General features: G+C 38.5%; 1 protein-coding gene across 1 annotated transcript; it reads left to right on the forward strand.

The window, feature by feature from the left end:
• Window positions 1–35,327: 35,327 nt before the first annotated feature.
• Window positions 35,328–37,121, forward strand: LOC111921298 (uncharacterized). Its single transcript, XM_023916876.2, has 2 exons — window positions 35,328–35,710; window positions 35,822–37,121. Exons 1-2 carry the CDS (start codon window positions 35,328–35,330, stop codon window positions 37,119–37,121), a joined length of 1,683 nt encoding a protein of 560 aa, XP_023772644.2.
• Window positions 37,122–72,089: the final 34,968 nt, after the last annotated feature.

Consider the following 72,089-nt stretch of genomic DNA (forward strand, 5'->3'; position numbering starts at 1 on the left):
GTCTTGCTTGAAGTTCCCTTCTTCATTACATCCGTAACATACTCTTTTGTTGAATGTACACTCATTGGCGTAATGCCCAGACTTTCCACACTTGAGACATGTCACCTCATCGCCACATTTTCCAAAGTGTTTCTTCTTGCACTTATCGCACCATCTTGCTTCACCTCCTCCTCCTCCTCCTCCTCCAAACTTTGGTAATTTTCTCTTCTTGTTGGACCTTGAAGATCCGTCAAACATCCTTTTCTCGCCAACCTCAGCTCTCTCCAGACCCTTTTCCCTTATCTGGGTCTAAACATTCCTGGCTGCCCAGACGGAGGCTTTCAAAGTGGTCGCTTACTTGACCATCCGACCAAAGTATGTTGGCAATCGATTAACGAACTTGTTGACATTGGAGAGTTCAGTCGGAACTAGGCGAGGAACAAGCTTCATCTTCTTTGTAAAACTTGCAACATACTTGGTGACACTCATTCTTCCCTTCTTTAGGTTCTGAAATTCGTTGTTGATCTCCAGCAGATCCTGCTCAGAGCAGTACTGCACTTTTAGTTGCACCAAAAATTCTTCCCAAGACATCTTGCTAGCTTCCCCCTTGAGCATAGTATCAGCTATTAGCTTCCACCAACTTAATACCCCGGTCTTTAACAGTGTAACCGCGAGATTGGTCTTCTATCTGTTGCTGCAATCACAACTTTCAAAACATCATCTCCATCTCGGAGATCCAATCCATAACTTCCACCGGTTTTGGGTTTCCAGAAAGTCTCGGTGTCTTAAATGTCATGAAATCCTTGTACTTGCATCCACGTCCATCATTCCCACCATCGGGGTGGTTTCTGTTACCCACTCGTGGTTCAGCTTAACTGACAGTCTGACTATAGTTCCCTTCATCATATTGCTCGATGTTCAGCTCGGGTTATTCAATAGGCATAGTAAGCTCATCCCTATTTTGTTTAAGTAAACGCCTTGTTTCTTCCATCTGACGATCCAACATCATTTGGATCATCACTTGCACTCCTTCCATTGCGATTGGCTAAGGTGCAGCTGCTACTTTTGGTGCATGCTCAATCACAGGCCATTGATATTTCCATTAGCATTTCCAAATCCTCTTTGGGTTCTTGCCATGTCAATCTATACACCAAATCAGACGTTCGGTGTGCAGCGATGAGAATTTAGATAGGAAAGATTTATTTACGATAGACATATAAATCTCCTTATCTTTTTGAAAAGTTACATGCCAGTTCTAATACCGTAATTAAACGTTTAGAAATATGAACACATAAAGTTTCCAGATCTGATCGAAAATAGACCTTAGATCCGATCAAACGATAACCTCATAAAGCATCACAAATCATTTAGCATATAAAAGCATTTTAGGCATATTCCCTAATTAAGCTAGTACTTTTGTCTATTCAGGTGTACTACCTAAAATATATTAGACACATTCAACTCACAATCATCGCTTAGCATTCTAAGTTTAAGTCTAGAAATTTCCTAAAATTCCTAGTTCACTTAAACTAATGCTATGATACAACCTATGACATCCCCAAATTCACGGTCATTTTAAAAATTTATTTATGTGTATTTAAAAATCAGAGTATCCTTTTTTAAAGAATAATATTACGAAATTTATTCCCAGAAAAGCATGATAAATATATTATCAAGCATTTCCGAAGAAATGTATTTTGTTTGTATTAAAACCTTGGGATGTCGTCGTCAATATAGAAACATAAACATAAACAGACCTTACATTCATTTACAATATTGATTTACATATATTTTAATCTCTCAGTGTAATGTAGCTTCATATCGACACCTGTGATACAAATAAATTGAGTGGGTCAGGTTGGGAAACCTAGTAAGTTCATTGGGTTTTCAACCCACAATAATAAAGTTATTATGTTCATCATCACACAATTAACCTAATTACCCATCCCCATTATCTTCTTTATTTCTTAAGGATCTACCCTAAGAATCATCTACATTCACTCAATCATTCCTCAGGATTCTCCTAAGGAATACGCACAAAGTCCATTGTCGCCGATAGCACAACTGTCATTGTTATTATTAGGCACAACTGCCAATATTATCATTTAGGCACAGCTGCCAATATTATCATTTAGGCACAGCTGCCAGGATTATTACATTCTCTATTAGGCATAGCTACCAATACTATCCTTTAGGCACAACTGTCAGGATTATGATGTTATCTATTAGGCGCAGTTGTCGACACTATCCTTTTGGCGCAGCTACTAAGATGTTTAGAGTACATCGTAGTTCAAAAACATCTACAGGTTGTGGCACAGCTGCCAATGTTCATCTATAGGACACTAAGTCCATAGCTGCCAATGTTCATCTATAGGGCACTAAGTCCATAGCTGCCAATGTTCATCTATAGCAACCTTCATCCCTCCTCATTCATCTACCCATTTTTTACCAAACACATTCATATTATAAAATACATATATAGTTTAAATCATTTAAAACATGTAGAAATCGTTCATCCAACATAGATATCAAGAACACGGATAATATGTGTAACACCGTGAAAATTTAAAACAATTTTCATTTTTAAAATGTATAGTCTTCATAACATATCTTATAAAAATCTCTTTTGTTTAGTTACAAAGCACAACTCCATTATTAATCCAGGATCCTCTTAACTCTTTCTTTGGTGTGTACAATCAAACCGGTGCCGTCCCGCGATCCAGATAAGAAAAACCTGAAACACATAACACATAACACGGTAAGCACGAAGCTCAGTGTGTAAGGTCCTGAGAACGGATCTTACCAGTGATCAATAGCAAACACAATCACACAAAACAAGAATAGAGACCAAAAGAATATAAACCAAGCTTGCGCACTTTTTATAGCTATAAACGTCTGGTACAACTCGATAGAAATTCGTGAACAATAAGGCATCAACAACCACAAAACATCTGACTAACCCTCTATTTATAGGGACCACGACCGAGAAGAGTTTACGGCCGTAAACTCATTACAACCGTAAACTAGCTATAACATCTACTAACATACTCCAATTAAACCAAACTACTATTACATTGCAAAGCCTAGACCAAACCACTAATTTGAGCCCTTCAATCTCCCCCTTGGTTTGGTGCTAGCTTGAAGTTAACCTTTATTGACCACCATAACGTCTGCTTGCCCCATTGCCCCTTTCCACATACGCTTGTTTAGAATCTGAGCAACCATAGTCGTATATACCTTCGCAACATCTTCAAAAGTATCCTCCGCCACCAAAATATGAAAGTTGCTTAGGTTATGAATATCTCATTTTCGAAATTGTAACAAATCTATCCGATCATAGAGTCGAATGCATCCATTCTTGAGCTTAATGACCGCAGCGGAAGTAATTTCATCGAAAACCCAACACTCCATTGAACTTAGAGATCCATCTTGATAATTTTGAACCACAGGGAACTGTTTGACCTGCTTGGTTGCAGGCCACATCACAACTTGCAAAGGCTTGTCAGTTTTAGGATCAATGATGTGAGGATGCTCTACTATGACGGACTCAGCAGTTTTCATGGCATGAAACCCTTTCTTAACTTGATCTTCAAGGAAGTGCTTGAACTGAGTCGCCTGTGGATTGTTTGTGAGATTAGAGAAAGGAGCTCGAGACAATTCTGACAGATCGACCCTAGTCCATGAACTGAAATCACGACGATCTCTGTAAAGATCAGAGTTGCCACTTTTCCTTAGCACTATCCACATCTTGAGAGGATCATGAAATCCCCACGAAAAAATTCCCGACCTATCACCGAAAGTATCTCTAAATCGAACGACTTCAAGATCAGTCATTGTAATCGCAGGTTCATCCCAAGAAGCATTCTAATTAGGGTTTCTTTTAAACAGCAATTGCCCTTTCTTAGCTGCTTCCTCTTATGCATCGCGAATGGTTGCTGAAACATGGGGGGCTTGAGGAGGCTCATCTTCAACACAATTAACTGCTCCTGATGTTTGACCAGTTGGCAAAGACAATGGAAATGCTTGAACATGTAGATTGATCTTGTATTCATCAGCAGACGTCTAGTATTTATCACTGAGGTCTTCCTCAAGCTTCTTCTTTAGCTAAAAATAGCTTGAAGTCAAGAGATTGAAGTGATCTTGGAGATCAGAAATCCGTTTTGACTTTAGATCTTTGTCCTTAGTAAGATCAACTACTTGCATACCAAGCTTTGAATTATCAGATTGAAGCTCAGACACTTGAACATTAAGCTTTGAATTTTCGGCTTGAAGACCTGACACATGAATGTCAAGCTCAATGTTTTTCTGACTCAGCACCGATATCTCCTTCTGTAGCCCTGAGATAGTTAGCTTGTTTCCTCCAGAACCACCATCCCCTATAGAAATACCATTACCGTGAGGAGAGGGCATCAGAAATTGCTCCTTAGCCAAATGCATGACTAATCTCACTGAAGTCTCATCGCGATCAGATCGAGGAGGAGTAAACCCTGGTGGAATAGAGGGACCACCAACATCAAAAGTAGTGTCTGGACCCATAGTAAAAAGTTTGGTTGTGATAAGACTGGGAGTAGTAGTAGGTGGTACTGGGAGGCCGCTAACGAGACTTGCAATTATCTCACTCTGCCTCGGATCCCTTCTTTGTCTTTTCAACGGAGGTTGATCAGATTGTGTTGTTGCAGAATGACTCACAAATAGCTCTGAAGTAGGAGGAACAGAAACAGGAGGGGAAAATCCCATAACCGTCTCCATTGGAATGGAAACACTTTCCATTTGGTTTGAAGTAGGGGTTCCAGTTTCAAAAACTTCATTAGACTCCCTTGTCTCCGTTGTTGGAAGAACAACTTCATCGACATTGTTAAAGATTGTGTCAATATTCTCATTCGACACCAAGTTAGCACTACTGGCTAGAGAAGCTGTAATATCATCATGATCAAAACCAGTGAGATCAAGATCACTAAAGGAATCATTTTTATCACCTTCAACATTTGCTTCAAACTCCACATTCATTCCTGAATCATCACCTTGAGCACGATTAGACATTTCGCCATGTTCCTCCGCCACATGAGCGTCAGGAGTAGGAGTATCTTCCTTTTCAGTACTTTCATCCTCAGATACATCAATAACAACGTTTTTTGGAGATGACTTCTCAGAAGATGCAGGTTTAGAAGAAGCCTGCTCAAATGAACCATAAGATTCTGTAGGTTCATTCAGTTCAATGAACTTTCCAAACTTTTCAAGCGGGTATTTTCCTTGAAAAATAAACTTTCCTTTTCGATTCTGTTTGATGAGTCCTACAGTGTGCGGACCCAATGATTTCATATCCAGAATATCACCTTCTTTTCTCACATCCGGAAACTGAGCATCGATGAACAGCTGAATGAATCTAGGATACAATAAGAAAGTATCCCAAGTTGAAGCTCGAATGTTCACAACAAACTCATCCAACATGAATCTCGAAAAGTTGAACTTCACTTCTGCGGCAAGAGAAACAATTGCACCAGTATTCCTTTGAGAAATTTCATCTGCTCCCGATCTTCTCCCTGAAATGCAGCTAATGAACACGTATGCCAACAACCTCCAATACGGATGTAAGAGCTTCTTTAAAGTTGGAGGTGAGGTGCCTTCATAACTCATTCTCCCTAGAATTCTTTGAGTGTCTTCAATCCCAATCTCCGTAGGGAAATTAGGTTGATCGTCAATCAGCAACATCTCTCTGATAAAGCTTTCATTGATCACAATTTCGCGTCCTTGAACTATAGCTTTAACAGTAAAATGACCGGCATCACTCATATCCATATGGGCAGTCGCCCAAAATTCTCTAATTAAATTCTGGTAAACAACAAGATTTACTGTAATAGCAGATGCCAAACAACACTCCCGAAGTCTGTGAATCATCGATCGAAGATCCGAATGAACAGCTGGAGGATTCGAAAAGACAATAGCAATATTGTGCATATCCGCAAATTTGAGGTTCGCCATTATCCTGCACTTAACCATACAAAGTAAGACAGAACCACAAGCCAAACGAACAACAAAAATTTTAATTTAATTTTGATCCCAAAAATAATAATATTAATTATTTTATTTAAAAATTTGGGTAAAAAATTAAAAAAAACTTTCATTTAAATCAAATCTAAATTTGCAGTCAACACTAATTTGCGGTCAACACCAATTTGCGGCCCAAGAACCGAGTTTGCGGCCCAAGAACTGAGTTTGCGGTCGACGAATAGATTTTACGACCAACACATGAAGATTGCAGTTAATTAAGGGTTTACGGTTCCAAATCGGGACAATAAACTATCAATCAATCGGAGATTGCGGTCGCAAGCATTTTTGCGGTCGAAAAACAGTTTACGGCCGAAGCTTACGGCCGTAAACTCCGTCGTGTCCTTTTTCTCGATTTCTGCTTCGATAACTTGGTTAATCACACAATAAAATACATATTTCTGATCTAGAACTCATTACCTTCGAGACTATCGGATTAGATTTTCAAGATTTGACGATTTTTTTTAAGAGAGAGAGAGAGAGAGAGAGAGAGAGAGAGAGTGGGGGGAGGGGAGTTTGCGGCCAGAATCAAAGATATGAGGGTGATTCCGGCGGTAAACCCGTTTTTATACTCATTTATCATTTACCTGATAACCACACGGTATAGAGCAGAGTCCAACACAGTTAAAAATTAAAAAATAATTCTTTTTGAGGATTTTTACTATAGGTAAAATTAAAATTTAAAAATAAAAATAAAATTAAAATAAAATAAACTTAACTATGCATAATAAAATAAAAAATAAAAACTTATAAATTTTAACAGCTAAAAATTGAAATAAAAATAAAATTAAAAATAAAAAAATAAAATAAAATAATTTAGCTTCAACTGAAACATAATCTCAAAATTTAACTACTTTGACTGAATTTGTGACGTTAGGATCAAAGTTGTTGGACAATCTTATTCCACTTGTCGGTACCCTTATTTTCATATCTTCGTCTGATCGATCGCCAGTATTGTGGTCCACTTAAACACGAAACATTTGTGACAAGATTTGGACAATTTACCAATGACATGATGCATGCATATATCTAATTATAACTTTGTTATCATGATTGGCCATAATTCTTAAATAAATTTTTCTTATGACCATTTAACTGACTACAACCAGGGATATTGTTGTCCACCTAAATTGAGCAGCGAGATCTACAGACAATCTGTATGTATTCAATTTTAATTGTACTAGAACGTGTTTCCCGCTTCCTGATATGCCCCGACCATCAAGGACTTCCAGCGTACTCCTTACATCGGGTGAGCAGACAATCATTAGGAGAGAGGATAGATTCAGATTGTTATTACTTATAGTTTTAGAGGGATTGAGAAATAGAAGGTTGCATATGCTGTGTTCCAGGTCGGATTTGTAGTCACGCAAAGGAAACAGCATATGGCTAACAGATAAGAAGAATTTCACAGATATAATATGTAGAGAAATATAGTTGCATATGTTACAGTCTAGGTCGGATCTCCCGATCACACAAAGGAGGCAACATATGACTAACAGACAGAAAGAAAGAAAACAATTTTCTACAGACCTAATTTATCGGAATTTACCAGTCGCCCCATCCAACCGGAATTAAGGACAGAATCCGCACATCGAGGAAAAGTGAATCCACAGTTTTAGATACAAGTTATTTAATGTGACCGGTAGATTCCCATGTATATCTCCCTGCTCAATCTATCTGAGCATCGTGAAGTCAGGTTAAACGGATCTAACTAGGTCAAAGTTTGTCAAGTCCTTAAATTCATTAGGTTCAACTTTCCCTAGTCAAGTCCATTTAAAATCTTTCGTGCCTACCAGCGCATCGAACACAGAGCGTAGACAATTCAACTTAGGTACGTTACGCCGATTCAGACTGCCCGTTATCAATTGCTAATTTCATTTCCCGTCACAACACCTACAAACAAAACTATCAGCAATATTTTTAATTTTCTGGGTTTCTTATTGTTTTTGGATTTTTGGAATTTTTTATTGTTTTTGGATTTTTGATTATTTCTCCCCCTTAATTTGTGCATGGGTGAGAATAAAAATAAAAAAATTGAAATGCGCAAATTTAATCTATCCTAAGAAATTAAAAAAAATATAAAAAATAAAATTAAAATTAAAAATAAAAATAAAATTGAAAATAGAATTTGAAAAATTAAGAAAAAATAAGATAAAAACTTAATCCTCAAAACGAATAATTTTCAGAAAACCTACAAGCACATCGAAGCGAGTTTTGTTAAATGGCTTTGTGAACAAGTCTGCCACATTATTATCAGTGTGGACCTGTTCCAGCCGGATTAGCGAACGTTCATAACAATATAACAATCTCTGATGAAATAAATTTTAATGTCGATGTGCTTGGTTTTAGAATGTTGGACTAGGTTTTTGGCAATTTGAATAGCAGCTTTATTATCACAATAAATGAGGGTTTCTTAATAATTCAAACCATAATCCAACAGCTGATGTTGGATCCAGATAACTTGTGAGCAACAAGCCGATGCAGCAACGTATTCTGCCTCCGCTGTGGAAGTTGAGACAGTGTGTTGCTTCTTGCATTGCCACGAAACTAGTCTATCACCTAGGTATTGACATCCTCCTAAGGTTGATTTCTTGTCAAGCTCACAGCCTCCATAATTACTGTCAGCAAAAGCATAAATATCAAATTCAGAATTCTTCGGATACCAAAGACCCAATTTTGGGCTCCCTTTGATATACCGAAAGATTCTTTTGATAGCAATAAGATGTGAAAGTTTAGGATTAGCCTGATAACGTGCGCATTGACAAACTGCAAACATGATGTCAGGTCGGCTTGCAGTAAGATACATCAACGATCTGATCATCGATCGATAGTGAGTCTGATCTACGGATTCGCCTTCAGGATCTGGAGTCAGAAGAGGTCGTTCAGCCATTGGTGTTGAAGCAGATTTAGCATCGTGAAACTCGAACTTCTCAAGAATATCCTCCACATACTTGGCTTGATGTAAGAGGATTCTGGTTGAATTTTGTTTAACCTGAAGCCCCAAAAACAGGGTCATTTCTCCCAACGAACTCATTTCGAACCATTTCTTCATTACACATTCGAATTCTTTGCAGAGCTGCGGACTGGTTGACCAAAGATGATGTCATCAACATAGATTTGCACAAGAATTTGATAATTTCCGACATGCTTGATAAACAAAGTCTGATCAATGGTGCCACGTGAATAACCATGCTCGAGCAAATGCTTTGTTAGAGTTGCGTACCACGCTCGAGGAGCTTGATGTAACCCATACAACGCCTTGTCCAACTTGTAGACATGATTAGGAAATTTTGAGTCAACGAACCTAGGAGGTTGATCATGTCACACCCCAAAACCGATAACGGCGGAATACGTTCTGGGGTGGAGGACGTCATGTACAGTATCATAACAATTGCATAATAGTAAAAACAAGCGACAACAACCATTTCACATATATAGTAAATTTAGTTACAAATGTGTTCTGTAACGTTTAATAAACACCAAAAGTATAACAAAATAAAAATATGGGTCTGGTATGTGCTCCATCTTCACCAAAAGCTGCACCTGTACCTGTCTATCTTTGACCTGAGGATACAAGTTATTTTGAAAATGAGTATCAGCATAAAGCTGGTGAGTTCATAAGAATTTAGTGTCTTTTGTTGTATAAAAGTGTTTACAGACATATAGAATAAAGACTGAAAGTTATGTTTATAACCAGTAGAAATCCCTAGAAAATCCTATATTTTCCAGAAAAGTACTTTGTAAGTTAAATCCTTTGAGTGGTGTGCAAGTATTTTCATTGAAAACATTCAGTTATAAAAGTACAAAAATAAATCTTGTGTGAGAAACATAAGTGAAAAGAAGTTATGCCTGTTAACAGTAGTAGTGGTGCAAACTTCCATTAGTAATAGACATTTACTTACTTCGGGATGTTAGCTTAGACTTAAGTCTTAGTGTATTATGTTGGATAAAGGTGTAACCCCTCAGGTGACCAGACTGAAGGGATAGTAGAGAACCCGGTGACCTTCCCGGTCATGCGTAGTGTAGTGATGTAGTGCCACCCCTAAGCCTAGTCGGCTCGGACTGTAGCTAGCAGTCGGGATGTAATAGTGTCTGCCCCGTATAGATCTATACATGTAGTGTTGCCTTCCAACCGGAAAGCCCTGGTCACATGGAGTAAGCGCAGTAGAATGTCTTATAGAGGGATAGTGTGTTATACGTTGGATTCGTGTATTCTTTGGTATTATAGTGTAGTAGTCTTTTGTATAGTTCATAGAGTGTTCTCTTATACGTGTGTTAACTTGTATTAATAGCCGTTATAGTGAGTATAGTAGTAGTAGAGATAACGAGTAGTAGTCTTAGCTATACCAATTATAGCTAACTAGAGTGTATGATTTCCTGCCTTTGAACAACAAAGGTATTGAGTGAGATGAAGACTTTCATATCTAACACAAATATATATGATATATAACTAAGAAATAACCGACAGTCGGACGGATAACCGATACCCTAAGACCACATCAAACAAGAACAGGAAATAAGGCGAGCTATCGGTCCTAAGTCCTTCAAGCCTTACTTATATAAATATATTCATGTAGATATATTTTAAAAACAAAAGTAAATTTAAACACAGTTGTAAAAGCAGTTTAATAACAATTTAATCTTAAAAATGCATTTGATAATCAACTAAAACGGTTTTATTGGAAAACAGCTAAAGGTATAGGAAAAATCCCTTTTTAATGATAATTTGTGAATCACATATGATTTAATAATAAAAACTTGTAGAATTTATACTTGTATCCCCCCCCCCCTAAAACATGTAAAAACATTTAAAAGGTTCATTAAGGGGTATGAACTCACCTGCAATGAGTAGATCGGGTGGAAGTCTCGGATGAGCGTTTGATGTGAAGTAAAGACTTGAACACACTTTATAAACCTAGTAACATATGAAGACACATGTTTTCATATAATTAGTGGATGAAAGACTAATTTAACACATATAGGCATCCTAATGTAAAGGAAAACACTTTGGTTAAGTGCTAGAGGTGACCCGGGTAACATCTAAGGGTGTGTATGACTTGATTATGGGGTTTACTCTTCAAGAGTAAGCTCCTTATGGAGTTTTCAGCCCATATGACCAACTCCCCGTGAGTTTACGGCCGTAAACTCATGGTGGGGTGTTCTAGGGTGCTTAATGGTCTTGAAATTCTTGAGGGGTGGTGCTAGACCTAGTTTTAAAGCATAGGAATGGATTTGAACAACATAAGGACCATTTAAGGAGTTTACGGCAGTAAAATAAGAGTTTACGGCCGTAAACTCTTATGTACCAAATCTTAATGGGTTTTAATGGTCCTAGATCAATTTCAAGGGTTTTTAATGCAAAGAACAAGTCATGGAAGGGTGTTAGGGCACAAATTGGCCTCCTTATGGGAGTTTACGGCCTAAGAACCACTCCTTGAGGGGTTTACGGCCGTGAACTCCTTAGGGGGTGATTTCTTGTATGAATAAGGTCCTTAACACATTGTTGGGTAGTTCTAGACTTTATTCCATGGCTTAAGGGGTGCTTAAGGGGCATTTTAGCACCTTTAGAGGGGCTTACGGCCTATGACATGGAGTTTACGGCCTAAGGATGTTCTTGGGCCATAAAATCTCTTTCAAGCCCTAAAAATTGTTGATTCAAGGTTCAAACACTTCTAGGTTAAGTCCAAAGCTAGTTTCTAGGCTTAAGGGGAAGAAACTTGGCACTTTTGGCAACATTTTAGGTGTTTACAGCCTAAGAAGCTTCTTAGGCCGTAAACTCCTCCTTTACAGCCTTCTAACTTCATTTTCGAGCTGAAACACAAATCAAAGGTGCCTAGAACAAGTTAGGGTAAGAGAACTTACGTTTTGGAGGCGAAATCTTGCGGTTTTGAGGCGAAATCGAACTTGAGGAGAGAGAGTAGAGAGAGAAGGTGGGTCTAGTGTGGTGAAAGGTTTCTATGGAGTGTTCACTCTCCTTTATATAAGGTTTGGGTGTTGTACCCGGTATACGACTACTCGATACTTATGTTTAACGAGGTTTAAACTTTTTACCCGGTTAAATAGGTGTAATAAAAATAACTTTTTTTCCAATTAAATGGAAATGATATTTTACGTGTTTTTATTTATTTTATCACGACGATAATAGCATGAAATATAAATAAATAAAACATTTATTTATTTGTTGACCCCAAATTAGCGGAACTTTTATAAAATAGAATATTCCATTAACGGAAACGGGGCATAATAACGGAATAAACTTTTGGTTGTCCCATCATCCCCCCGTTAAGGAAATTTCATCCCGAAATTTAGAATTCAAACAGTTAAATTATTATTGTATTACTACTAAGCAAAGAGATGGGGATATTTGAGTTTCATTTGATCCTCACGCTCCCAAGTGAATTCCGGTCCTCGTTTGGCGTTCCATCGAACCTTCACAATTGGGATGCGGCTTTGTTTCGTTCGTTTTACTTCTTGGTCCATAATCTCCGTAGGTTCTTCCATGAAGTTCAGGCTCTCGTTGACTTCGATCTCGTCGAGTGGGATAACAAGAGTCTCGTCGGACAGGCATTTCTTCAAGTTTGAGACATGGAAGGTAGGATGTATGTTACTTAGCTCGTGGGGTAGGTTGAGTTTGTAAGCTACAGGGCCGATTCTAGCGAGAATCTCAAAAGGCCCTATGTACCTTGGGTTCAGCTTTCCACGTTTTCCAAAGCGTATCGTGCCCTTCCAGGGTGAGACTTTCAAAAGGACACGGTCTCCCACCTGGAATTCCAAAGGTTTTCTTCGTTTGTCTGCGTAGCTTTTCTGTCGATCCCTAGCGGCTTTTAATCGCTCGCGAATTTGTACAATCTTATCGGTCGTTTATCTGATAATCTCCGGACCTGTGAGAGCGTTGTTAGGAACTCGTCCTTTAGCTAACTGAGTGTCACCCACCTCAGCCCAGCACGAAGGGGATCAAATGGAGCTGCCTTGATGCTCGTATGATAACTGTTGTTGTAGGAAAACTCCACAAGAGGTAAGTGTGTATCCCATGACTTACCAAAATCAATCACACAGGCTCGCAGCATATCCTCAAAGGTTTGGATCGTCCTCTCACTTTGTTCGTCAGTCTGCAGATGGTAGGTTGTACTCATGTCCAGCCTCGTCCCTAATGCTTTTTGTAGTGATTGCCAAAATCTGGAAGTAAACCTACTATCTCTATCAGAGATAATAGATACAGGGACACCATGTAGTCATACTATCTCCTTAATGTATGTTCTTGTGAGTTTCTCCATCTTGTCTGTTTCTTTGATGGGTAGGAAGTGCGCGGACTTGGTCAATCTGTCGACGATGACCCAAATGGTATCCAACCCACACGTTGTCTTGGGTAGCTTGGTTATGAAATCCATGGTGATCCGCTCCTACTTCCACTCCGGTATCTCTGGTTGTTGGAGAAGACCTGATGGCTTCTGGTATTCGACCTTGACCTTTGCGCAAGTAAGGCACTTACTTACAAAGGTAGCAATTTCTGCTTTCATGTTAGGCCACCAGTATAGCTTTTGAGATCCAGATACATCTTATTTGAACCTGGGTGAACGGAGTATCGAGTGTTGTGTGCTTCTTTCGTGACCAAGTCTCTGAGACCTCCGTGGCGCGGAGTCCAGATTCGGTCCATGAGATAATAGGCTCCGTTGCCTTTGACTTCCAAGTTCTTGTCCATTCCACGCAGGGATTCTCCCACCACATTCTTAGGTTTTAAGGCTTCGAGCTGAGCCTCCTTAATCTGTGCGGATAGGTGCGAATGGATAGTCATTTTTAATGACTTAACTCTTCGACCAGAATACTCTTTTCTACTTAGGGCGTCTGCTACCACATTGGCTTTCCCTGGGTGATAACGAATCTCACAGTCGTAATCATTGAGTAGTTCGACCCATCGTCGTTGTCTCATGTTGAGCTCTTTCTGGTTCAGTATGTGTTGGAGGCTTTTATGATCGGTGTATATTATGCTCTTGGTTCCATACAAGTAATGTCTCCAGATCTTTAGAGCAAATACAACCGCCCCTAACTCGAGGTCGTGGGTGGTGTAGTTTACCTCATGTGTCTTTAGCTGTCTTGAGGCATAGGCAATGACCTTACCTCGTTGCATCAAGACACAACCGAGCCCTTGATTCGATGCATCGCGGTATACCACAAAATCTTCTGTTCCTTCGGGAAGGGATAATACCGGTGCAGTGCATAGAGCTCGCTTCAAGGTTCGGAATGCCTTCTCCTGCTTCTCTCCCCAGTCGAATGTTACACCTTTATGTGTCAATGTGGTAAGAGGTTTCGCAGTCCGGGAGAAGTTCTGAATGAATCTGCGGTAGTAGCCAGCGAGGCCTAGAAATTGACGAATTTCTATAGGCGTCTTCGGTGCTGACCAGTTCTCAATGGCTTTAATCTTGGATGGATCCACATGGATTCCTTCTTCACTAACCACGTGTCCTAAGAATTCAACTTTTCGGATCCAAAATTCGCACTTAGAGAACTTTGCGTATAACTTCTCTGATCGCAAGGTTTCCAAGACTCCTCGTAGATGATGCATGTGTTCTTCCTCGCTCCGAGAGTAGATGAGTATATCATCAATAAAGACGACGACGAACTGATCTAAGTATGGACGACACACCCTATGCATCAAGTCCATGAACACTGCGGGTGCATTAGTCAGTCCAAAGGGCATCACTACGAACTCGTAGTGCCCGTAACGAGTTCGGAAGGCTGTCTTCGGAACATCCTCCTCAAGCACTCGTAATTGGTGATACCCGGACCTAAGATCAATCTTGGAGAAGTAACTCGCCCCTTGTAGTTGGTTGAATAAGTCGTCGATACGGGGAAGAGGGTAGCGATTTTTGACCGTGAGTTTGTTGAGTTCCCTATAATTGATGCACATACGGAACGATCCGTCCTTCTTCTTCACAAACAAGACTGGAGCTCCCCAGGGTGCGAAGCTCGGTCTTATAAAGCCCTTGTTGAGCAGCTCGTTAAGTTGACCGGATAGTTCTTGCATCTCGGCAGGGGCTAAACGATAGGGCGACTTAGCTACGGGGGTAGCTACCGGGACTAGGTCGATTATGAACTCAACCTGACGTTGGGAGGTAAACCTGGAAGGTCCTCTGGAAAGACGTCAGGGAAATCGCACACAACAGGGATGTCTTTTGGATCTTTCACTTTCTGGCTTGTGTCGACGACGTGTGCAAGAAAGGCGCGGTATTCCTTACGCAAGTATTTATGGGCTTGAATACTTGAGATGATACAAAGGCTTGTACCGGGTTTGTCTCCGTAGATCATCAAAGTCTCGTGATTCGGTGGATTTAGGCGAATGGCTTTTTCGAAGCATAGAATATCCGCGCGGTGAAGGCTCAACCAGTCCATGCCAACAATGACATCGAAACTCTTGATCGAGACTGGTATGAGGTCGATAGGGAACGAATGATCGTCTAACGTGAGGGTACAACCTATGTAAATTTTGTTAGAGCTTTCGGTCTTTCCATTAGCCATTTCTACGATGAATGTTTCTTTAAGTGGTTGCGGGGATTGTTTAAGTAAGTGTTTAAAGTTTTGGTTTATGAAGCTTCTTTCTGCACCACTATCGAATAAGAAACAGACATAAGAGTTGTTGAGAACGAGCGTACCCGTGACTACTACGGGATCTGCTACTGCTTCGTTGTGGCCAATAGCGAGTAGTCTTCCTGTTCCTCCCATATTCCCAGCCTTCAGACAGTTTTTCTTGAAATGGCCAGCTTCACCACAGCCATAACAGGTATAGGTCACTCCCGAACTGGGAACTTGCGAGATAGGTTTGGGTGGGGCTCTGCAAAACCAGACAGTATGGCCCTTCCGACCGCAGTTGGTGCATTGCAATTCACGGCAGAGGTCGTTGTGATGGAAGGGGCACTTGGGACACTTGGGCTGGTTCCCAACATAAGCTTTTGCCGGTGTTGGGGTAGCAGGAGTGGTGGCAGCATGGACAACCACAATTTGTTGATCTTTGGAGGAGGGTTGAGTTTTCCTGCCCTTCTTCCGATCCCATTGCTTTCTCTTTTTGTCGGTTGACTTGGGCGGTGCAGTGGCAGTTGTGGTTGCTGGAGCTGGAATGGAAGGAGTTTCATGATCGATTAACCTGTGGGCCAACTCTTTGGCGCTGTCAAAGGTTTCAGGATGGGAAGATAGAACATTTCCTTGATACGGGGGCACTAAACCCCAGATGTATTGCTCGATTTTCTTGCTCTCAGAAGGGATCATGTTAAGGAACATAGCCACCAGGTCGCAGAACCTGGCCGTATAAGCCACTATGTCTGTCCTCTTCATTTTGAGGTTCCAGAGTTCCTCTTCAAGCTTTTGTACCTCTCCCCTAGGGCAGTACTCTTTTCTCAGCAGTTCCTTTAGTGTGTCCCAGCCCATGGCATTGACTGTTACTAGAGAGAGTGAATTGACGTGGCCATTCCACCATGTTAGGGCCCTTTCAGTGAAGGTGGCAGCAACGAACTTGATTTTGCTTTCTTCGGGGCAAGAGCGCATTTCGAAAACAGCTTCAGCTCTTTCAATCCTTTGGGACAGAGCAAGGATTCCTCCGGTCCCATTGAAAAATGTGGGCTTACAGTTCATGAAATTCTTATAAGTACACCCCTGTATACGAGAGGGGATTTCACCATGTCTGGAGTTGGTTCCCATTCCGGCTCCACTAGCATCGCCAGAATTCATTTGGGCCATGGCTACCATCACAGCTGCAATCATAATTGTTTGAAACAACACTAGATCAAACTGCTGAGGAGGAGGTGGTGGAGGTGGAGTTTGAGTCGCTGGTCTGCCTCTGTTTGGGCGCTTTTGAGGAGGCATCTTTCACTGAAAGTTAATAGGGATGATGACAATAGTAAGAGTCTTTTGCAAGTATCATAAGAGTGTTTCATGGACTAAATCAACATAGTCCAAAAATTAGAGAGAGAGAGAGAGAGAGAGAGAGAGTCATAGCAATAGAGTAGTTAACTGCCAATTACTAGTATTAATGATGTACTACAAGTTCGGGAAAAGCTACCTAACAGTAGGTCTTACATCATACCAAAAGAAAAATGTTGGCAGTCTAGAAGCCTAACTCAAGTACTTTCAAAGTTAGGAATGTTTACAGACAAGTGCTCTATCGAGCGTAGAAAAGAAAAGGCTAGTCCTTTAAATAAAAGAGTGAGGCGATTTGACATCTTCTACGGGCGACGGGCACCCGTTGGGCGAACCCTAAGATCAGCTAGTTGACGCATAACTTCCTGAAGATGTTGTTCATGAGCCCTTTGACGCGCTTGGGGTTCCCTAACTTTGGCTCGGGATGCAACTAGCTATTGTTGCAGAGCCTTGTTGGTCCTCTTTTTCCTATCCATAGCTTCTTCAAGTTGGCGGACGCGAACAATGTTGAGATTTGAATTGGCATCCACCTCTACAATTCGGCCAATAGCTGCTTGACCTTGCTCAACGTTCCTGCAATCCTTCGGATTATGAGGGGTAGAACTTGGTCCGCTGATCCTCCCTCGCTTATGTTGTAGAAGCTTCGGTCTCCATTGTAAGGTAAAGGCTGACCCTGCTCCTCGCTCCATCGGTTCAGGGTTATTGTCCACATGGGAGTGGGACCTTGAAATGTCAGACGGGGGTTGGGGTTTGGAGCTTCAGGGGGTAGGTTGTTAACTTCTGGCTCGGAGCTGGAGCTATCCGAGAAGCCCTTTGCATGATGATCATCCAAAGGGATTGGGTGATCATCGTCTGACTCCTCATCGAGCCATCCTCTGTTGCCCTGGTTTGGATAATATGGATTGCTGGGATGGTGGAAACCAGCCATGCTATCTATGCGAGAATGGGGAAAGAAAGGTTAATAGACGTACTAATCTAGGATACTTATAAGATGAGTCGTTATTAGTCGACCCAATACTTACGTAGTGCATACCAGTTACATGTAACCGCAGCAAGATAGTCCTTCGAATAAGCAACCCTAACTTCAGATCCCCAATCAAACAAGAATAGGAAATGAAGCAAAGACCATAGATTCTGAGTCTATAGCGCCCTAGTCACATGTAACCGTGAGGTATCCACTTAGCAACTATTGTCCTACTAGTAACGACCCTTTTAGTTATCACATATGTAGTTAGTAGTATACAGAATACTCCTATAGTATTCTTGTTCTAACGTTCTTATGGTAGTGTTGGTAAGTTTTTAGACTTGTTGCAACTCCACAATCACTCTTAGGCACATGCTAGTCACTCCTGGATAAATGTAGTTGATCAGGCTACATCCCCCAGATGTGACTATATGTCTCTAAGCTTAATCGTGATGTTCAACAATCTTAATACTTTTGTTTTGTTCTAGTATGATATTGACCCTTTTATAGTGGTGAGTGTATATATATACTTAATTAAATATTTTAGTATTTAGAAGTATATATTCTTGGTCAGAGTGTTTTAGTCCGGAAGTGTTTATAGTTCGTATATCTTTTTATAGGTTGATATACTTGATTCACTATAAACAATGCTCTGATACCAATCTGTCACACCCCAAAACCGATAACGGCGGAATACGTTCTGGGGTGGAGGACGTCATGTACAGCATCATAACAATTGCATAATAGTAAAAACAAGCGACAACAACCATTTCACATATATAGTAAATTTAGTTACAAACGTGTTCTGTAACGTTTAATAGACACCAAAAGTATAACAAAATAAAAATATGGGTCTGGTATGTGCTCCATCTTCACCAAAAGCTGCACCTGTACCTGTCTATCTTTGACCTGAGGATACAAGTTATTTTGAAAACGGGTATCAGCATAAAGCTGGTGAGTTCATAAGAATTTAGTGTCTTTTGTTGTATAAAAGTGTTTACAGACATATAGAATAAAGACTGAAAGTTATGTTTATAAGGAGTAGAAATCTGTAGAAAATCCTATATTTTCCAGAAAAGTACTTTGTAAGTTAAATCCTTTGAGTGGTGTGCAAGTATTTTCATTGAAAACCTTCAGTTATAAAAGTACAGTAATAAATCTTGTGTGAGAAACATAGGTGAAAAGAAGTTATGCCTGTTAACAGTAGTAGTGGTGCAAACTTCCATTAGTAATAGACATTTACTTACTTTGGAATGTTAGCTTAGACTTAAGTCTTAGTGTATTATGTTGGATAAATGTGTAACCCCTCAGGTGACCAGACTGAAGGGATAGTAGAGAACCCGATGACCTTCCCGGTCATGCGTAGTGTAGTGATGTAGTGCCACCCCTGAGCCTAGTCGGCTCGGACTGTAGCTAGCAGTCGGGATGTAATAGTGTCTGCCCCGTATAGATCTATACATGTAGTGTTGCCTTCTAACTGGAAAGCCCTGGTCACTTGGTGTAAGCGCAGTAGAGTGTCTTATAGAGGGATAGTGTGTTATACTTTGGATTCGTGTATTCTTTGGTATTATAGTGTAGTAGCCTTTTGTATAGTTCAAAGAGTGTTCTCTTATACGTGTGTTAACTTGTATTAATAGCCGTTATAGTGAGTATAGTAGTAGTAGAGATAACGAGTAGTAGTCTTAGCTATACCTATTATAGCTAACTAGAGTGTATGATTTCCTGCCTTTGAACAACAAAGGTATTGAGTGAGATGAAGACTTTCATATCTAACACAAATATATATGATATATAACTAAGAAATAACCGACAGTCGGACGGATAACCGATACCCTAAGACCACATCAAACAAGAACAGGAAATAAGGCGAGCTATCGGTCCTAAGTCCTTCAAGCCTTACTTATATAAATATATTCATGTAGATATATTTTAAAAAGAAAAGTAAATTTAAATACAGTTGTAAAAGCAATTTAATAACAATTTAATCTTAAAAATGCATTTTATAATCAACTAAAACGGTTTTATTGGAAAACAGCTAAAGGTATAGGAAAAATCCCTTTTTAATGATAATTTGTGAATCACATATGATTTAATAATAAAAACTTGTAGAATTTATACTTGTATCCCCCCCCCCCCAAAAAAAAACATGTAAAAACATTTAAAAGGTTCATTAAGGGGTATGAACTCACCTGCAATGAGTAGATCGGGTGGAAGTGTCGGATGAGCGTTTGATGTCAAGTAAAGACTTGAACACACTTTATAAACCTAGTAACATATCGACCCCAAATTAGCGGAAATTTTATAAAATAGAATATTCTATTAACGGAAACGGGGCATAATAACGGAATAAACTTTGGGTTGTCATAGATCAACATAGATTTCTTCCTTCACCTTGCCATACAAGAAGGCAGTATTGACGTCCATTTGATACACGGTAAAGTTCATGTAAGAAGCATATGCTAGAAAGATATGAATAGCCTCCAGGTGAGCTACTGGAGCATAAACTTCAGTGTAATCAAGACCCTCCACTTGCCGAAACCTACGAACCACCAATCGAGCTTTATTTCGCACAATAACCCCTGAATCGTCCTGCTTATTGCGATAAACCCATCTTGTGTCAAGAGACTTCTTGCCCTTTGATAACTCAACTATCTTCCAAACACCGAGTTTTTCAAATTGATGCAGTTCCTCATGCATTGCATCTACCCAGCTGGGTTCATTCAGAGCCATTTCAACATTCTTGGGCTCTATTTGAGAAATAAAGCAAGAGTAGAGACATGTATTAACATCTCCACTCTGACTTCTTGTTTTAACACCGTCGCCCAGCTGACCAATGATGTTATCGATCGGATGATCGCGTTGAATTCTTGAAGGTATCTTTTGGCTGATATCATTGAGAGAGACAGGAAGAGTGTGAATGTTGATACCTCCTTCATTTGCTGATTGAGCCGCTCTAGAAGGCTCTGCCACAAACTCATTAGAGATAAATTCAGGAAAGAGTAGTTCCATAAAGGTTGAGGTGGTTTTGGAAGCGTTATTAGACTTGAACTCTCTCTCCATAGGTGTAGATGGTGTAGTTTCAGCATCAGGAGTATCATTTTGGACTAGAGATTTAGGACTATCATGTTGCGCAAATGAGTCCCCCTCTGGTGTAGTAGAGGACTCCCCCTCAGGCATGGCAGAGGACTCCCCCTCAGATGAAACCGAAGACTTCCCCTTGAATGAAGAAGGGGATGTAGATGGAGGTCTGTAAACAACTTCTTCGTCTTTATCTTCAGAAATCTTCTTCAAACCAAAAACAGATCCAGATGAACCACTTGAAGACACATTTATTGATTTGAATAGCGATGTGTAATCAAACAGCCAATCCGGACCCACTCTAGCGCCCGTCTCATTTTCTTCCAACCAACGCACGTCATACGATTCCACAATCTGTTTTGTCTTTTTATTGTAGACTCTATAAGCAGTGCGAGCAGCATACCCTACAAAGTAACAGTCATCGGCCTTTGCATTAAAATTCGGGTTGGCATCTAAGTGAAGAAGAGTAAAAGGGCAACCCAATACACGGAAATGACTGACTGATGGCTTGTGACCATAGAGAATCTCATACGAGGTCTACATCTGAGCTTTGTTGATCAACACTCGATTCTGAACATAACAGGCAGTATTTATCGCCTCGGCCCAAAAGAAAACCGGTAGCTTTAAATCACACAGCATCGTCCTTGTAGCGTCCTTTAAAGTTATGTTCCTTCTTTCAGCAACACCATTTTGTTGGGGTGTGTGAGCAGAACGAAATTAACACAGGATACCCTTTTCTGCACAAAATTGATCAAATACAGAATTCTTGAACTCTGCTCCATTTTCGGTATGAAGTGCCTTCACTCGATTGTTAGTTTGGTTCTCAACTAAAACAATGAACTTCTTGATCAAATCAACAACACCAGCTTTATTGGATAGAAAGAAAACCCATGTAAACCGAGAGAAATCATCAATCACAACCAGGCAATAAGAATTTCTGTTGATGCTGAGAACATTTACTGGTCCAAACAAATTCATATGAAGCAATTGAAGCAACTGGCTAATTGAGTTGAACTGTTTTGGTAGGTGTGGTTTTCTATGATGCTTTCCTTGGGCACATGACACACATTTTTCAAACGTAACGAAGTCCTTGACAGGCAATCCACGGACCATCTCATTCTTCGCAAGATGATTCAAGTTCTTGGCATTAGCATGACCTAGTCTTTTGTGCCACAGCATTGCAGTTTGTTCGGAGATCTTGGAGAAAAGGCACGTAACTTGTTCTGGAAGATTGCTATTCATATCAATGATATAGGCATTCCCATCCCTTTTAGATTTTACAAGAATCCACTCCTCTGGGATGACAAATCCTGGCTTAAGAATCATGCATTCCTTATCAGTGAAATGCGTAGAATAGCCCTTGTCACAGATCTGAGAAAAACTTAACAAACTATGCTTCAGCTCGGGAGCAAAATTAACATTCTCGAAACTTAAAACCCCATTTGATACAATTCCTCGTTGAGTGATTTTACCACCTTCTCCACCCGCAAAGGAGATGTATCCCCCATTAAATGATTGAATGTTGTGCAGTTAGGCGATATCTCCTGTCATATGTTGGGAACAGCCGTTGTCGACGAACCAGGGTTTGACGACATTTCCCCGCAACTGTCCCTGCAAAATGTGCGGGTTTAATTAGATTTAGGAACCCATGTCATTACTTTCCTGGGTGGCCCCGACGCCTTTTCAGATTGATAATTTTTTGAATTTTTAGAGGACACGGAAGATGAATTGGAGGCTAGTTTGGGCAGCCATTTATAATTTGGTTTTCTAATAGTCCCGGGTGTTTTTGAGATCGAGTGTTTATCAGTTTGCTTAAGGCATGTGGGTTTTCTACCAGATTTGGTTGAAAACTCACTGCTGCTTCTTGACGAAACCGAACTTGGCTTGGCCATGCTCGGTTTTGGCAAACTGCCTGGGACTTTGTGATAAAAAACCTTTTTATGCTTTTTTGAAAAATGGCTCGTTTTCTACTATGATCATCTTTCCAATCATCATTCCGGGAACGATTTCTAGAGTACTTTCTAGTTAAAGACCTTCCTCTGGATTCGTTCTTTCCTCTTGGAAATTCGAAATGTACAAACATACGATTTTTGACAATTTCTAGCTATATGACCACCAGCACCACAATTGAAACAAATCTGTTTGTTATTGTTATAACTTGTGCTACATTGATCAGATTTGTTTTCCATACTGTCACCCTTGCTTCTCTCACAAGAACATGAACAAGAATTAGGTTGTGAGGCAAGTGAGGGTACATTAGATGGAGAAGTTTGTGAAACCGGTGGTTCTTCAAAATTATTATCACACACATCAGAATTGTCAACCAAATTGTTCAAACTAGACACTTTCAAACCATTCAAAACAGTATCAGAAGTAATCGAAACACCACCACAAAAAACATTGTCATTTGAAACATCAGAAAAAATATTGTCTTTATTCAAAACTAAAACTTCAGGATTAGACTCGATTTTATTTTCAGAAATATATCCTTCAACTTCGTGCTTTGACTGATTCAAGGTTTGATCTGCAGGAGAAGTAGAAATGTTAGTACTTTCAACATTAATAAATCCTCCCGAAATAAAACCAGATGGCTTGCCGTAAACCATAAATGATTCATTAGCAATCTCTTCTTTGGAAAAAGGCTTGTGCTTATATGAATTATAGAAGGGAGGGGCACTTGATTATAACCTAGACCCTTTGATTGATTTTTCTTAAATTGCATGCAGTGGTCTATCATATTTGCAACTACCTCACTTGAAACATCATATTTTCTAAAATCAAAATCAACGGTTTCAAATTTTCCCTTTAAAGATTCAATTTCAGCCACTAGCTCAGCGTTCTGTTTCACTACATAATCATAATTTTTGCATTTATTACTGTAGTCTTCCTGAAGTCTCCAAAAGTCCTTTATTTTGGATTCCAATTGGGCTTTAAGTAGTTTTTGACCTTTTCTGAGTTGGTAACCTTCATGTCTAAGGTCTTCTACTTCTCTTTTTAATGAGTCATTAAGTTCACGAAGAATCTTAAGGCTTTCTACTTCACTGCCTAATGTCTCAATTTTCTTATGCAGAGTTTTAACATAATCAATACAAGCTTGATAGCATGATGGTAGACTTACCTCGGTTGTATTAGGTTCATGAGAAGAGGATACCATCAACGCAAACTGCAGCTCCATCATCTTATCTTCAGCTGCCACAATCTCTGCCGGGGCATCATCACAAACTTGTGCCAGGTGGGCAGTTTCAGATCCAGACAAGTTCAGGGCCTGCATCTGATCCTCCCAGTCAAATGACTGAGCGACCATATCCTTCTAGTTGTTCATTTGAGTGCCACTTCGATTGTTTCCGACTGCAACAATTGTCCTATCATTATTTAATCTTTTGTCTGGCTGTGGACAATCACGAGGAAAATGCCCTGGCTCGTGGCAGTTGAAACATCGCAACTTTCCCTTATTGAACCCAACCTTCTTGTCACCACTCATCCCCCAGTTGTTCTTTCCAGTCTTTTTGGCAAACTGTTTCGCCCTAAAGAATGCCATGACAATTTGCCATGTAATATCCATATCCTCAACCTCTTCAGGGTGAATCAGATCAAGATCGGCAAATGACAATTGGGGTGGAAGATCCCCGACTACGAGTGCATTGTAGCAATTGACAAGCCCCGAAGCAAGTGCAAGATTTTCATCACCCTCCTTTCCCTTTAAAGAAGAAGCCCCAGTTGTGGATGAAACAGCTTGAGAAGCCACGAACGATTGATTCTGCGAGAAAGGCATGGCTGATGCAGAGGAAGCTGATGGAGTGAGGAAAGTCTGAATCTGAGCTTGCGGAGTATTAAATGATGAAGCTACAGAAGAAAAAGAAAAAGAAAAGGATGAAAGAGCATTGTTAGAAGAGATGCCAAGGTTTGCATCTGAATATGAGTTCACATGGTTGATCTCCCGCTACTTGTCACCAATATCAAACGCCTTGATGACTGCCATCACTTCAACTAGTGAGAGACGACTGAGATCCTTAGTCTTTTTTATGAAAGCTACATTCATGTCCCAAGATTTTGGGAGAGCATTTAGTAGCTTCTTGTTTACCTCTGACTTTGTATAAAAAATCCCAGCCACAATCATTTCTGTATTGAGAGATGTGAACCGTTGCAGTTGTGCTTCAAGAGTCTCTCCAGGAACATAATTGAATATATTGAATCGTTGTAGCAGCATGTCTTGGTGACTCTCTCGCATGTCTTCGTTCCCTTCATAAACCTCAATTAGGGCTTCCCACAAAGCCTTAGCAGACGTATACTCTCTGAAACCTTGAGCAACATCTGGTGACAGGGCTATGGTCAAGATGGCCAACGCCTTCTCCTGCTCTTTTTCACACTCTCAAAGTCTTCATCAGTGTAATTTTCTATCTTCTTGTCAACCATTTGCCCTGCAACTATAGTGGTTATTCTGACTGGATCCTTGATGATGCATTTCCAGATCTTAAAGTCTTTCATTTTTATGTATTTCTCTATTCTGTACTTCCACTCGAGAAAACCATCAGCATACATTAACCTTGGAATTCGTGTAGTGGTGCCCATGACAACATCAAGTTCTTGAAAATGATTTTGACTTTGAGATTCCATTTTTATTGTTTAATAAATGTGAAATAAAAAGCAAATTAATTAAAATTTAAATTGAGTTCTTGGTCACAGTTAAGATCCGATTTACTGTCAATAGGGCTGTAAATGAACCGAACGTTCAACGAACAATTTGTGAACCGTTCGACGGGAAGTTCGTTTATGTTCATTTATTTAATTAATGAACGAACATGAACACAAATTCTCGTTCGTTTAGTTAAACGAACGAACATGAACAATGGTCTCGTTTGTTCAATTATGTTCGTGAACGTTCGTTTATGTTGTTCGTTTACGTTTGTTTTTGTTTGTTCATATAAGTTCCTTTTATGTTCATATATGTTTATTGTATCTGATTATATTACTATATTATATGTTCATTAATGTTTATATATGCTCGAATTATGTTTTTTTATCTTTGTTCATTTATGTTCATTCGTTTATGTTCGTTTAGCATGTTCACGAACATAAACGAACGAACATGAACAAGAAAACTCGTCTGTTTATCCGTTCGTGTTCGTTCATTTGTTCGACTAACTTAAACGAACGAATATGAACAATCCCCGTTCGTGTTCATTTGGTTCGTTTACAGCCCTAACTGTCAATAAGAGTTTACTGCCCAAAATTAGTTTGCGGTCGAAAAGAAAATACGGTCCTAGGTTCACGGTGCAAGAATACTCAGTCTTCGATTCCGGGTTTACAATTCAAGAATGCAATTCATGGTTGAAGAACTATGATGAGATTGCGGCCGTAAATAGAGATTACAGCCGAAAACTCGCTCCAAAATCGATTGTAGAATGCCTTTGACGCTGGTTCTGCTCTGATACCAATTGTAAGGTCCTGAGAACGGATCTTACCAGTGATCAATAGCAAACACAATCACACAAAACAAGAATAGAGACGAAAATAATATAAATCAAGCTTGCACATGTTTTATAGCTATAAACGTCTGGTACAACTCGATAGAAAGCTGTGAACAATAAGGCATCAACAACCACAAAACATCTGACTAACCCTCTATTTATAGGGACCACGACCAAGAAGAGTTTACGGCCGTAAGGTGTTTACGACCGTAAACTCATTACAACCGTAAACTAGCTATAACATCTACTAACATACTCCAACTAAACCTACTATTACATTGCAAAGCCTAGACCAAACCACTAATTTGGGCCCTTCACAGTGAGTTCCCCAAAATACCACATACAACACATATTAGCCACTCGAGGCTATAACTCTGTTTGACCCTCTGTTCAATGTGTCTCAGTGGGTCCCTCCAGTCCCATAACTCTGTGGACCCTCTGGTCCTAACTCTATGGATCTTCCGGTACTAACTCTGTAAACTCTGAAACATACATAGCATAAATCACATAGAAATAATGCAGTGTATGACATCATATAAATAGCATACGAAATACTCTGTCACATAACTCTAATTACCATTCTAGGTAAAGTATAGTGAGAAGACTCACCTCGGATGAAGAATAGCTCCTATAATTACTGTTGCTACGCACCGGACTCTAACTCAGTGCCAAACCCACAATAATCTAAATTAGGAGCTAAGTCCAACCTCTCACTTATTGGGTCTAAAGATAGACCATATTATAGTCCATTAATGCCCTAAGCTCATTGGGCCCCACCAAAGCCCAATAATAAATGGGCCCTCACACGGCCCAATTCCCAACCAAAAAGGCAAGTCCCAACCAAAGGCCCAAAGCGCATACATACACTTCTCTAGTCCAAGACTCTATTATATGAGGTCCAAACTCCCGGCCCAACACTCAAGGCCCAACACAAAGCTTAGCCCAAACCCTCAGCGTACCCCCTGGTATGCTCAGGGTACCCAAACGCTCAAGAAATTGATCGGGGACCTCAACCCAATACGCAGGGCGTACTGGAATTACGCTGCGCGTACCCTCAGACTTGCTTAATCCGTTTTCTAGGTCTTAACCCGTTAAGACCTTAGCTCAACTCTTGGATCTGGACTTCCTAACATCTCTTACTCCATAAAGTTAACAACTTTAAGCCTTTGCATGGCTGATAAGGTCACAACACATAAAAACTCTTACTTTCTTAACCCAAAATGCCCATAACTCATGCATGGGTAGATTCACACGATCAAGGCCTTATTTTTATGGTTCTCCACCACAAGAAACACTTAAAAGGACAGGTTATTCAACTCTAGGGTTCATCAACTCATAAAGCCTCATGCTTGGGACCAAAAACCCTAAAATGGACCCTAAAATGCACAAAACAAAAAAAAGAGGAAAGCTTGGAGCTTTATACCTTCAAATGATGCTCTAGCCCCAAGAAAGCTCATATCCACAACTGGTTCTTCAACTTCACTCCCTTCCATGCTCCTTCTTAACTCCCAAAAGCCCATAAGAACAAAAACAAGCTCATCATGGCCACTCACAAGCTCAAGAACGGATATTAGGGTTTGAGAGGGTTTATTAACTGAGGAAGGTGGCCAGAAATGAGACCATCTCTTTCTTTATATAGGGGAACTTCATTTAATTAGGGTTTCGTTCTGTGCCTAGTACGCCCATCATACCTCCCCTGGTACGCCCAGCGTACTAGGTGGCTCTTGCTTAAGAAATACGCGTATCTGTACGCTAAGCGTACGCATACGTACGCCCAACGTACTTCGCTGCCAAAAACCTCACTTAGGGACTTATCTTGCCAACTCTCCCAAACTTCCATAGCATCTTCGAAACATTTGAATATCAAAAATCCTCATACCCACGAAAAGGTAATGAGATGCCCTACGCTTCTAGCAACTCGCCTCTACCCGAGACCTCCTAGCCCCCGACTCGCGGCCCATGAACCTTAATCATGGATAATCTGAAACCGGATGTTACAATATGCACACATAGCACGTAATTTATGCTAAATACTTCATATATGTGTAATATGAAAGTAACCATGCACTCACTTGTTAAGGTGATGAATCGTATTTCGGACAGCGCTTCGCTTCTAACAATCGTTTCCTTCGACGAAACCTAGTATTATTACCACTAAATTTTAGTCTGATATTTATAGAGACTATTTACGAGTGACATTATTTATAAGTGTTAGGAAATACTTTTCAACCACTATGTACAGACATGGGCCAGACATGAAACACCGGAGGGCAGGACCATTTTGGCATTACAACAATTATGAAATACAACAACCCTATGCGAGCCTTCAAATCAGATTACCTGTACCACGAGTAGTTAAAAGATATTAAAATAACACTTTTATATTATACTTTATAATATATATTGTTTATAAGTTCATAATAACGATATTGAACTTAAACATAAGCTATACTTAAAGTAGGGTAAGCATAACTCACTTACTAGGAGGTTCGGCTAGGAACCAGGCTTAGCGGGGGCAGAACTTCTGAGCCGAAAAGCTCTTCTTCCTGGAGCCTTATGGTGCTCCGGGACCCGCCTCTTAGCACTTGGGAAGTACTAGAGGTTGGGGGACTTTTGGAGAGAAGTTAGAAAGGGGTTATATTGTGAAGAAATGTGAGGAACCTCGCATTCTATTTATAGGTCGGAGCTGCGCATTACGTTGGGCGTACCCTCGGAGGTACGCTGGGTGTACTTCGGTATGCCAACATTCAAACCTATGTTGCATGTATGAGGACCACCTGCCATTCATTAGATGGGGCGATGTGGAGACTGTTGGACCAATCATGCAAGACAGTTGGGCGTACTTAGTATACGAGGCATTCGAAATGCTACGATGAGCGTATGAAGGCCAATTATTGCGATAGGAAGCAAAGACCGTATGGAGCAAGCAAGGGTTGAGATTCGGCCACATCACCCTCCTCGCAACTGCTCATTCCTAACTTCTAAATTCCGTAGCGTTCAGATACGAGCTCCATTTTCGATGTTCTTTATACCCATATGTAGGTTGCGACGTACTATACAACTTTTGTTTAGACTCCGTCGGCTAATTTTGACTTTACATTTAAAGTTATATTTTAACAGAATTGGATAGGCAAAGTCCGTCAAAAAGTCATAGCTCTTATTAATGAGATCTTCAATTCTAGTTTAGGTTGTGTCAGTGAAAAATTGGTCGATCTAATATTCGAATTTCGGGCTATGCACTGCTATGCCAAATCTTATAAAAATCCTAACTTCCTCATACGAAGTCAGATTTGAGCATTATTTTATGTACGCTCTCGGTTTTACGTATACTACGACTGTGGTTTAGATCACTAAGGCTAAAAAGTATTTTATTGCAAACTCACTTTTTACGATTCCCGGTGTCGTGTCGGTTTTGTCAACGACATATACTATAACTTGGTTAAGATTATTTAATCTAAATAATCTTCTATAAGGAAGTCATTTTTGATGCTTATTTTCTCTTAATTGACTAGCCCGAATCTACGGGCAATACACGCAGGACTCAAAAAGAAAGCAGTTACTATGATCGGATCGAGGATTGCATCTGAAGGCTGAGTGATTGGCAGACATTTTGGAATGTCGCTATCTACATCATGAGTTATGTTTTTCTAGCATTCTGCATTCAGAAGAAATAGGGAGCATACATGTAACCTTTAGAGTTGGGGTGTAGACCGCACATAGGGGCTAGGGCTAGATGGTTGCGGGTTTTTGTCAGTAGAATATTAGTGTGGGAATACATAAGAGGATTTTTGTGGATTGGTTGACTTAATATGAGATCAATGGTCTATTTTCTTTGGATATAGGTAGGTAAGGTATCAGATTGATGGTTGGGGAATTGTAGACATGGTAAGTGGTAATCCATTTGTTTCAGGATAGAAAATTGGTGCTATGAATGGACTATCAGAATTATTGATTGTACACCTGTGCGGGGTTCTTAATGTTAGAAGTGGTTATGATTGGAAGTTCCTAAGGTCTTCATTTGGGATTTAGAATATCTTATGGTTTTCTTGGTCCTTATCTGGAAGATCATCTTGCGTGTGTTATACATTCCAAGAGTCAGGGATGGTTTGTACCTGGTTGAGCCGGTTTGAGATATGGTTTGGTTGCAACACCAGTGGGTAGTAGTTCAAACCCTTAGTAGGGGAGAACTAGGTATTCTTCTTGGAGGATCATCAATCTGTTCGCGTTTTTGGTATCGAAAGAATGGTTCGCAGGGAGCTATAGTGTGTGTATATGAGACTTCGATTCAAGATTTGGTCATGTCGGGGGTGTAGAGCAAGTGGCTATCGGATGTATGTGTTCAGGAAATACACGAGTTGTCTTGCAACAGGAAGTAGTTGGTCAAGGAACTCGTTTTAGTCATTAGTTCCTTTTGAGATGCCAATGAATAGCTAGGAGGCGCTAGGATTGCTCAGGTTGAGTACCAATTGTTGAGGGATTTTTCAGCTCGTTGTATGGATTGCTATTTATAGTCTAGACTGGGCAGTTGTCGATCGGTAAATCAGTTTCAAAGATGGGTATGTTTAGCTCTGCATGAGATTTAGTTCATTAGTGTATTGGTTCATTGGACTAGGTGTCAATGCATTCTCGATCACTGGTCATTTCGTTCATCATCAAAGCGCAGATTCTTCAGAATTTTTGAGTTGTATCAGTTGAAGTTCAAAGGATTCATCAACCTATTGTCAAGTTCGGATCGAGTTTTGAAGATGTTCTTGGTTATTGGAAGTTGGAATTTGAGACAATGTTGTTTAGTTTTCCAAACGGGACATTAGATCTGCGTAGAATCTAATTTTTTTTTTTGGCATGTCATGTTGGCGGGGTTGATAATTGGATGGATCCGACCATGGTTTTAGCAACATTTCTGGTTAACTTTAAAAGTTTTATCAATCTAGGTACATGTTGATAGGATTTGTTTCGTTCGTACATGAGGATATTTCTGTTAATGATTGAGGTTCATCATTTCATTATATCTTCTAGTACTTCACCCTTTGGGTAAGGTTGTGAGGAAAAGGCGACGTAGTAAATCTAGGGTTGGTTATGGGTTTCCTTAAAGGTGTGTATGGTGGTAAGTTCATTAGATTTTGTTGTGAGGGACATATATGGTTTGGACAAGATAGAAATGGAGAACTTGGTTCAAATTATATGCATGGTTCTCATTTGGGTTATAGCCTTTGAATTGCAACAAGAGTGAGAAATCCTATCTCATTCACTGGGTGAGTGCGACCATGTTTTTCGTCTGATTTTACATTGGTAGCAGCCTGTGATGTGAAGGGAGTTGTACGTGATAAAAGGGTATGGCCTGGGTTGTGTTCAGTTAGTGTCGAAAGGGATGTTGAATGTGTTTCCTGGAAGACAGTGGGTTGATGGTTGAGTATCTTTAGACCCGGCAGTGTTGGTCGTAAGTCTTCAGGCTAGTAATGGAACGACGAAAAGATCAGTGTAGTACCTTGAATTTATCATTTTAGTGGTTAGAATGTGTCACGATGTATCATAAACCAGTGGCTGTATGATTCTTGTGGGTGAGACCCGGTAGTAGTTTGGTTGAGACTCTTAGGTCTCGGATTTTTAGTATTATTGGCATGGTTGGATGTCAGTGCGTTGTTTGTGGGAGTCGGGAGACTCGGTGACCAGCTGGTTTGATCATGTGACCAATAAAAGTTTGTTTAGGTTGATATATTATTTGTGCACTGGAAGTCGCTCCATGAATGTTTTCTATGGTGGACCCTATCTTCTTTTGGGTTGTTTATTAGGAGTTTGTGTCCCAGTGTAAAGTGTTGGTTCTGAAATCTCGAGTCATGAAGTTCATTGTAGATGTGTCGAGTGATTTGTTAGGTGGATGTACACCTGACTTGATGAGGAATTTGGATGCAAAGAGAGGTTCTTGGTTTGGCCATCATTATGCTTGTAGGAGCAGTAGGTTGGAATGACGTGTCAGGGGGTCAAGGGTGTAATTAAGGTTTTTTATACAACTTATGGAATTGGCAATTGGTTGAAATTCGCGATTGGTGTGTTTTGAGTATTCTTTCCACATGTTTTGGTGGTGTTCTTAGTCTAGAAAAAGTGTAGGCTCATCGAATGGATGGTTAACAGTTCTAGAGCATGGTTTCTAAAGTTTAGAATTGATGGGTTTCCGATTCGAGGGGTACATCGATGTAGTTGGTTTATGGTTGTAGTTTTGAGAGTTTCTCCGGTTGCATGGTCCTTACTGGAAGTTGGGTCTTTCAGATAGGGGGAGAAAGATAGTTGTTGCGAATGAGTATTCTCAAATGATTGGGTTGGTGTTGGAAATTGTGGTTATCTGAGTGGTATCTCGAGTTTTCTTTATAAGATTCCTAGATTTATGTAGTTGAGACTCGTAGGGGGGGCGGTATATTGGGTTGTTTCGAGTGATTGTCATGGTTGGAAGAGTATCTTATCGGTTGAATTTTCCTAGGGAGCTCGGTTAAATTCACAAAAACTTCCATATTTCTCAGCTTTGGAAGTGTGTGACTAATGATTTAGCAGTTGTTACTTTGGATGATATTCAGGTTGATGATTTCCTTAATTATATTGAGAGACCAGTGGCGGTTTTGGATAGGAAAAAAAAGACTTTGCGTAACAAGGTGGTATCTTCAGTCAAGATTCAGTGGCAGCTTCAAAAGGGTTCCGAATAGACTTGGAAATCGGAGGTAGAGATGCAGGAGCATTACCATGAGTTGTTCACAACAACAGACTTCGAGGACGAAGTCTGATTCAATTGGGGGAGAATTGTAACACTTCAAATTCCAAATATTAACATTTTGGCCCTTATCATGAGAATTATTTGCAAAGTTGGTCCCCTGTGACATTTAAGTGAAAATCGAAACTCAATCACATACGTTAGGCATACGTGGTAGACACTCAAACCTTAGTTTTGAGGGTTTAGACCATATTTAAACGTCCTTAACCCATTGATGCCTCTTCATTCTTCAACCTCCACCTTCATCTTCGACCCTAGCTAACCCTAATCCATTTTTTAGCATTCTTGAGCCATTAGTCTGTGTTTTTGATGGATTATCACTACAAGAATATTGTGCTATGCAGACGACTCCTATCCAGACGACACATGTTGTCGCCAAAAGTCGACCTATACAGACGACATGTCGTCTGTAAAGGGTTTTCAAACGTTGACTCCCTGCTTTTGACCAGAAGAGTTATAGAGACGACAATTCGTTTGTATAAACTCGGCGGGAAACGTGAAATTGTTGGCGGTATATCGAAAATATTTACAAACGAAATGTCGTCTGGAAAAGTGTCTAAAATAACAATTTCGATTTATTTTAATTACTTGTAGCAAGAAGCCAAAACGCCGCCATTTTTGTCATCCTATGCAGACGACATGTCGTTGGTTTATGGTGATTTAAAATTAATTTCGATTTATTTTAATTCCTTGAAGCAGGAAGTCAAAACGCCACTGTTTTTGTCATCCTATACCGAAGACATGTCGTCGGTATAGGGTGATTTAAAATTGATTTAGATTTATTTATTGTCCTTGTTACAGAAACTGGAAAACGATGTCGTTTCTTGTGCAATAGAGACGACATGTCGTCTGGAAAGGTGGGACCGATCCGCATGAAATCTTTTTTTTATTTTCTTTTATTTATTAATCACGTTAAGCGAAACGACGACGTATTGGGGTACCTATACAGACGACATGTCGTATGTATAGTGTTTCCGTGTAACAAAACCCCATTTCAGTTTTCTGTTTGCAGTCGAGACCAAATCCTTTTTTCTCTCAAGGTCGTCAGCGATCGCAGGGTGTTTCCAGCTCGAGTTCATTGGCCACCATAAAGGTAAGTGTTTTGGTCCTTCATTGCTTCTTAATTTGTAATAATTTGTGCTTGATTTGTAATAATTTGGAGCCTTAAATCTAATCCCCATTTATCTATTGGCCAGCAAAAGGTTCAAGTGCTTCATAGAAAAGGATTTCCAGTGATTAACTAAACTCTAACATCGATTTTGAGGTTAGTATATTGATTTCTTTTTCCTGTTAACTACCATAGTGACGATTTTTTTTTTCAATAAACCATGATATGTATATGCACCATAATGCTCCATAAATCTTACATGTCTAAATGTTAAATATGTGAAAACAGGGTATAAGGCCACATTTTGCTTTTTTGCTTTCTAAGTGCATACAATGTTATATATTGGCCACATTTTGCTTTCTATGTGCATACAATGTTATATATTTACTTATCTACAAGTAAAAGTGATGATAGAAGGCTATAAGATCTTTACAATTTGAGTTTATGTGCAACCTTATAGAACTAGCAAACAAACTTCATGTATACATTATGTTAAGTTAGAAACATTACCTTAAAAAGTATTATCTTGAGTTATTTGATGTAATTAGATGCTATTGTTTGCATTGTAAAGTGTTTAATATGGTTTCAAAGTGTTCAATTTTGTTAGTGACTTAATGTTGGTCGTTATGGCTTTAGCTTAATTAGGTTATTAATAGCAACATACTTTTAGTAATTTTAAAATAATTATGAAGTAAAGGTGAATTAATTAAAATCAAATTAAATTAGTTTTAAAATCAAATTAATATTAAAATTAAAATTAAATTAAATTAAATATAAAATCAAATTAATATGATTTTCTTATTAAAACACGTTGAATCGTTGATTTTTAGTTTAAGTTTCTTCTTCATAACCACTGTGAATACTCTATCCAATTAATCTAATTTTTACTTCTCGAGTATATATATTTTTATATACTTGTGAATACTCTATCCGTTCTCGGGTATATATTTATTTATCTAGCACAAATACAATCTAACTTTCGATAACTACATATATAATATAATTTTTAAAAGTGAAACAGCGATGACGATCGATAAGAGTTGGATTAGAGAGAACCGAATGTCTTCAAAATACTTGGAAGGTCTTAAAAACTTTATGAAGATTGCTGAGAAACATGTTAACTCTAAATGCAAAGTGCGTTGCCCGTGTAAAACGTGTGTGAATTCGTATCAACAAGTTTTGCCTACGGTTTATGCCCACTTACATGACATTGGGTTTCTAGAAACATATACTATGTGGATTTATCACGGTGAGAAACATGTCGGTTCTTCGAATTTAAGCTACAATTCGACTCCAAGAACAAACACACCCACAAGTAATGAGATGTCTGATGTAATTTATGATGTTATGGCAGAACAAAATACAAATGAAGAAAATATAGACGAGGAGGGACGAGGTATAGACCCGTAATTTGATGATTTGTTTGAGGAGCTCAATACCAAGTTATACCCTGAATGTGGCGATATGTCTGCCTGAAACTTTTTGGCAAAGTTGTTACATATTAAAGTGATCAATAGATGGACAAATAGTTCATTTGATCAACTTGTAGAGTTACTAAGAGCTGCTTTCCTGAAGAGCAAGATTCCAGCTTCACACTATGAAGCTAAAAAGAAGTTGAGAAAGATAGGGTTAGGATATCAATCGATCCACACTTGCAAAAATGATTGTGCTTTGTTTTGGAAGGAGAACGGTTCCATGCAAAATTGCCCGATTTGTAAGGAGAGTAGATGGGTGGACACAACTACAAAGGGGAAGAAAGTACCACAAAAAGTGTTGCGATACTTCCCTTTGACTCCAAGACTTCGACGAATGTATAGCTCCAGATTCACAGCTAAAGATATGAGTTGGCATAATATTGGACGCTCAATAGATGGTATGATGTATCATCCGGTTGATGGGAAGTCATGGCAAGATTTTGATCAAAGATATCCAGAGTTTGCTAAAGAACCTAGAAATGTTCGTCTAGGTTTGGCTGCTGATGGCTTTAATCCATTCGGCAACTTTAATAGTACTTATAGTACTTGGCCGATTATATTAACTACCTACAATACACCACCATGGATATGTATGAAAGAGTCTTCTTTCATGCTAACTTTGTTGATTCCTGGCGCTAAATCACCATCAAAGGACATTGATGTTTTCGTGAGGCCTTTGGTGGATGAGTTGAAAATGTTGTGGTCTGAAGGAGTCCAAATGAGAGATGCGTCAACCAACACCGTATTCAACATGCGTGCGATGTTGTTATGGACTATCAATGATTTTCCAGCGCGTGTAAGTTTGTCTGGATGGAGCGGTCAAGGTTATTTAGCATGCCCTACTTGTAACACAGACACATCTTCCATTCATGTCACCAAAAAGATGTCTTATGTTGGTCATAGACGATTCTTGCATATGAACCATAAGTGGAGGCAAAGTTTATTGTTTAATGGTCAACCTGAGAGAAGGCCACATCCAAGACGATTTATCAATACAGCTATATTAAAGCAATTGGCTTGTCTCCCTGATCGTATTCCAGGGAAACATCCTGAGCACGGGGGTGCAACAAGAAAGCGTAATGATGAAACAAGAAAAAAAGAGTTAAATTGGACGAAACATAGTTTCTTTTTTGAGCTTGTGTATTGGTCTTCCCTCGAGCTAAAACACAATATAGATTTTATGCATGTGGAGAAAAATGTGGATGAGAGTTTTGTAAATACTGCATTGATGAAAGAGAAAACCAAAGACAAAAAAAGAGGCAAGAGAAGACTTGAAAAATATGGGCATTCGGCAACATCAGTGGCCAAAAGAGAAAGTCAACAAGAGGAAGAAAGTCAATAATAATAAGGAAGACAACAAGAAGAAAATAATACTACCACATGCTTATTACTCTTTTAAACCAATTGATCGACAACGATTCTGTCAATTCATTAAAGGAGTGAGGCTACCTGATGGTTTTGAATCGAACTTTAATAAGAAGGTGAATGATACTGCATCAAATTTGGTTGGGCTAAAGTCTCACGATCATCACATCCTCATGCAATGATTGCTGCCTATAGGGGTTCAAGCATTTCTCCCAGAAAATGTTTCAACAACAACCATTGATTTGTGTACATTCTTCAAAAAAATTGTGCACGGTCATTAGATGTTAACGACATGATAAATGCCAGAAAAGAAGTGGTGAAGATTTTATGCAATCTTGAGTTGATATATCCTCCATCATTTTTTGACATCATGATTCATCTTATTCTTCATTTACCTGAAGGAGCCATTCTTGGAGGGCATGTACACATGAGATGGATGTATCCTTTTGAAAGATACATGAAAAAACTTAAAAATTATGTCAGAAACAAAGCCAAGCCAGAAGGCTCAATAGCAGAGGGTTATGGTGCAAACGAAGCTTTGACATTCTGCTCTATGTATCTTGAGGGTATGCAAACCAAATTCAATCGTGCTGATAGAAATGAGGATCCTGGCCTTCCAAAAAGGCAATTTACTGTGTTATCATCACAATGTCGACCGATGTCCACTAAGAAGCTCATCGAACTTTGTAAAGATGCCAAAAAATCATTGCATTGGTTTGTACTAAACAACTGTGATGAGGATGATCTGAAAGGCTACATATCATAAGTTTTGTGATCTATTAACTACTTTTTCAATAGTGTTATCATATCTTCAAAATATTCTAATTGTTTTGTCTCACATCCAGCGAATTCAAATCAAAATCGCCTGAAAGTGATTTGAAAACAGAATTTCCTCCATGGTTCAAAAGAAAGGTAAATACCTTATATTCTAATTTATAATATAAAACTAATTTATATTATTACTTAAATGTACAATATTATATTTCCTTATAGATTTATCGCCTCGAAAGAGAATCACCTTCAGACTGTACTAACGAATTAAAGGCGTTGGCACATGGTCCGTTAGATGCAACTTCTTACACTGCTTTCATAGTAAATGGTGTTCGATTTATTGTAATTATCCGTGATCTCCAACGTACTACTCAAAATAGTGGCATTCATACATTAGGAGTAGACGGTACACCATTATATGGTCAATTGGAGGACATCATAGAGTTGCAATATTTACATGGTTATTCAGTTGTACTCTTTCGTGGTAAATGGTTCAATGCGTCATTAGATAATGGACATTTAATTAGCAAAAAGAATATGGTTGTTATCGATACCAGTCATGAATGGTATGTCAGTAAAACGTGGTATGACGATCAACAATACATCTTAGCCACTCAAGCTAAACAAGTGTTTTATCTCCAAGATCCTACTCGGAACAATAATTGGAGAGTTGTGGAAGATGTTCATCATCGAAAACTTTGGGATCATCCAAGTATCGATGTTAATGAGATAGATGTGGTGAATGACACTCGATCAAATGATTTTCCCTTGGCAGTCGATTTAGGTGATGATGATGATGATGATACATACTCCGTTGACGATGATGATATGTACTTTTTAGATAATAATGATGATGGTAAATCAAGTGTGGCTCCTACTATAAACGATGATAGTTTCTTAAACGATGATGATGATGGTGGTGATACGTACTCTTCAGATAATGATAACGATTTCATAAACGATGACGAATTTATTAATGATGATGTTGTACATGTATATTGTTCTAGTGGTGATTCTGATTGATGGTATGTTACGGTTGTTATACATTTTGATTGCTTAAAATTGTTTATTATTTTTTTTAAAGTACGTTTAGTATATTTTCTAATATTTGTTAAATAGATGGCTACACATGTTGCGAGGGGGCATGGAGGACACGGCAGGGAACGACCTCCACATGAGCGTGTAGGCAAGATACCGACGGGTTATCAATCTTGTAAGTTACATGAATTTCTTAAATATATTGGATATATTTTTAAAGTTTTAAATTTCTAAATTTTTAGTTCTATGTGTCAATGTAGCAAACTCGACGCGTCGGCGTGGAAAAGGAAGATGCTTAAATATGCGAAAAAATTTCAAGCACAACGGTCAACCTTTACTTGTGGAAATTGATAGCATCGGGGGGGGGGGGGGGGGACCTATAGATTCATAAATACAAATGCCAAAATGTTGACAAGGTTTATCTCAAACTTTGTGGCAAATCATGTACCACTCCATTATAGGACTTGGAGACGTGTTCCTTTTTATTACTATGAAGCTATGTATCCTGAGATTGAAGTAAGTACAAAATACTTTTTATATGTGAAAAATTTTATACTTTTTAAATGTTTTTTTACTAATTAAATTTGTTTTTTTATTGCAGACATATTTTGATCTTGATATGTATCGGGGTATAGATCTGTGGGAAGCCATTCGAGGGACTGTACAGAGTGACTGCCAAAGAGCTTATAAACAACACAAACATGACGTGAAAGATTATTTTGATAGTGTTGGTGGATATAATGATGTGGAAGGTGCAAGACAAACTCCACCGGATGATATGGATGACGAAGCTTAGAATAACATGATCGATCTTCTTTTTTTGGATGAAGGTTATAGGAAGCAGTGCAAAGAAGGTTAAAAAAGCAGGTCCAAACTTCAACTTACGAGTGCTCATGGAAGTAGAACATATGCAAACAGACGACGTGAGGAGGTAACTAAATTTATTTGTATTTTATAAAAAATTTATTAACATTTATATAAATATATTAATTATTTTTGGCTTATTATAGCGAGAAAGAGGAGAAGACCCGCAACATATCGACGGTTGGAGACATATGCGATTTAAAGAAAGTCGGGGATGGTGTACACCACAAGCAAAAGTAGTTTGGGTAAGTAATAAACAAAGTTAATAAGTTGTTTGATAAATATGTTATTATTATTTTAGTTAGTTTAAGGTATAATATTATTATTTTAGTGTATAAATTTAGTTATTTTTTTTAATTAATATACTTTTATTGTTTTCTTTATCTTAGGAAAACATTCAATGAGAGAAGATGGTGATGCAATCACAATTCACAACTCAGGGAGAACGAAAAGTTAAATGAAGAACAATGCCTCGCTCATGCCCTCGGTGAGAGACGTGGGCATATTCACAGAATTGGAAGGAAACCAAGCATCAACAATAATTTATTTCCAAGTGAACATACCAAGCGTTCCAAAGCTTCCACATCCCGATCTTCAGATAATCCCCAAGTTGTTGTATTATCCCAACAAATTCAATTCATGCAGCAACAAATGCAACAAATGCAACAAATGAACCAAATGTTTGATAACACTTTCACGTCTTTCATTCCAAACTTCCAACCACAACCAATGCCACAATTCCAGTTTAATCCCAATATGGTTCCACAAAATAACCCCGAAACATCAAATGAACTCGCGAAGGATGATGATGATGATGTTGATGATGGTGGTGATGATGATGATGATGAGGAGGAGGAGGAGAACTAGAATGGTAATGACAACAATTTTTGTTAAAAACTTGCTTTTTTGTTATTTTGTTTGATGATGTTGATGATGGCGGTGATGATGATGAGGATGAGGAGGAAAACTAGAATGGTAATGACAACAATGTTTGTTAAAAACTTGTTTTTTTTTGTTATTTTGTTATGTAGTAGAATTTGAATGGTATGTTACGTTTATTAAGTGCTTTTGGATTTTAATGATATGTTATCTTATGTTTATATTATTCTGCAAATATCCATTTTGGATTTGTTTTAAATGGTATATATAACAAAACTGGCAGAAGATATTAAAAAAATGGCTATAGAGACGACATATCGTCGATATAGCTTTCCAACTGTAAAAACGGTTTTCACTTTTCCAAACGACAAGTCGTCTCTATAGCTCTCACTTATCCAAACAACATATCGTCTAGCGTCACACTTTTACCGATGACAAGTCGTCTCTATAGGGTGCGAATAATTTTTTTTTCTAATTTCCTCGAAAATCAATCCCGACGACCCTTTCCAGACGACATGTCGTCTGGACTGACTATGCTATACCGACGACATTTTCGACTTTTACCGATGGACCTATACCGACGACTTTTTACAGACCACATGTCGTCTCTATAGGCTTTAGCGACGACAAGTCGTCTGGACAGAGCTCAAAATTGACGTCTACATAGTGTACGATCCTTTTAGTGTATTAGGGTTACAACTACAATGCTTTAAGTGTAAAAACAATCAAACAATTCAGTTGATTAGGGCACATGCAACCTAATAAGAATCTATGTCTTTCACATTGATGGGTTTTGAGCGCTACAACATTCCTATGGTGTACATGCAACCCTAATGCTTCGGATCTATGTTCTTCTCAAGTTATACATGTAAATCAAGTTATCCAAAGCATGAACCCTAACTAGAATTCAATTTTCGGAAATCATAACATAAGCAAGGATAGACGAATACCTTTTAGCTTGTAGTTTGTAGATCTTGACATTCAAGAGCTTAGTGCCTCAAATGTTGCACATCAAATGGATCAAAAACACCAAGTAGCAAGTTGGAAGAATATGATAGAGGTTGGAGGCTCAAAATTCGGCTAGGGTATTCTCTTGGAAAGCCAGTGGCCGATTTTGGGAGCCCTAGGGGTTCCTTATATAGCTGAGCAATTAGGTATTTGACTGAAACCCTGATTCTCTGCTTAGGGCTTAAGCAATCCAATAGATCCTTCCAGAAGGCCTGCTATGGACAAATTATATGTGGGCTACACATAGATTTTGTCCATCCATTCTTAGGGATCCATAAGCCCCTTTACAACTATCATAATTGCAATACCAATCCCCTTAATTCAATTAGTCTCTTTTAATCACCAAATTAATTCCAAATTAGTTTCTGATCAATACTAATTAAATAATATGAATTTTCAATTAATATATTATTCCTATAATATATTAATAAATCACAATTAACCTCTTTCTCCATTATCCATCCAGTTAAGTTGTTGTGATGAAGGCAGCCCAAAAGGACCATGCTACTATTGGGTCATGTGTATACCAATTATAGTTATGGGCTTAGACACCTAATCCAACATTCTCCTACTTGGATAAGTCTAATAACTATAACTACAAGTATGGCATCAAAATCCTAATAGCAAACATAGCTCTCAAAAGCCCCTATCGAACTCTGACCTAGTCAATATCGCGTCCTTTAGATAAGGGATCATCTAGTCCTCCATTTTCAAGATATTGTGTGAACAAAGACATGGAATAAAGTTATACTCATTGGCAAACAGTTTGTTTCCCGATTTTTGATTTGTTTGACATAAAACTTAATTGAACACATCAATTCAGTCCTGACCGGGCCCGACACGTAAGTCAACACAAAATCATCAATGGGCCCAAGATATCGCTTTAATCCTCTTAGGATAAAAGGAACATATAAACTTTGACTTATATTCTTGTACTATTTACTTATTAAATTGTACACAATAATGTGTTTTATAACATCAAGTTACAGATGCGTTTACGCATTATCAATGCACAACCAACTCGTAAAAAACAACTCATATATCTCGATTTAAAGACTATAGGATATTATCATCTCACAATCACTCGTGAGAAATTCCATGAAGTGATTCATATGAGCGTGGGTTTAATCCAATACTCAAATGTTATTTCAAGAGCACTCATGAACGTTGCAACAAACTTTTTCAATGTCTAAACGCTTAGACAATCTACAAACTAATTCATGACAGTCTAACCTCATAGCCTACTTTCAAAGTATGATCGACTGTGGATGATTCTAATAATCCTATTATTCTGGAAGTCAAAACATGAAAAAGTGAAACAATGGTAAACAATTGACACAAGATAGTAACTTTACTCATAAATAAAACTCCTTTATTCAATCATCAAATGTCAATTACATTTTATCTATTACAAGTTTCTAAATAACTATCTAATCACTAAAACTAATATCATCCTTCAGACCAATGCTCCTTGCATGTTGTAAGTGTTTAACCCTGCTCAGATCCTTTGTGAGGGGATCAGTTGGGTTCTCCTCTGACGATACCGTCTTTACTATGAGGATTCCCTCTTTACCCAATGTCTGATGAAGTGGTATTTTTTGTCGATGTGTTTGGATCTCCCATGATCCCTCGGTTCCTTGGTCAAGGCAATCGCACCTTCGTTATCGCAGAAAATCTCCATAGCCTCCTTTATGGCTGGTACAACTCCAAGGTCTCCGATGAAGTTCTTTAACCATATCATCTCCTTTGATGCTTTGCTCGCTGCTACGTACTCTGATTCACACGTTGAATCAGCTACGGTTTCCTGCTTGGAACTTTTCCAAGTCACTTCTCCTCCATTTAGGGTAAATACCCAACCCGACTGAGAGCGGAAGTTATCTCTGTTGGTCTAAAAACTAGCATCACTATACCCTGTCACTCACAAGTCTTCATTTCCACCAAGCACAAGGACTCAGTCCTTCGTCCTTCGCAGATACTTAAGAATGTTCTTGACTACTATCCAGTAAGCTCTACCTCGGTTCCCTTGATATCAACTGACCATGCTCAAAGCAAAAGCCACATCTGGCTGAGTACATATCATAGCGTACATGATCGAGCCAACAGCGGAAGCATATGGCACTCGACTCATTTCCGCTATCTCATCATCAGTACTTGGGATTTAAGTCTTACTCAATTTGGTATTGCTTTAGATCGGTAACTCCACTTTTTTGGAATTCTCCATGCTAAAACGTTTCGGCACTTTATCGAAGTAAGTACTTTGACTAAGTCATATTAGTATCTTACTCCTATTTCTCAATATCCTTATCCCTATAATATATGCAGCCTCTTTGAGGTCCTTCATAGCGAAACACTTCCCAAGCCAGGACGTAACCTCCTTCAAGGTTGGGACGTCATTTCGTATGAGTAGTATGGCATCCACATACAGTACTAAGAAGCTAACTATACTCCCACTAGCTTTGAGATATATGCAGGACTCATCCTCGCTTCTTGAAAAACCAAACTCTTTGACTTTCTCATCAAAACAAAGATTCCATCTGCAAGATGCTTGTTTCAATCCATAGATGGATTTCTCAAGTTTGCACACTTTATTCGGGTACTTTGCATCCACAAAAACCCCTGGCTGATTCATGTAAACATCCTCAGCCAACTTTCCATTAAGGAAAGCGGTTTTGACGTCCATCTTCCATATTTCATAATCATGAAACACAACTATGGCCAGCATTACCCTTATAGATTTGATCTTGGCCACTGGTGAGAAGGTCTCATCATAGTCAACTCTCGTAGTTTGAGTGAAACCCTTCGCAACCAGTCATGCCTTGAATGTGTGCATTTTCCCATCCATGTTAGTCTTATTTTTGAAGATCCACTTGCACACGACCGTATTACGACATAGTACATTGTAAACCAATTTCCAAACTTGATTATCATACATGGACCGAATCTCGCTGTCCATCGCCTCTTTCCACTTTGTAGACTCCGGGCCTGCCATGGCTTCCTTGTAGTTGTTAGGTTCATCCATATTTATTAGTGTACTATCACTAATAAACGTATCACCCTCAGTAGTTATATGGAAACCATAAAACACATGTGGAACACTAACTCTACTGGAACGTCTAAGAGGTAAGGACTCGTCAATCGGTTCAACGGGAGTTTCCTCCTCGGGTTGAGTGCTAGAGTTTGAGGTTCCTTCATCACTTGATTCTTGAAGCTCTTCAAGGTCAATTCGCCTCCCACTGTCCTCTTGGAATCTGAGTTCTCTCTCTCGAAAAACCCCTTTCCTCGCAACGAAGACAACATTGTCACTCGGTCTATAAAAGAGATATCCAAAGGACTTCTGTGGATAGTCGATGAAAATACACCGCTCACTGCAAGGTTCAAGCTTGTCGTGATTCTCTCATCTTATGAAAGCCTCTAAACCACAAAACTTGATATGTACCAACGAGGGAACCTTCCCTGTCCACATCTCATAAGGTGTTTTGGCAACCTTCTTAGTTGGAGCTAGATTAACGATATGGGCGGTAGTGTCTAAGGCATACCCCCATAATGAGATAGGTAACAAAGCTCGACTCATCATGGAATGAACAATGTCCAACAGGGTTCATTTGCGCCTCTCAGCTACACCATTGAGATGCGGTGTCCTAGGTGGCGTCAATTGTGAAACAATTTCCCATTCCTTAAGATAGTCGTGGAACTCGATACTAAGATACTCACCACCTCGATCAGATCATTGCATCTTTATCTTCCTGCCCAATTGATTCTTCACTTCTTTCTTAAACTCTTTGAACTTTTCAAAGGTTTCTGACTTGTGCTTGATTAAGCAGATATACCCATATCTGCTATAATCGTCGGTAAATTTTGGCCAGATCTTTTAGGAGAAGGAGTCACGAAATAATGATGGGTTATGGCCAAGCAACCCATGACCCTCCTATCCAAGGTGTAGCTTAGTCCTAAAGCTAGGGTTTAAGGAGGAAACCCTAATTCCTTTTCTTGGCGACCAAGCAACCCAAGACCCTCCCATCCAAGAGGTAGCTTAGTCCCAAAGCTAGGGTTAAGGAGGAAACCCTAATCCCTTTGCTTGGTGACCAAGCAACCCAAGACCCTCCCATCCAAGAGCCTTGGACGAAAACTCTAGGCCCTTCCCTAGAATTTCTCATCCACCTTTCTCAAGGAGGTTCTAGATCCTTCTTTCCTCAACTATCAATAAATAATCAAACATCCCATGCACTTTTAATTAATCCAATTAATACCAATTCATTTATGATTAAATATCAATTAAATAATACTATTTCCAATTAATATATTATTCTCATAATATATTAACAAACTATTTATTTTGATTTCCACTTAGTTTATTAATCATATAATAAATAAATAAACTAATATCTCTCTCTCTAAAAGCTATCCTATTAAATTGCTAGGTTTGAGGGAAATTCAAGTATATACCAATTATAATTATGGGCTTAGACACCTAATCCAACAGTCTCCCACTTGGATAAGTTTAATAACTATAACTGCCAGTATAACTTCCAAACTGATCAGCAAATTGTAGCTACAAAAAGTCATTGTCGAACTCTGACCCAATCAGTTACGTGTCCTAAGATAAGTAATCAAATATTCCTCCGTTCTACAAGATATCATACAAACATGGGACATGGATTATAATCAATCTCATTGTCCAAGTTTTGTTTCCTAATTTCTGATTTATGACGATTGAAATTAGACTACCAATTGAACACATCAATTCAGTCCAGTCTTGGCCTTGCACTTCAAATGTCGGCATCAAATTATCGAGGGGCCCAAAGATATCTCTTTTCTCGTTAGGGCAAAAGGAACGAATAAACTTTGACTTATATGTTTGTACTATTTACTCATCAAATCATGCACAACAATACCTTTTATAACATCAAGTTACTAAGGCGTTTACATATTATCAGTGCACAATTGACTTGTAAACAACTCATATATATCCGTTTCAAGAATATAAGATAATATCATCTAAAAGTTACTCATGATAAAATCCATGAAGTAATTCTCTGAGCGTGGGCTTATCCAATACTCAAAATCCCCATTTTCAAAGTACTCATGAACATTGTAGCAAAACTATTGCTACGTCTAAAAGTCTTTTGACAATCTACAATCTAGTTCATGACAATCTTAATTCACTAATTACTTCCAAAAGTACGAGCAACTGTGGAATTTCGAATAATCAAATTATTCAGGAAGTAAAACATGCAAAGTGAAACACAATAATAATCTAATTAACTATGGTCTCAAAACTATCGAATATAAATAAAACTCTTATTATGTAATCACCATATTAATTAAGACTTTATTCATTGTATAGCATTTCAAGTAATCAACTAACCACTTGAATTAAACATCAGTCATGCCATGTTATGAACATGCATACTATGTTTCTCTATGATCCTTCCCTTGTGAATAGATCAACTTGACACTATTCCAATGATGCTCATATCACAAATCCAAATTATTTGTACTACTAAATGTGTTATAATTCCAACCTTCCATGCATTGTCCTTTTGTGATGCCGAAGCTTCAAAGTCATAGAGACTTAGCCAACGATATTACAGAATGTTCCGTTGGAATTTCATTACTAAAAACAATTCCATGGTAATGAAGTCTCAAATTCAAGGTACACTCCTTTAACACCTTTCTTGCATTAAAGTTTCCAACTCACATGTAACACCCATAAAAGTCAATCCAATTTAAACCTTTTTCAAACATCCAAAAGCCATTAGTTATTACAAAATGTTTTCAAAATAGTTTCATATCAAAGTATCCCAGAAACCAGAAGTCCAAAACGCGAGGATGTGTATGATCACGCCTTCGCCTTGTCGAGACATCTGAAGCACCTAAAACAATAAACTGAAACCATAAGCACAAATCTTAGTGAGTTCCCCCAAAATACCCATACACACAACAATACACATATAATCAAAAGCAACATACTATGATCCAGTCAACCATCGGGTTGGAATACCCCAGGCCCTCAACCATCAGGTTGGAATGCCAACATACTATGGGTCCAGTCATCCTCGGGATGGAACACCCCAGGCCCACAACCATTAGGTTGGAATATCCACATACTACGATTCTAATCATCCTTAGGATAGAATACTCACGGCCCACAACCATCGGGTTGGAATGCCCAGGTCTGTTGGCTCTTGCACAAAGCAGATAAGCCTCAACCACCAATCAAACATGTGCACATATATCAGATAATCACATAACACTCTATAGACAAACAACCCGATCTAACATATCATAACAACATAATAACATCCTATCTACCAGGATACCGATCTAACAGATCATACTAGCATAACATCATCCTATCTACCAGGATACTGATCTAACATATCATAATAGCGTAATACCATCCTATCTACCAGGATACTAATCTAACAGATCATACTAGCATAACATATTCGGATAACAATCCAAAAGGGCCGACCTTGGTGCCTTAGACCCTTGAGTATAGTGAGGAAAACTCACCTCGAATGCAGAAGCTTCCTGAAAGAAATCCTTAGTTGTTGGCATGTCCACTTTCAGAGCTATCAATACCGGTCAATATACCCAATTAGCAATTGGGTCCCATATTATAATCCTTAATCCATGCATGGGGTAAAATTACCATTCTACCCCAGGACCAATATGATCCAAAACTAAGGCCTAAACTCAAAACAAAGCCCAACACTATAATGTACATAAATCCATCAACGGCCTAATTTTCCAAATTGGGCCCAAATCCTTCCGGGGCCATTTCCAACATCACTAACAGCCCACAACCTGATGGCTTAATGGGCCCAACATAAACAAGCCCAAAAGTTGTCCCATACTGAAGCCCAATATGTGAAACCCATTCTGACTGAGTACGTAGGGCGTACGCAGCGCGTACTTGGTTCGTGACTTGTACGCTACGCGTACCAGCTTGTACGCCCAGCGTACTCCTCTGTTAAGTCATTTTTCTATTAAGCACTTAATGCTTCAAACTAAGGGACCAAATTACAGATCTTAGCTCTACTTAACGTGTTAATCCATAAAGTCACTGACTTGGTGACTTTATATGACCCACATGAACCCAAACTTAAGGTATAGCAATTTACTTCCATGAAAATGACCATAACTCTTGCATGAACCCATTAAGACCTCTAAGATGGCAACTTTCTTCCTTAGGGACTCAGTTAGCACCAAGGGTGGCAACCCTAAGCCTAAAAATGGATTTGGAACCATAGAGCTTCATCCTTGGGACCAAAATGAACTAAAACTCACAAATAAGAGATCTAAGATGTAAATGGTCAAGTTCAGAGCTTTATACCTTCATCAAGCTGACAATGAGTCACAAAAGCCAGATCCATAAGCTTATCCTTGATCCCCACATTTGCATCAAACTCCACCTTCTTGAAATGGGCCAAACACTCGAAAAATGGACTCCATAAGCTCAAAATGCCACCATGAATGATTAAGGACGATGTGTAGGGTTTTAGAGGGTGGAGGCTGAAGATATTAGGGTTAGGCTATGAGATAAGAAGCTTAAATAGGGTCCAAGACCTTAAAATAGGGTTCTGATCTGACTGGCGTACGCCCAGCGTACTCCAGGGAACATTCGCGACCATCCTGGTAAGTATGCCCAACGTACTCCAAGGTACGCCCTACTTACTACCTTCTTCACTAGTACGCCCCACATACGCCTCGTGTACTCGGCTAAGCCTAAAAACCACAAAACTTCCGAAGGTCATAACTTCTTCGTTATAAGCCCGATTCCGATGATCCGTATATCAACGGAAAGGTAACGAGAAGCCCTACACTTCTATCAACTCATACCTTTCTTAAGACCTTCCAAACAAAAATCCATTTTCCACAGAAGCCCGACTGACACTTTACCGAAATACCCCTAGGCTCCAAAACACGAACCAAACACCCGGATCACTTCTAATACATCACCCGCACCCACATGGGCCTAGATCCTACCTTTTCAAAAGCCCTAATCCTTATGATGACCGATCTCAGCCTCAGACTAGGAATCGATTCGGAACAGGATGTTACAACTCTCCCCCACTTGAATTAGATTTCTTCCTCGAAATCCGTCCTTCCTTCCCAGCACATCTAACAATCTGGTCCATACCTCGACAACCCGGAATAAATACAACCTCCACAAGGAAAATGATACCAACCCTAAGAGGACTTACCAACTTGAAAAGGAATGAACCTGTAACCTTCTAGAATTAAACCACCTTTATCCTTCCGAAACTCGAAACTTCAAATTAACCTAGCTTCCCGACAACTGCCCACACGAACCATCATAGAGTTTATTCCATAAGAAAACCATCCTAAACATAATACTTTTCACCCGTAATACCTTGAGGCTTCCAAAAGAACAAAATCACCGATCAACTGCGGCTACCGAATAACAAGCAAATCCACGCACGAATCCCAGTCGCTAAACCCACTTCGACTCTTCCTGCTACCATCTGCTGCTTCTCAAAAGTAGCCGAGACCTCCTTGGTCACAACTTGTCTGCCCACTACCCGAAACACCGGACACCTCCCCGATTGTTGAGCCAAAAGACACACACACAGCAGCCCTACGAGTCTCCCGAAAAGAAAACCGACTACTCGGACTTGCTTCCATGCCTTGCCATCAAACTTCTACTAACATAATGAACGCTACTTGACCCACTGCAGACTCACCTCCTACCCAGTCTTCAAAAACCCATCTTCTCCTCCCTTCATACATATTATGGCTCTTTCACGGATAAAACCAACCCAAGACACATCACAATAACTCAAATTGCCATCAACTAGACCCATCCATTACCCTTGAACCTGGAAATTGGTGCCCTCAGCGTGTAAATATCCCAATCTGTATTCTGTTGGAGCGAAAAATCATTCACTAAACATGCGGGATACCAGACTCGAGATCTTACCCAAAACCGATTTGATACTCACTCATGTCCCAATATCAACGAATCTGCACCTGCATCTCACACCACATCCTCCTGATTACCAACCCTTTTACCTAACCGATTGGTTGGTATACCCAATATTTCTTCGAGACTTACAATCTCGCACCTGGTCCAACCACCAAGTTCCCAAGAGTCAACCACCAGGCTACCCAGCCTGAACCCCTCTGCATCACATACTGGTTACCCGCAGTTCCTGTAACTCAAGATCCAACCCTTGACTCAACAGTCTCTATCAGCTCCAACCTGAGTTTCCATAATCACCCAAGATCGCCCACGGACACATAAGGACCTCAATCCCAAAACAAAGAATAATTCTGACGACCTTGGTCGGCGTGCCCAAAGCATGAGCTGATCCCCCTTTCATGCTTGTGACCATCTTATAAATAGTCTACTTCGAACCGACGAATACTATGATCCTATCACAGCCTAACACAACTTCCCTGGCCTTTCCACACTCCACTATCACATTGTCGCACCTCTCGAGTTGAATCCTTTATCTCATCAGGAGTGTGGGTCACACCTACGGATTCCTACTACCCACTATGCATAATCAAGGTGATGCCAATCGGCCATTGGGAGTTTCCTAAACTCCCACAATACAACCTAGGCCTAAAAAGCCATTTGTTTCTCCCCCACTTGGACTCGACGATGCTCCTTCACCTCTTATGCCTTATGGATCTCCGATCCATTTTCATCAATATGCATGACCCGCCCAAATCATGTGACGACACACAAGCGCCCCATAGTTATCCCAACACAATGATCACTCAGCTTTCGAAATCCTGAAGAATACACTTGTATTTTTAACCAATCGGATGATCCAATCACCCCCTACTAAGGCGCCCTTTTACCAAAGAATTTTGAAGGCAAATACAAATTTTCCACCATCTTACCGCTGCCTATGGATCGATAAATGCTACGGGCTACCCCGCAGTCTCACAACACTCTTGCCTCATCACAACGGTCCAAAACATCACCGTCGATCCATCAGATCAGAAACACCCTAAATCTAGCACCCACTAATAATGTCACCTGCTGACATGATAAATACTGCTACGCTTGTAGCAACCTACAGTCCTGGAGCGATAACTCCATCGTACGGTTTCCCGCTCGTGTTGTATTGTATCCGACACTGCTGGCCTCTCAAAAGCTGATCTAAAATCTTGGGTATCTTTCCAGGACCTTCCAATATATGCACCCGATTTGATCCCCTCTTCCCAATGTGCTCCAAATCAGTCCCCCGCTCTCGAGCTCTAGAAATCATATCATCCAGGGTCTCCTACCCTGATACATTCACTCGCTCAATCGTTCACATCCGAGCTACAGTAACTGAAGCAACCTCTGCCCCAAACAGGGCTACAAATTACTCCCAAGACATAATCTCCAATCCAGAAAGTGCAATAGATCGCACAATCAATCCTTACCGCCTGATACAAGAGATCCAAGGCGAATCAGATCTTAACTCCTATGGGTAAGGACGATAATTGCGTACGCCTCACTAGATACTCATGCCACATCAACCCACTTGTGCTCACCAGCGCTGAAATACTGTCGCCAATCCCTGCGACCAATTGACCCCGAGCTTGAATAGAACCTGACCCTGGGTCACAAGCCTGCTCGCTCCTTCGAACTCAGAAAACTGAAAGGGTACAATCCTTGCCATAGAAAACGAAATTCCAATCCCTCAATCAACCATTCTACTTCTAGTGGCAAAACTCAAGCTGGTCATAATCATCATTCCCTTATTGATCAACGCGACTTGCACCCAAGCCTCGAGCAAAACCCTAAAGCCTCAAATCCAGAAACTTCTATGCCAGTCTCTCCCACTCAACCCGCAGAATGTAACGAGTACGGAACATCTCCCTAATCCCATGTAACAACTCTCGGTATTGGAAAGCTCGGCTAACTCCTCCCCTTGTCGCCGTTACAGCTAATGTTGCTGCTGCGGTATCCGTCTCAGCAAGGGCTACATAGCGCTCGTCGAAATACTCAACCATGACGGTCTTGATAGACCCAAACATCTCCGACAACTATGTCCGAAAAAGAGCAGCAACCTCATCGTGCAGGATCTCCTGAATCCTAGCATCCAGATCCTTTGGTCTCATCTAACTAGTAGTCCATGTCACTACTGTTGGCCAGCCCTGGCTACCAGCTCCTGATCCTGGTTTGGATCCAGTATCATAACCACCATTCTGATACTACACTAGAGAGATCTCGTATAATCCATATAATAATAGGGAACCAATTTCCCAACTATACCCTAGGGGTTGTGACTTCCTTGTTACGCGTATGGGTCCTGTGCTTTCAGTAGTACAGGCCCATACTACCTTCCACACCTACCCATATTTGTCTCAAGTGTCATCACAACACCCTAACAATATACAATAACATGGATAGCGATCAATCCTCACTCCTAGAGGAATGCTAAGTATCTCATACTGGCCTACCGAACTCACACAACCCACCCATGAAACTTCCACCAACCCTGAAGCACTCGTGTATGTTAGCCATACATAATGTTGGACCCTATAGAGTTTCGAATACCTGATCCTACCCTAAGCCCTTCATCAAACAAGAACAAGAAATAAGGCCAAACCAAACATTCTTAGGCTATAAGATCTTAATTATGTACGCTCGTGATGCATACACTAAGCAACTACAATAATGATGTCAATTTCATATAAGGAAAACCCTAGGCTATCATGCATCATACAATCAGGCAATTCTATCATGCAATTCCTGAAGATCCCTAGACTAGTACTAGCATGCTGTTTTAACATATCATAATATCAAATATCCATATGGTATTTTGGGGTCTACTTACTGGCTCCGGCTGATCGTACAATCTGCATCCTCCTTTAGTATTTTGAAAACCATTTAAAAATCATTTTGAAAATATTTTCCTTGATTTGAGACTGGATTCACACGAGTGTTCCTCCAATTCACTCAAACCAAGGCTCTGATACCAACGTGTAATACCCATAAAAATCAATCCAATTTAAAACTTTTCCAAACATCTAAAAGCCATTACTTATTACACAATGTTTTCAAAATAGTTTCATATTAGAGTATCCCAAAAACCATAAGTCCAAAACGCGAGGATGTGTATGATCATGCCTTCGCCTTGTCGAGACATCTGAAACACCTGAAACAATAAACTGAAACCGTAAGCACAAAGCTTAGTAACTTCTCCAAAATACCCATACAGACAACAATAAACATATAATCGCAAACAACATACTATGGGTCCAGTCAACCATCGGGTTGGAATACCCAAGGCCCTCAACCATCAGGTTGGAATGCCAACATACTATGGGTCCAGTCATCCTGGGGATAGAATACCCCAGGCCCACAACCATCGGGTTGGAATGCCCACATACTACGAGTCCAAACATCCTCGGGATGGAATACTCACGACCCACAACCATCATGTTGGAATGCCCAGGTCTGTTGGCTCTCGTACAAAGCAGATAAGCCTCAACCACCGATCAAACATGTGTACATATATAAGATAATCACATAACAGTCTATAATCAAACAAATCGATCTAACATATCATAACAACATAATAACATCCTATCTACCAGGATACCGATCTAACAGAACATTCTAGCATAACATCGTCCTATCTACCAGGATACCGATCTAACAGATCTTAACATCATAATACCATCCTATCTACTAGGATACTAATCTAACAAATAATACTAGCATAACATCATCCTATCTACCAAGATACTGATCTAACATATCAAAACAACATAATACCATCCTATCTACCAGGATACTTATCTAACAGATCATACTAGCATAACATATCCGGATAACAATACAAAAGGGCCAGCGTTGGTGCCTTAGACCCTTGAGTATAGCGCTCGTCGAAATACTCAACCATGATGGTCTTGATAGACCCAAACATCTCCGACAACTATGTCTGAAAAAGAGCAGCAACCTCATCGTGCAGGATCTCCTGAATCCTAGCATCCAGATCCTTTGGTCTCATCTAACTAGTAGTACGTGTCACTACTGTTGGCCCGCCCTGGCTACCAGCTCCTGATCCTGGTCCGGATCCAGTCTCATAATCACCATTCTGATACTACGCTAGAGAGATCTCAGATAATCCATATAATAACAGGGAACCAATTTCCCAACTATACCCTAGGGGTTGTGACTTCCTTGCTACGCGTATGGGTCCTGTGCTTTCAGTAGTACGGGCCCATACTACCTTCCACACCTACCCATATTTGTCTCAAGTGTCATCACAACACCCTAACAATATACAATAACATGGATCGCACTCAATCCTCACTCCTAGAGGAATGCTAAATATCTCATACTGGCCTACCGACCTCACACAACCCACCCATGAAACTTCCACCAACCCTGAAGCACTCGTTTATGTTAGCCATACATAAAGTTGGACCCTATAGAGTTTCGAATACCTGATCCTACCCTAAGCCCTTCATCAAACAAGAACAAGAAATAAGGCCAAACCAAACATTCTTAGGCTATAAGATCTTAATTATGTACGGTCGTGATGCATACACTAAGCAACTACAATAATGATGTCAATTTCATATAAGGAAAACCCTAGGCTATCATGCATCATACAATCAGGCAATTCTATCATGCAATTCCTGAAGATCCCTAGACTAGTACTAGCATGCTGTTTTAACATATCATAATATCAAATATCCATATGGTATTTTGGGGTCTACTTACTGGCTCCGGCTGATCGTACAATCTGCATCCTCCTTTAGTATTTTGAAAACCATTTAAAAATCATTTTGAAAATATTTTCCTTTATTTGAGACTGGATTCACATGAGTGTTCCTCCAATTCACTTAAACCAAGGCTCTGATACTAACGTGTAACACCCATAAAAATCAATCCAATTTAAAACTTTTCCAAACATCTAAAAGCCATTACTTATTACACAATGTTTTCAAAATAATTTCATATTAGAGTATCCCAAAAACCATAAGTCCAAAACGTGAGGATGTGTATGATCATGCCTTCGCCTTGTCGAGACATCTGAAGCACCTGAAACAATAAACTGAAACCGTAAGCACAAAGCTTAGTGAGTTCTCCAAAATACCCATACAGACAACAATAAACATATAATCACTAACAGCATACTATGGGTCCAGTCAACCATCTGTAGATGTAAAATTGTAAAAGTCGAATATAGTGTATTGTATAGTTTCGCATTTTATGTTATTTTACTAAGTCATCTGTTTTGCGAAGTGATAATGTCTAGACTTAGTATATTTTTTGTACACTCATGTTCCCTATAAATAGGGACTGAGGTTAGAAGTAGAGAGGGACTTTTCGTAACAGATATCTCTTCTCTGCTTATTTTGTAATCAGTCTTTATCAATATGAGATATGATTAATATTTACTCTTCGTGTTCTTAATCTTCAATCACTCAAATCTAACTTTGTTTTCTCAAATCTTGATAACAATTCTCAACAATTGGTATCAGAGCAGGATTCAAACTGCTTACATCTGATTTTTGTATTAGAATCATTTGCTTTTTGAGTTGCAATTTTACTCAAAATTTTCCGTGCATTTTGGTTTTGAAAATCACTTTTGATCTTCAGATTTGAATTGATTATGTCATTGAATTGTTAAGTCGAGTAATCGATTAGTGATTTGTGATCAATTCATTTGATCAAATTCTCTATTTCATCAAGTTTTTCAAGCTTTCTGAAAATTTTCTGTGTTCATCAATGGCGAACTTCAACATGAATACAATGACTTCCTTCTCTCACTTGCTTGGTTCCTCAACCAAAATTCCGATGTTAATTCCAGAATACTATGATCAGTGGGCTGATAGAATGGAAGATTACTTAAATGGAATTGATGAAGAACTTTGGAATTGTATCGATGGAACAGTACAAGCTCCTGCTAATGTTCAACCAATTGGACCATCCACTGCATCTACTGATGTTGATGATCAACTAAAACAACTGAAGAATAATGAAAAGAGGTGCATGAGGGAACTAAGAGGTGCTCTACCTCCTGTGGTTTACAATTACATCCGTAGTTGTAAAACAGCCAAGGATATCTGGAACACTCTAAAAGAAAAGTATCAAGGTAGCGAAAAGACGAAGATCAACTCTGTGAAGCAATGTCTAGTTGAACTGGAGGAATTCAGACAAAAGGATGCAGAAACTCTTGAAAATTACTATGATCGTCTGAATGAGCTTATTTTTCGCTGCAATAGGTATGGAATCACTAGATCTCTCATGGAATTCAATTTAACTTTCATTATGGGTCTTCGCAAGGAATGGCGAAATGTGAGCATGATGATTAAGAATCAACAAAGTTTTGATACAACTAAATTGAATGATCTCTACAATCAACTGAAAACATATGAATGTGAGGTCTCAGAAATATATGAAGAATCAAAACAGGTTATTGGTGGTCCTTTGGCTCTTGTTTCAAAGGTATCAGAAACTGATGGTAATGAAAAAGATGGTTCAGATGAAGAAGGATTTTTGATGAACTCTGATGATGAAGTTGTGGCATTCTATTCAAACAACAGAGTTAAGAAGTTTTTCAAAAAGCCTTTTAATCCAAAAGGAAAGACTAGTGATGTGAAGAATGCTGTCACAAGAACTGGAGGGGAGGAGAGGAAGAAAATGGAGAAAGCAGATGAGAAACAGAAAGATGCAAAAGAAGAGAAGAAGTTGAAAGGTGATTCAGGAATTTATTGTCACTATTGCAATGGTGCGAATCATTTCGCAGCCGATTGCATGTTGCGAAAGAAAGAAGAGAAGAAAGAAAAAGTTAAAGATGAAGCTTACTACTCTGAAAAGATTGAAGAAATACGTGCTAAGACCAAAGGAGTGTCTTTAGTTGCGAAGGGTCAATCTGCTGATGAAGAAAGTGGAACATATCAGATCTGGTCTTCAGGATCTGATGACGAGGAAATGAGGCATCCTACACATGGAGCAATGTTCGCAAGTTTTGAAGATTGCGAAGAGAACATTTCAGGGAGATGCTTTGTATCTAAATCCACTGACAAATCACCCATGACAACCAAGGTACGTGCAATACTTGAATCTTTTAATATTCCTTTATCTACTTATGATGCTAAAATTGTTTCATTTGATGATACTGTGGCTTATTTTGATTCTGTTATTGTGTCTGCTAGTAATGAAGCTAAAAAACTAAATTTGCAACTAAGTGAGACACGAAGAGATTTAGAAATAAAGAGGAGCAGAGTACAAAAACTGGAATTGCAGATCAAAAATATAGATTGTGATAGGAATAATCTTACAAATGATGTTAGGTTGTTGCTAGCACAAAGAAACATATATTGTAATTCTGCAAAACGATTGTATGCAAAATTAACTGCTTTACATCATTCTTCTGACATTAGCAAAGAACAACATAGGAAACTTTTACCTTTTCTTGAGTATGAACGTGAAAAAGTTGATGTTGTTTCTTATGATTGCGAAAGTACAAGTGCTCGATTTGACAAAATACCTGATGATAGACATCCATATGGTATTGTCAAAATTGTTGAATTTCTGAATTCTGATGAATTGGTTAACATTGTCAATGAAAGTTTGACAAAGAGTGAACAAGTGAAAATCATAAAGAAAACTGAAAATTCAACTCTTGCCTCACAATTCAATTATGCTGATATTGATGAAAATTTAGATAATGTGAGTGCAATCCGTGAGATAGAAGAGGAAGAAGAGGTTGATTGTTCTCAATTGTCAATCATTAATATCACATCTAAGATCAAAGGTAAAGAAATAATAGTTGATTCAATAGTAGAGGACGAAATTGATAAACCTTCAACTTCGCAACATTGTAAGTTTGATAATGTGGAAGTTGAAAGCTGGAAAACTAATGATACTGATGAGAACAAAGAAGAAAAGAAAGATTCAAATGAAACACCTCAAAGAGTTGTGGTTGATCAAGTGTTTGAAAATACAAAAGAATTTGACAAAATTTTAAATGACAAAGGCGTACATTATTTGGAAACCAACACAGTGGTATATCCAAATTTTGTATGTACTGATAAAACCATTTTTCCAAATCAAGTTTTTATCACTACTGGAAATGTTGAGAAAGTTCATCCTGAATTCAACAAAATGATTGAAAAAGATAATCAAAAGTCCACGACAGAAGGTTTTTTTTTGCAAATCAAAACACAACAGAAAACAATTTAACTCAAAATCCTTATGTGTTTCAAAAACAAAAATCATTACAAAAATGGGTGGTTAAAGGTGAAAAATCAAACAAAATTTTTGAAAAAGTTGAAAAATCAAAGTTTGAAGTGAAACTAAATTCACATGAATTCAAATTGATGGTTGGAAATTATTCAACAGAAAATAATGTTTCAAAAAGAAAAGCAAGAAAAGCAATATTCTGGCAAGTTGTGTCTAATGACAAACCAAGAGATGAAAAAGAACAAATTTCAAAAACATCATCAAAATTTCAAAACAAAAATACACAAACAGATTCAAGTTTTCATAAACCAATAAACTTTGTTGACAAGGTTCCATATATTCGTAAATATGACAACAATCGAAAATTTGAGAATTCGCAAAAATTTGCAAATAATCAAAAGTTTCAAAATGTTGACAAATTAACGAATACTTCATCAAGTTTGAAAAACTCAACTCAAGCCAAAGTGAAATTTTCACCAAAACAACCAAATTTTCCAAATCATTCAGTCTCAAAACCAACCAAAGTTTCATATACAAAAGGAAAATCTGATGTAAGTACGATCAATCATTGGTTTGAAGGGAAAGGAAGAAAATATCAAAGTGGGAAGTTCTCAGAAGAACAAATCAAGAATGCATTTGATAAGTTCGCAAATAATTCTTCAACTGCTAGTTCAACATCTCATAATTCGCAAGTTCCGGTTCAAAAATGGAAACCAGTTATCAAAAATGCGAATGTTGTGAAGGATAAGATTACAATCAATGGAAATCCAAAACTATTGAATGACTATATCTCAATATCTAGATCTGATGATGTTGATATAATGGATTCTGTTACGAACAAAGTGAAAACATGGTTTTTAAATTCCAAGAATTTGTTTCATTCTACTAATGATGGACCCAACAAGTCTTGGGTTCCTAAATTCTTTCAATAAATGCAGGTGATGTGTGGCGAGCAATATGATACGAAATGGTATATTGATAGTGGTTGCTCTCGTCATATGACTGGAAGAAAGGAAAACTTGTGAGATTATAGAAGCTTGGAAAATGCTGGAGTAGTCAAATTTGGAAATAATCACAAGTGTCAAGTGAAAGGCTATAGCAAAGTCACAAATGGAAACTTCACTGTAAACAGAGTTGCTTATGTTGAAGGACTTCAACAAAATTTGATAAGTGTGTCACAACTTGTTGTTGGTACTGGAAATCAAGTAGTATTTAATGAAGAAGGAAGTATCATTTCAAATGCGAAGTCAAATGAAATACTTCTCAAATCCAAAAGATATGGTGATATGTTTACATTGGACATCAAACCAATTGTGGGAAAACCTGTTGTGTGTTTACTATCAAAAGCATCTAATGATCTCAGCTGGCTTTGGCATAGAAGATTGTCACACTTGAACTTTCGAAATATTAATAAACTTGTAACTGAAGATTTAGTTCGAGGGTTACCAGTACTAAAATTTGACAATGATTCTTTGTGTGCAGCTTCCGAACAAGGAAAACAACATCGAAAAGGTCATCCGATTGTGATAGATTCAAAAATCGTAGAACCATTGGAACTTCTTCACATTGACTTATGTGGACCATCGACTGTTGCAACAATCAATAAAAAGTGGTATATTTTAGTTGTTGTAGATGATTTCTCTCGATTCACATGGGTGTTTTTCTCAGGTTGAAATCTGAAGTTACTCAGACGATGATAGATTTTATCAAAAAGATTGAACTCAGTCTGAAGAAGAATGTACGAAAAATTAAAAGTGATAATGGCTCTGAGTTTAAAAATCAAACTCTTGATATTTTTCTCACAAGCAAAGGCATTTCGCATAATTTCTCATCACCATATACTCCACAACAAAATGGAGTTGTTGAAAGAAGAAATTGATCTCTATGCGAAGCAGCCAGGACCATGTTAACATATGCGAATCTACCTCAATATCTTTGGGCAGAAGCAGTGTCCACTGCATGTTTTACTAAGAATCGATCATTCATTCATCGAAGATTCAATGTTACTCCATATGAAATAATCAATAATCGGAAACCTAATGTAAAATTCTTTCATGTTTTTGGTTGCAGGTGTTTTATCATGAATCTCAAAGATAATTTGTCCAAGTTCCAAGCTAAAGCTGATGAAGGCATATTCTTAGGATATTCACAGAATTCAGTTGCATACAGAGTGCTTAATAAAAGAACAAGAAAAGTTGAAGAAACTTTCAATTTAACATTTGATGATTACTATCTTAAACAAATGGATAGTAAATTTGAAAATAAATCAATACTTGTGGATTCAAATACTCCAATTAATAATTCTGAAATAAATGATTTTGATTATGACTTAATTTTCGGCATTCCTGACAGGGCAATTGATGCAAAAAATAATGCTCCTGATAATCAAACATCAGAATCCTCAAAACGTACTGATGATTCGACAATAACTTGTGAAAGTACGCCTGATATTCGTGTGGAGGAGGAACATACGAGTATTCATGAAGATAATCAGCCAACTTTCGAGGGGGAGATTGAAATTATGAATCATCAAGTTGAGGGGGAGCATTCGCAGAATCAACAGGAACATCATTTTGAGGGGGAGCATCAAGATGAAGATCATGTTGAGGGGGAGCATGATGAAACAGAGACAATTAATCTTGATGAAAATGATGCGTTTCATGAACTAGATGATAATTTTTCAGTTGCAGGATCTGAAAATGAAGATATGTATGAAGATGCACCATTAGAATTTGATCCAAAATTTCCACCACTTGAGAAATGGACAAGAAATCATCCAAAAGAACAGGTAATTGGTAATCCACAAGAAGGTGTGTTGACTAGAGCTCAAATTCGTGCGAAAAATGAGATACTAAATGCGAACCAAGAACTATGTATGTTTAATGTATTTATTTCGAAAATAGAGCCAAAGACAGTAAAGGATGCTATGGAACACTCAGATTAGGTTGTTGCTATGCAATCTGAACTGGCTGAATTTGAACGAAACAAGGTTTGGAGATTAGTTTCTAAACCTTCTGATGTTTCAATTGTCGAATTAAAATGGATTTTTAAAAACAAAACCGACAAAGATGGCAATATTATTCGAAATAAAGCAAGACTAGTGGTTAAAGGTTATTCGCAACAAGAAGGCATAGACTATGAAGAAACATTTGCACCTGTTGCAAGACTTGAAGCAGTTCGCATATTTTTAGCCCATGCAGCTCACAAAGACTTTGATGTTTATCAAATGGATGTTAAATGTGCATTCTTAAATGGAGAACTAGAAGAAACAGTGTATGTTGAACAACCACCAAGATTTATAAGCAATGAACATCCTAATCATGTTTATATCCTAGACAAAGTTGTATATGGATTAAAACAAGAACCAAGATCCTGGTACGCAACACTTACAAATTTCTTGAAACAATCTAAATTTAAACAAGGATCAGTTGACCCCACATTATTTCGCAATAAAGTTGGGTGTCATCTAATGCTTGTTCAAATTTATGTTGATGATATTATCTTTGGCTCATCTGATCCAACATTGTCAATTGAATTTGAAAATTTAATGAAAAGTCAGTTTGAAATGAGCATGATGAGAAAAATTAATAATTTTCTTGGTTTAAACATAAGACAGAACAGGGATGGAATCTTAATCAATCAAGAAAAATATACGAAGAACTTGCTTGAAAAGTTTGGAATGACTAATAGCACAAAACTCAGAGTACCAATGGCAGTAGGAACAAGACTAACTCCTTCGTTAGATGCTCCTGCTATTGATTTAACACTTTATCGAAGCATGATAGGGTCTTTATTGTACTTAACTGCAAGTAGACCTGATATTATGTTTTCGGTTTACAATTGTGCTAGATATCAAGCAAATCCCAGAGAACCTCATCTGATTGTAGTGAAAAATATTTTTCGCTATCTAAAGGGAACCGTTTCTTTAGGACTTTGGTATCCTGCGAAAACGGGGTTTTTCATTCAAGCTTTTTAGATTCTGATCTAGGAGGATGTACTTTGGATAGGAAAAGTACGAGTGGTGGATGTCAATTATTGGATGGGAAGTTGGTGAGTTGGCAATCAAAGAAACATACTTGTGTGGCTATATCAACCGCTGAGGCAGAATACATAGCTGTTGCTGCTTGCACTTCACAAATTATTTGGATTCAGAGTCAACTTCGTGACTATGCAATAAACATGAAAAAGATTCCTTTGTATTGTGATTCGCAAAGTGCAATTCGCATTTGTCATAATCCAGTACAACATTCAAAGACAAAACATATTGCTCTTCGATATCATTTTATAAAAGATCATGTGGAAGATGGGAATATTGAAATTCATTTTGTTAAAACAACTGAACAACTTGCTGATATTTTTACAAAACCTCTTGATGAAAAATCATTTGTTAGAATTTTAGCAGGTTTGGGGATGATTAATGCGAATTCAATTTCAACAACTCATGCCTAAAAGTCTTGTTCAGCAGTTATGAGTCAAATTTGTTCAGAGGTTACTGTTCATTCAGAGGCTTCGCATGGCTTCGCATCCACATCTTTTCGCATATTGAGATCATAACAACTAAGGTAAGGTTTACGACTAATTTTTTTTACTTTTGAAAAATCAAAAATCCAAAAAGATTTTCTTTTGTTATGTTTTTCATTTTGAAAAATTAAAAATCCGAAAAGATTTTTTTGTTGTTATGTTCTTTAATTTTGAAAAATTCAAAAATCACAAAAATATTTTTGTTTTCTTTGTTCTTTAAACTTTGTGGGCTTAGAATTTAATACAGGGCTAAAATGCGAAGAGGTCATACTTATGTGTTTCTACAGGAAGGTATCAAATTTCTTTTAAAAACTAGTTAGGATGTCCCTAGAAGCATGCTGCTGTATGTAGACCAAAAGCCTCAACATGACTCTATGTGTGTGAAGAAAGCCTTAATGAAATTATCATATGAAAATTTCTTCCCAAAAAGGGTTATATTCGCATAAGTCAACAGAGCTACCGTACTCTTCTTAAATGAGTTAAGAGTTTTCTGTTTTGTCCATAATCACAGAGGTACACTTCGATTCTTATCCAATCTTTTTATACCAAACCATTCTTACACTCCAAATTTTTGAAGGGATTTGTCCTTGAGGTCTTTGATCAAACCAATCAAAACCTAGACAAATCACAAGTCTGTGTTTATGATCTAACATCATGAGTTCGTGATGGAAGTGAAACCCAAAAATCATAAACCTTAAGGAATTGACGGGGAACTTTGTTCCAGATTTTTACGAAACTTTTGTTTCAGTATCAACAATTTCGAAACTTAAAATCATATTCAATTCGCATGTGTGGTCTTGATCAAATATTCACAACCAAGAATGTTTGTTACCCAACAAGATCCAGAACAAATTTTCTTTTGAATATGATTTCAGTGTAAGTTTCATTTGCAAATCCTTGTCATGATAAATATTTCCACAAGCCAACTTGTCACTGACTACACTGGTCAAACAAGTAATTTCATTTACAATTTCTCACCTTATGTTAAGGCTGATATGTAATGAAATTTCAAACCAATCCACAATGTCTTTTAAAAGAAGCCCTTCGATACTTCTCTACAAGTATTTGATTGTAAATCACGGGAAACTACACAAGCTGTTGATTATCTCTCTTGATAATTAACAAAGCAACCTTTGCCTGGGGTTTTACTGCATTCATGTCAAATTAAATTTTTGACATCACAATATTCCAAATATTTTTTTGTTTCTCATCTTATTTTTTTGACACAATGCACACACGAAATCCTTGAGGTTTTGAGTAAGACCAACTCAGACTGATGATTTCGCAAATCTGGCATATGACTTCACTTTATATCCCAAAAGTGAAAGAGCCTTGACTCCATGCGAAGGGTTTTAACGGTTCAGATTCTATAACGGGAAACTTGACAGGCTGTATACTCAAAATGGTTGGTATTCTATCCGGTTTTCAAGGAGATGGGACAGTTACTTTTAGAAGCATGGTTATCTTTTGCAGTCATGATCCGATTTTCAAGGTGCCACATCGGATAACATTAAATGTATCCCGCTTTCATTTCAAATCAATTTTGAGTAACCTATAAAAGGGGGATCAAGCACACTATATACGGTTACGCAAACAAAACTCTCATAAAACTTCAAAGTCTAAACCTTGATCAAAACTTCATCTTTCTCAAAACCCTAACAATGGCAGCCACTCAATCCAACACTGATGAAGTTCTTTCTCAATCCCTGATGAAAATCCAAAGCACCAATTATCAAGTTGATCCAAACATTTCCTCTTATCCTGAAGAATTGAAGATGCTTATCGTTGCTCGGAAACGATCACCTCTGTCAACTGCCATGTTCAGTTCCTTCTCTGTTCCAATGATATGGTTATCTCTGGCAGCTTCAACGGCATCATACAATCACACAGCGGATGTGATCACCTTCAATTTAACCAACAACAAACGGGTTAAACTGTCCAAGAAGATGTTTGTTGAAATCTTGCAGATCCCAAACAACCCTCCGTTTGTCAAACCTGTCAACTCGCAAATCATTCACATGTTCAACGAGATGGGTCATCAACCGGAGCTTGAGAAAATCAGTGACTTTAGAAAGTCTGGGTTGTCGTGTATCTGGAATTTTTTATTTGGCATTTTTCTAAGATGTCTTACAAGAAGATCCGTCGGACTGGATAGAGGAAGAATCGAAGTATATGCCATGGTTATGGGCATATACTATGATATCAACGTAGATTATGCAACCCAGTTATGGAAGGAATTTGTTAAAAGTCTTGAAAACACAAATTCGGAAAAGGGGATCTTGTGTGCAAGATATTGGAGCTTGATTCTAGAAAAGATCTATGAAAAAGAATCAATTCCAGTAATGAAGGATGCTGAAGTTGCAGAATTTTCTTTATACCAGTTTCCAAAGACGGTAGAAGATGATGAAGCAATCTTTACTCATGTTTCTCGCATTCCAGATGCGATGCTTCGCAAAGTGTCTCAAACTCACAAAGTTTTGGTGAGATATTTGCGAACTGTTGATCCATCAGAGCAGACTGGAGTATTACTAGATGTTGCTACTCCATCAAAGAAGAAGAAGATTAGCAAGAAAGATGCAAAGGGTTCATCCTCACCAAAAGTTCACGATGAAGCTATTCAGACTGAAGAAACTTCATCAAAGTCGAAGAAAGAAATCATACCTTCTAAGTCTGGGGTATTGAAGAAAATTCGCAAGGCTGAGGTGAGTAGTAAAGGCGTTACTATTCGCAGTATTCCAGCTCCGGTTTTTCCAGGCAAGAAAAGACAAAGAGCTGAAGATGTTGCCAAAAATATGCAACGTACACTTGTCAAAAGGAGAAAGATGGTGATTCGCAATGAATCATCTGGTGAAGAAATCGTACCAGAAACTCCACCCGTAACATCTATGGTAAATGTTTCTTTACCGATTATTCATACTTCGCAAATTTCTACTACTCTACCACAAACCAAACCACTCGAAATAGTTCCTACCAAATCAGTTTCTGAGGAGGTACCTATTTCTGATACGGTTGTCAACGTATCTGATACGGGGGCACCTATCCTGAGTGTTGCAACCACAATCCCAATCTCAATCTCCTTACCCATTTAATTACCAGTTGTTTCAATTCCAGTTACCACTTTATCCACCACTTCCTCAATTTTTTATCATGCTCTTCAAAACCCATTCACAACACTTTTTCCATCACAATCACCCGAAAATCCTCAATCTTCGCAATATTTATCTGATAATGAAGCTGAAGGCGGTGCCTTTGGAGGAATCCTTGAAGGTATTCATTTTGATTCAGAGGAGGAGGATATTCCTAATCATATGCTTATGACAGGAAAACAATTTAAAATCCTGAATCAAAAATTAAATGCTATTATTCAGTCGCAAGCTGATTCTGGTAGGATGTCCTCTATTTCCGCTATGGAGGTTGATGTAATGATAAAAGGGGCTGAGAAGCAGATTATGGAGAAGGTTGATCAATCTGACAAAAATAATGAGCTTCGCATTCAAACACAAGGGAGCAATTTTTCTTCAGCAGTAAAGGATTTGAAAGCTGTTGCAAAAGAACATCATGTTCTTTTTGTCCAAGAAGTGAAGAAGGTTCGAGAAGATGTCAACTTTAAACTTCAAGAATTGAAATCTGAAATTGCAAAGGAGCTTCAAGATATTCATACTCAAAATGCTGAAGTTCAAAAGCAGATTGTGGAGGTTTCTTCAAAAGTACAAAAGTTTGTAGATGTTCATAATTCTGAAGCAACTACTGAAGAAACAAAGGAGAAGCTTGCTCAGCTATTCAAGTTAGTGTCTGAGCTTAAGATGATGGTTTTGCAATCTTCAACAACACAAATTCTCACTCCTGAGTTCTTGACTCTAAAGATTAATACTTTAGAGCAAGCAATTCAGAAAGCTCTTGCTCCACTCGCAAATTTTACTTCTTTACTACCCAGGAGTGCCCCACCTGCTTTCACAGGGGTGCAAGGGGGAGAGAAAAGATCAAGTAAAGAAGAAGATGCGAAGACAGTTGGGAAAGTTATATCTACTCAACTTATAACTACTCTTCCCATAATTACGAAGCCAATTTCCTCAACCACAGTAACCACAAAAACGATTTCCAAAGGAATCGTTATTGGAGAAAAAGATGGAGGTTCAAGTTCAAAACCTCAAAAAGATACAGTGGGAAAAGGAAAAGGGATCTTATATGAAAAATCAAAGGAGGAGAAGAAATCTGAGGCTGAAGCCGAGTTGGAAAGAATGAGGCAAGTTCAGAGCATTATGAGGTAAAGAGCAAGTGATCCTCCCACAATGAACAAAGGAGATCCTGCGAAGCTTTACTCATATGAAACAATAGAGTCAAAAGTAGTAGGAAGGGAGATGTACGAGTTTGAGAAGAAGCCAAAGAGGAGTTATGATATTGCGAACTCAGATAATTGTCAGCTGGATTTTCCAATAAATGAAATGTTATTCATTACTGCTCAGTACCAGATAAGTGAGAAGTTTGATAATCCTGATGATTATACTCACATGAAAATCAGATTTCATGCTGTCTTGGGGAAGAATCCAGATGAAGTTTGGTCTTTATTGAAGATCAAAAAGGTGCTGACAATCAAGAAAGACGTATTATTTGAAGATATGCTTCAAAATTTTCGTTATTTTGTTATCAGAGCAGACAACATGCAGTATGACTTCACGGTAGCTGATTTTCCATTGATGAACTGTAATGATTTAATTCAAGTGGCTCTGATCTTGAAGCATATGGAAGAAAATAATCTCAAAGGCTCTGAGACAGAAGTGTTCAAGGTAGGCTTCGCACATGTGAAGACATTCATCGACAACTACTTCGATTGTTTGGCCGCCCTTACAGATGATGAACTAGCTAATGTGCTGGGTAGAGAAGTAAAAGTTCCTTGGGAAGAAACTTTATCCCAATCAGCTTTGTCGAAATATGTAGTTGGAGAAATATGCCTAAAACCATTCGGCATGATGTTTTCTGGAAGAGACACAAAAGGGAAACCAAAGAAATTCTTGTTCAAAGTCTCAGAGATTGAAAGATATAATTCTTCGCAATATACGCACTTTATTGTACGCATGAATAATTGCAAAAAGAATAATGAAAGAGACAAGAAAGATCTCAAAAAGGTGATCTCCTGGTATGGAGAAGTGCGAAGGACAATCCACTCTGCTATTCAAAAGCTTATGGGATGAATAGCATCGACTGTTTACAAAGGGGGGGGGGGGGGAGAATGTGGATGTAAAATTGTAAAAGTCGAATATAGTGTATTGTATAGTTTTGCATTTTATGTTATTTTACTAAGTCATCTGTTTTGCGAAGTGATAATGTCTAGACTTAGTATATTTTTTGTACACTCATGTTCCCTATAAATAGGGACTGAGGTTAGAAGTAGAGAGGGACTTTTCGTAACAAATGTCTCTTCTCTACTTATTTTGTAATCAGTCTTTATCAATATGAGATCTGATTAATATTTACTCTTCGTGTTCTTAATCTTCAATCACTCAAATCTAACTTTGTTTTCTCAAATCTCGATAACAATTCTCAACACCATCGGGTTGGAATACCCAAGGCCCTCAACCATCAGGTTGGAATGCCAACATACTATGGGTCCAGTCATCCTGGGGATGGAATACCCCAGGCCCACAACCATCGGGTTGGAATGCCCACATACTACGAGTCCAAACATCCTCGGGATGGAAAACTCACGACCCACAACCATCGGGTTGGAATGCCCAGGTCTGTTGGTTCTCGTACAAAGCAGATAAGCCTCAACCACCGATCAAACATGTGTACATATATAAGATAATCACATAACAGTCTATAAACAAAAAATCGATCTAACATATCATAACAACATAATAACATCCTATCTACCAAAATACCGATCTAACAGATCATTCTAGCATAACATCATCCTATCTACCAGGATACTGATCTAACAGATCTTAACATCATAATACCATCCTATCTACTAGGATACGGATCTAACAGATAATACTAGCATAACATCATCCTATCTACCAGGATACCTATCTAACATATCATAACAACATAATACCATCCTATCTACCAGGATACTAATCTAACAGATCATACTAGCATAACATATCCGGATAACAATACAAAAGAGTGTTGTATATAAGAAAAAGTGTGAAGATCCATAAGTATGCTTGTTGAGTATTGTAAACGTGAATAATTGTTAGACTTCGTATACATCACATAGTTAAGAGTGTTGAATTCCCCAGGAAAACCCGATGTTTTCCTAATACATCAAATTACGTGGCTTATTTAGGGTTATTCCGATACGACGTTTGTTTTCGATAATTCCAGGTGACATTGGATTAATTATGGGTTGTGAGTCGTTATAATCACGCATTAACGAAAATGACTAGTTTATAACTACCAAATACAAACGATCCCTTAGGCGTCGTCCGTACTACTCACTTAATCCAACCACCCTGACTTCTCATAGCCCCACAACCGAGGAGAAAAGAAGGTACGAAGCCCCCGTTATTTCCATAAGTCGTTCAAGGCTATCGTGAATGCGAAAGGCACTTGGCCCGACTCGCATTTGACTTCTCGACTTTGCTAGCAGTACCAAAGGACCCTTGGGGCCCAATAGCACAATAAAGCTATTGAAAGTCCATTTACACGGAATTAGGTCATAGAAGGCCCAATAACATGTAAGCGCGTTCCCTTCGGGCCTAAAGATCATGTCATTGGGCTAGCTAGGCCCAACAAGCACGATTTGAAACTTTCGAGCCCAAAGATTGAATATTGACTTCTCGTAAATTTCCGCGTGTGTGTTGAAGTACCATTGTTTATTGATTTTTGATTCGTTATTGATTCGAGACCGAATCAATTCGTTTGGTAACGATATTGGTGTTGGAAGTGTATTCATTATTACGTTCGCCGGTAGACGTAGTACTCATATTTTTATCTTAAGGGATTTGTTGTTTTAAGAATTAGAGTTTACCTTTTTATGCCCCTTCCTGGATAAAATTTACACTTTTAACCCTTTGTATATAAAAGAATTTCCATTTTAGTCCTTAAACCATTTTTCTTGACACTTTAGTATCAAAACTTGTTGGGAAGACATTTTTAGCCCAAATTTACTTGATTAACAGCTTAAGTCCTTCAAAATGAAATTTTCTCGGTTGAAACCCCCATTTTCGCAACTTTTACAATTTTGGCCCAAAATGGAAATTTTTTGCATTTTTGGTCCCTTTTTAATTTGAAAAGCATTTTTGGCCCTTGAAATGGTTTTAGTATACTTGTAATCCCCTGTTTTACGGAAATGTGCAGTTTCAGCCCATCCAATTCAAAAATCTCGCAATTTGGGGCTTTATTGGGCCAAAAAGCCCATTTTAGCCCATTATGTTCAAAATTCACATTTTTAACCCTTCAAAAGTGTTGATATTCAGAAAATATATACTAGAAACTGTTTAGACTCATTTCAACCTTCAGAATTTATCTTTTGTCGTTTTGGGCCCCTTAGTTTTGTATTTTTGACATTTTGAGCCCAAAAATGGGTTTTAAGTCCAAAAATGTTCATACTAACTAACTAAACTATTTTTCTAAACTTGATTAGTGTGAAATGGTATAAGTTATACTTATTTCATTCTTCATATTGTAGATCTCGGTTTTTAGGTTTATTTGGCTAATATAAACATCACAACCACACAAGATCATACATATAAGCATAAAAATCACACAAGGCATACATTTACTCATAGATCTACACATTTGCTTGTATTCTCCCCCACGAAAATTATAAAAACCGAAAAAAAGAGGGGGTATGAAGCTCACCTTTGGGTGTGGTTTCGGTTTTTTGGAAGAAAATGAGAAGAAATTCGGCCTTAGTATCCTCACTTGGAAGATCTCGAACTTAGAGAGTTTCTAAGAGAGTGATCATGATTTTTACATGCGTTAGAAGGAGATTTTTGATAAAACAAAGAACCTATAACATAGATCCAAACTTGATCTTACCTTAGATGAAGAATTTGTGTAAGAATCCCCTTGAATCCTTCTTAGATCTCGAAAATATGGAGGAGATATGAGAGAGTTTTCTTGAGAGAAAGGAGAGTGAAATGTGTGTGTGTGTGTGTGCTTGGACTCGGCCGAGAGCAAGAGAGAGAGGGGGAGAAAAAGAGTTAGCTAGCATGGAAGTATGTGAGTGCATGGATGTTTGGGTCCTCTTGCATGGAAGTCCCTTGAACAATTATGAGGTGGCACACACAAAGTCAAACCCTCACTCTTTTGGGCTTGGGCCGAGAATGGAGAGGGTAAGAGGAGGTTTTTGGGATTTTTGCCCTTAAGCCCATATTATAGCTAGGTTAGATAATTTTTGGCCCTAAAAAAATATAAATGTGATTTTTATGACCTATTAGGCTAAATTAGGTTAATTATGGTCCAAAATGGTTCATATAATTACTCTATTTTATTCTAGGCCCAATATGGCCCAAAATATTGAATTAAATGAAAGTGGGTCCAATTAGAACCCGTTTAAGAGTTCTAAACCCAAGATGGTCAAATTGGAAGCTTATTGGTCCAATGGGACCAAATAAGGAAGTCCTAGTCCAAAATGGACTTAAACAAGAAATTCTAGGGTTTCCAATTGCTTAATAAACTTCTTGAAATGCTTGCATAGGGTGTTTGATTGAAGTTTTGCTGTCATAGAGTATGCAT

Source organism: Lactuca sativa, chromosome 7 (genome assembly GCF_002870075.4).
Source record: "Lactuca sativa cultivar Salinas chromosome 7, Lsat_Salinas_v11, whole genome shotgun sequence".
NCBI classification, from domain to species: domain Eukaryota; kingdom Viridiplantae; phylum Streptophyta; class Magnoliopsida; order Asterales; family Asteraceae; genus Lactuca; species Lactuca sativa.

Coding starts and splice junctions, on each gene's coding strand:
- LOC111921298 (XM_023916876.2), top strand. CDS start 35,328: ATGACGATCGATAAGAGTTGGATTAGAGAGAACCGAATGTCTTCAAAA. Junction 35,711..35,821: donor GAGGGACGAGGTATAGACCC/GTAATTTGATGA, acceptor AGTGATCAATAG/ATGGACAAATAGTTCATTTG.